This window comes from Adiantum capillus-veneris, chromosome 9 (assembly GCF_014529385.1).
Source record: "Adiantum capillus-veneris isolate H3 chromosome 9, ASM1452938v2, whole genome shotgun sequence".
Classification (NCBI taxonomy): Eukaryota; Viridiplantae; Streptophyta; class Polypodiopsida; order Polypodiales; family Pteridaceae; genus Adiantum; species Adiantum capillus-veneris.
The window spans coordinates 45,379,631-45,451,719 of record NC_140939.1 but is presented as its reverse complement, the minus strand read 5'-3'; the positions used below and the strand labels follow the sequence as shown (position 1 = coordinate 45,451,719).

General features: G+C 39.6%; 2 pseudogenes; one reads left to right on the top strand and one right to left on the bottom strand.

Moving 5' to 3' along the window:
* Positions 1–38,062: 38,062 nt before the first annotated feature.
* On the bottom strand, positions 38,063–38,785 carry LOC147450434 (uncharacterized; annotated as a pseudogene).
* Positions 38,786–38,986: 201 nt separating this feature from the next.
* On the top strand, positions 38,987–42,999 carry LOC147450433 (phosphatidylinositol 4-kinase gamma 3-like; annotated as a pseudogene).
* The last annotated feature ends 29,090 nt before the right edge of the window (positions 43,000–72,089 follow it).

Here is a 72,089-nt window from a genome sequence, read left to right as displayed (position 1 = left end):
TAGTCTTCTTCTAAGAGAAAGTGTAGGCTTAGGCTTCTGTTAATGGCTATGGCATTACTACTCACTCCCTCAGGAATTCCTCTCATCAATGGCTTGAATGCTTGAGTTCTTTTCAAGGAATAAGAGGTCCCATTTTATAGGTGAAGGGAACCCCCAAGGGTTTACACAAGAAGAGAGGAGCCAGTGTGAACAGAAATTGGAAAAGTTGGAAATGAGTTGTCCCTGCATGATGTGTTCAGACTAGGGTCCAGTATTTTGCTCATATCTCCTCAATCGTGGCTCTAAGTAAAAAAGTAAAAATATAGGTAGAAACTTCAGCTCATTAGCTACTATTTTCATTTTAAAATCATTTTCCAATTCGGATTGGAACCTTGTGTAAAAAAATCATCAAAATAGGGTCCATTTCTGGCAGCAAAAGTCTTCCTGTGGTCCCCTTAGCTTAGACTTTCATTTGATTCCAAAGGACACCTCATGCCATATGAAAGCATGAAATTACTCCTTGATAAAGTTTTGTAATCATGCTTGCAATAATGCATTAAAATAAGTGTATCTTTGAAATCATGCCACCTAGTGTCCCACTAGGATTTGATTCCCTCTAGTAGCTATTTAAAAAGAAATATAAGAAAAATATGAAAAATACATAGAATATATATATATATTGGAGTTTACCATAGATATAGGATCTAGCTAAGGTGTGAGATGATAATGAGATAGAAGAAATAAAGAATCAATGCTTTTTGCCCCAAGTTAGAGAGACAGAGCTATTGACGCTTTTCCATAGTATTTTCTGATGGTAAAGTAAGAATAGGTTACCCTTGAGAAAAATAATAGGATGAGATAGAAAGCATATTATTATACTTAAATATTCATATGTACATTATAGAAAATATAGCTATGTATCTAAAAAGTTACAAGATAACTCTTGTAGCATGCGTTCCCATATGTACGTGTCACAGCACGACATCCACCCCCTCTAAACCTACACATCCTCCGGCATGTGCCAACCTCATGGTAAGTTGTGAAAGCAATTGTATCCCCTCTTATCCCATGACGTCCTCCAGGATCCTACAGGTGACTTAAAAACTTATACTGTACTAAGCATTGAGATTCTGTGCATCTTTTAATTCCTCTCGAATCAGAAGGAATTGTTGTATACATCTGTCTCCAAAACATCTGTAACAAATCTCCATTATGCGCAAAATCTTCATGACGAAGAGACATAAGTTCCTCATCCGTCTCTTCAAAAAACACTTCCAGGCTTCTTGTAATATACTCGAAAGATTTTTGAAACTGCACTTCAATCTTCTCACCAACCTCTAAATCCATATGTACCTCTTTCGCATAGAAGTCTGAATCTACATCTTCATTCTCAAAAGAATCCTCTAGATAGCCTTTCTCAACATCGAGAGAAACCTCAGAAATATGCATGGTAAACCTCTGATTAATTCTCTCACCTTTTACCAAATACCTCTCCAGCTTCACATCATAAAACTTTGCATACCTTTCAAATATGGTGTCTAATTCCCTTTCCAAATCATCCTGGTAGGTATGCTCCCGGTCACTTGTAACCGATTGCTCAAAAACCTCTTTGGAGTTAGTCTCTGACACAATATCTTCACCCCTTATTCCTTTTTGACCCATCCCTAAATTATCTTCAACTAAATCATGTCTCCACTCATCTAGGGAGAACCCTTCTTCATTACATGACTCTGGTGTCAGCATAGAGCTAGCATCCTCTTCTTGCTTCAAGGCATCACCATGTATACCCTTCATATCCATAGCAGATAGATTCTCACAAACCTGCTTGCAATTTATACCCTGTGACACAAGACCTAAATCCCTTTTATGCCTCAGATATTGTTTGCATACCTGCAGGCAACCGAAATTCTTAGAACCCTATATAGTGGGCACTTTATGGCAAGCATCTTTATTTGCATCTTCACACAGATCAGAAATATCACCCCAACAAAGACCATATCCAAAGAGGGTTTCTTGCTCTTCTACTCTATCCTCTGATTTCACTTCAACCTGTATAGCATTCCCAAACACTTCTCTATCTTTGATTTGTGAATCTTGAAGATTCATAGCTTCATCCGCAGAACCCCAATCCTCATGGAAAGAATCTGCATCTGTCATTCCTTCCTCTACCATGGAATTGTGAAAGCTTGCTGCATCTAGCTCTAAATAAGGCACAATTTCATGAGTCATGTGCATCACATCTGCTACCCCACATATACAAGACATACATATTACTCTGTCAATGCACTCCTCTTCTTCCACCTCGTCTAGCTGAGGTACTTCACAATCCGCAATGCTACTAACAGAGCTATACTCACAAAGGAAGAGATTTTCAGTCACCCCCTCTAAATTAGCACTTTTGCAGCTAGGCAGATCCATTTGGGTAGTACCACATGCATCAAACTCGCATTGGAAAGCATTGATAATGACTTATTCATCCTGGTATATGTCTTCATCATAGGCATCCGGCTCTACTAAACTTGGTAAAAGTTCCTGGATCTGCTCAAAAGTAGATTGTAGCACATCAAAATATAGCCGTCTTCCACCTGTTTTCCCTTCACATCCTCTGTCAAAACCATAGCATCCTCATCCTTGTATATACACTCATGTGCATCTTCAAACAAATCAAAAGGAGCATCCAAATCATCTATCATAGCCGACGAGTTTGCATCATCCTCTAAGTCACTTTGAGCCGTTTCAGGCGCTTGGATAACATCATGAGAGTCATTATCTTGAGATACGAAGGTTACAAGACCCAAACGTGCATAAATAGCTTCCACTATGTTTGCTTCATCTGCATACAATAAATTTGCATCTTGCAAAAGATATGCATCGATTACTGCTTCTAAATTAGCCTGTATGGATGTGTTGACACTTGCATGGCTTACAAGAGACACCAACTCTAGCTGGTCACATCCATTTCCACTCTGCTCCATCTCTTGGTCTTGTTGTTCCAAGCATATTTGTGTTGTAGCTGTAGAAAACTCACCCCAGTTGCTTGCATATACACTTGCATAGTCTTGAACTTGGTGCTTGAAATCATCACTCACAAGTTCAACAAATGCTACAATCATCCGAGCTTCTAGAATTTCTTGAAGCCTCATCTCTGTCACATAGCACTCAAGATATCCTTCTGGATCATAGCCTTCGAATATATTAAGCTCATTATATACGGATTGCCTAGCGCTTCCAATCACTTTTTGAATCCGGTCTTCTTCTTCAAGCCATTTGCATCTGTCTTCAAGCTCTTTCATTTCAGCATATAGCTGCTCCACTTTGCTAGCCATCTTTATGTACTCTCACCCCGGCTTGTTCGTGTCGGGTTCACCAAAAATATGTCGAGAAATTTGCGGTCTTCGCAGGAGATTTTGTGAGAGAACTAAAAAAAAAACTATATGAAGGAGTTAAACCATAGATGCCATGAAGACTAGGGTTTGGACGGAAGTGCAATCAAAAAAGTTTCACTCTTTCTCTCTTGCACTCACACACACAAAGAAAGAACACAAAAGAGAATGTCAAAAAAACACAAAGATGAAAACATCAAGGCTATGGTCATATCGTATCATGGGTAATATAAAAGGGTTAATAGATGAGTTAATGGCATTCAATCTTGGCTGACCAAATAGGCTACGAATTGTTCTTTGGAATTGTAGTTTTGTGCTTACCATAATATATATATTTTGTCTAGTGATTGGGATTAATTGTGTGTACAAATCCTCTTGGTTCATAGAAAGATAACTATGCTTACTTCAAAAGAAAATTTATAGTCTATGAGAGGTAGTATGATGGGATCCGGTGATAGAAGTATTTCATTGAGCCTTTCTGGGCCAAAGAGAAACACTATACGTTGTTGAAAGAGTATTTTACAGCTAATCCATATGTTAATTCTAATAGATCGTATAGAGTGAAAGCGATAGAAATTATCATCATTCATCTAGGATAGTATGTGAGAAATGTAGATATGAGAGAAGTGAAGATATGAGAAGTTTCCCTCCCAAGCCCTATTCTTGCCCGTAGGCAATAAGGATACTGCGGGGAGAGATGTACCTGTAGCAAAGAGAACCTAAAATTTGTAGAGAGGATGAATTACTAAGAATGAGAGAGATAGGTTTGGTTAAGGAGATGAGATTAGATACATATATATATATATATATATATATATATGTTGGATTAGAGATGAAAACTAAAACAACAAGAAATCAAGAAAACATCAATGGAACACATCTTACTAGACAAACCCTTCAACACCATTATTCATGGAGAGAGAATAAGAGTGGATAATTCCACTTTGATTGATACACCAAGTGCAAGACCTTCTTTGATTAGAGTTGATCTTCCAAGGTTAGCTTGTTGCTGCAAGAATCGCTAGTCTTCTTCTAGGAGAAAGTGTAGGCTTAGGCTTCTATTAATGGCTATGGCATTACTACTCACTCCCTCATGAATTCCTCTCATCAATGGATTGAATGCTTGAGTTCTTTTAAAGGAAGAAGAGGTCTCATTTTATAGGTGAAGGGAACCCCCCAAGGGTTTACACAAGAAGAGAGGAGCCAGTGTGAACAAAAATTGGAAAAGTTGGAAATGAGCTATCCCTGCATAATGTGGGCAGACTGGGGTCCAGTATTTTGATCATATCTCCTCAACCGTGGATCCAAATAGAAAACTAAAAATATGGGTAGAAACTTCAGCTCATTATCTACGACTTTCATTTTAAAATCATTTTCCAATTTGGATTGGAACCTTGTGTTAAAAAAATCATCAAAATAGGGTCCATTTCTGGCAGCAAAAGTCTTCCTGTGGTCCCCTTAGCTTAGACTTTCATTTGATTGCAAAGGACACCTCATGCCATATGAAAGCATGACATTGATCCTTGATAAAGTTTTGTAATCATGCTTTCAATAATACATTAAAATAAGTGTATCTTTGAAATCATGCCACCTAGTGTCCCACTAGGATTTGATTCCCCCCTAGTAGCTATTTAAAAAGAAATATAAGAGAAATATAAAAAATACATAGAATATATATATATTAGAGTTTACCCTAGATATAGGATCTAGCTAAGGTGTGAGATGGTAATGAGATAGAAGAAATAAAGAATCGATGCTTTTTTCCCCAAGTTAAAGAGACGGAGCTATTGACGCTTTTTCCATAGTATTTTCTGATGGTAAAGTAAGAATAGGTTACCCTTGAGAAAAAAAATAGGATGAGATAGAAAGTATATTATTATACTTAAATATGCATATGTACATTATAGAAAATATAACTATGTATCTAAAAAGTTACAAGATAACTCTTGTAGCATGCGTTCCCACTATGTATGTGTCACAGCACGACAACGTGCTGAAAGTTTCTTGTCTTGACGTCGAGTGAATATTCCACTAGTGCTAGATGTTGTAACTTTATCATAATGAAGAGCACGAGAAACTTCTGGTAGCCTTCCCGTGGAGTAGGTTTTTCCTAGAAAAATTAGATTTCTCTCCTCCCACTCTGCAACAACCTTGTGTATACGGTTATAAAGCTCATGACCTTGAGCAATGGGTGCTTGTCCATATAAATGAGACCCTGTAACTGTGTGAATGTCATTAAGATGATTGAGAGCTTTGATATATGGTAGCGGCTCCCCAAGGAGGATATTATCTTCCTCATCATCAACATTAAATGATGGTGGAAAAATACAATTCAATGCAGGATTCACACATCCCTTTAATGGTTCATCATCTATACAAGAATCAATCTTCTTGCATGAAGCCCAAATTTTGATGATGCAATAGCCAACGGTTTGAAAAGTGCTTCTACTCCTGGATTATCTAAGCGAGTGATCCTTGATTCTACGCATGGTTGACATTGTCTTTGCCCCTAGATCATAAAGAATGGAAATTTTTCTTTATCTTCCTTTTCTAAAATCTTGATGATATCCATAACATGCATGTCATTAGCAGCTGACCATATCCCTACATTGAAATTGCTAAATAGAGCCTGTAAAAACTCAATGCATCCTGGACGAATAACAATATTCTCATGTCCAAACTTTAAGATCTTCATGTTTTTGGACTTTTGCCAGCATCTCCTCAAGAACAATCCACACAAGCTCACTATTATAGTCAGCATTGGTTTGTTGGTGTATGGAAGGTTTGACTCACCATGCACTTCCGTTTCCAAATCCTGGGGTGCTAAAATATTTGTGTTGGATTCTCCTTCTGGCATTGCACATGTTCTGGAACTTCCATTGCCTTCTACTTTCATTGTGGTGTCATGCATTTCAATTCCCAACTCTTGGGCTACTAGAATATTATCATTGGATTCTTCTTCTTCCCTTGCACATGTTCTGGAACTTTCACTATCTTCTTCCATTGGATTACTCTTTAAATTTATCTCCAGTCGTTGTAGCAGTTGACCTTCAAAGACTTGTAGATTCTTGTCATCTTCGTCAGAAACTCTTTGGTTGACATGGAGATTGATAGAATCTTTCTGAGTAGGGTCAATGGCATTAGCATCCTCTATACCAACAATCTCGAGTAAAACTTTGTCAGCCGCCGCAATATCTTGTTGAAGGACTGCAAGTTTAAAGAACACCTAATTTTAGATTCCAAAGTATCTACATTTTGATAACTCTTTTTTGTCACACTCTTAGAAATAACTAATCGCAAATAGCAAATTTACTAAAACTGATAACACATCTACAATGAATTTATTTTTATGCTCCTTATTGTCTAGAGATTCCTAATCTTTATCTTGCTACATTAGTTCTTTGTCCATGATGGTGGCGCCTAGAAGTATACTTGGAGAAACATTTTTTCCTTTAAGCTCTAAAGTCTCCTTTTCTATTGCCATGATCTTCTTGCATTGGATGATTTCCTTGACTAAGTTTCTTATGGCCTTCAGGCCATACGGTTCTCTTCGTAGATATCTCTATGACTTTGAGATAATCCAAAATATGTTTGTTTATGGCCTCAAGGCCATAGGGTTAGGATTGTTGGGAGGTCTCAACATATAAATAGATATATGGATTCAAATCCATATGGTACTTTATTTATGTGTCACCCTATGGCCCTAAGGCCATGGGTTGTCATAGGGCCACAAGATGCCCTCTATGAGCACTAGCAAGAAACCATATATGCTTTGTGTTGGCACCCTATGACCTGAGGGCCACAAGGTCTGCCTTTTATGCTAGTAAGAAACCCTTTATGCTACATGTTATCACTCTATCCCGTTTGGGCCATAGGGTGCCCTATGTGCTAGTAACAAATACTCTATGCTCTATGTTTGCACCCTATGGACCTAGGGCCACAAGGTACCCTCTATGATAGTAAGAAATCCTCATTTCTCTATGTTTGCACCCTATGGACCTAGGGCCAGAAGGTAGCCTCTATGATAGTAAGAAATCCTCTATGCTCAATATTGAAACCCTATGGCCCCAAGGCCATAGGATGTCCTCTATGCTAGTAAGAAAAATACTCTATGCTCTATGTTGGCACCCTATGGATACTTGAGGGCCACACGGTACCCTTTATAATGGTACTAAGAAACCTTGTATGCTCTAGGGGAGCACCAAATAGCCCCTAGGCCACAGGGTTCCCTCTATGCTAGAAAGAAAACCTCTATGGTCTACATTGGCAACCTACAGCCCTCGGGCCATAGGGTGCATGAGATGGCTCCTAGGCCACATGGTGCCCTCTATGCTAGAAAGGAAACCTCTGCGCTCTACATTGACACTCTATGGCCCCAAGGCCATAGGGTGCCCCTTACGCCTAGTATGTAACCATTGAAACTCTATTCTAGCATCTAAAGACCGTAGGCCACAAGGTGAGATCTATGTTAGTAAGAAACCATCTGAACTCTATGTTGGTAGCCAAAGGCCATAGGATAGCCAAGGAAGCCTTTAGGAGCATTGCCCATAAAGACCACCTTCTGGCCCCACAGTGATTTAGTGGCCTAGGTGCCCTTCTTAAGACTCTTTTATTTTTGTATCATATGGCCCCAGGGAAATAAGCTATCCTCTATGCTATCAAAAACCCGTTTATGCTCTTTGTTGGAATCATATGGCCCCAGGTCCATAGGGTGCTCTCTATGCTAGCAAGAAACCCTCCATGCTATATGTTTGCACCCTATGGCACCAAGGACACATGGCTTCCTCCATGATAGTAAGAAACCCTCTATGGTCTAAGTTTACACCCCATTTGACTATGTTGACACCCTATGGCCCTGGGGCCATAGGGTGATCCCTAGGGCCACAAGGTGCCCTTCAACCTAGGAAGAGACCCTTTGTGCCCTAAATTGGTACTCTTTGGCCTCGGGGTAATAGGGTGCCTTCTATGCTAGAAGGATACATTATATGGTCTAGGTTCCACTCTATTGCGTAGGGCGAAAAGGTTTTCTCTACGAAGAAACCATGTATACTATATGTTGGCAGTGTATGGCCCTAGGGATAGAAGGAAACCCTAGTGCTATAGGGTGTTCTCTTTGCTACTATCATATAGTCCAAGGGCCAGATAGTGACCAAGGTATCATGTGTGTCCCAAGGGTAGCAAGGTGCTAATAAAAATCCCTCTATGCTCTATGTTGGCACCCTGTGACCCCAAGGCCATAAGGAAATCTTTATGCTAATAAAATTCCCTCTATGCACTATGTTTACGTATATACTGATAAGAAGCCATTTATGCACTATGTTGGCATCTTATGACCCTAGATCCATAAGATGTCCTCTATGGTAAAAGAGAAATTGTCCATGGGATATGATCGCATCCTATGGTCCTAGGGCCATAGGGGTGTCCTCTATGCTAGCAAAATGTGTAAGTTAATACTCCCAAATTGAAAGAGTTTTGCAAAAAAAAAACCTTCTACTTCCATTGTGGTGTCATGCAATCCAATTCCGAACTCTTGGGCTACTATAATATTTTCATTAGATTCTTCTTCTTCCCTTGCACATGTTCTGGAACTTTCACTGTCTTCTTCCATTGGATTACTCTTTAAATTTATCTCCAGTCGTTGTAGCAGTTGACCTTCAAAGACTTGTAGATTCTTGTCATCTTTGTCAGAAACTCTTTGGTTGACATGGAGATTGATAGAATCTTTCTGAGTAGGGTCAATGGCATTAGCATCCTCTATACCAACAATCTCGAGTAAAACTTTGTCAGCTGCAATATCTTATTGAAGGACTGCAAGTTTAAAGAACACCTAATTTTAGATTCCAAAGTATCTACATTTTGATAACTCTTTTTTGTCACACTCTTAGAAAAAACTAATCGCAAATAGAAAATTTACTAACTGACAACACATCTACAATGAATTTATTTTTATGCTCCTTATTGTCTAGAGACTCCTAATCTTTATCTAGCTACATTAGTTCTTTGTCCATGATGGTGGCGCCTAGAAGTATACTTGGAGAAACATTTATGCCTTTAACCTCTAGAGCAGAAGTCTCATTTTATATTTCCATGATCTTCTTGCATCAGATGATTTCCTTGACTAAGTTTCTTATGGCCTTCAGGCCATACGGTTCTCTTCGTAGATATCTCTATGACTTTAAGATAATGAAAAATATGTCTCTTTATGGCCTCAAGGCCATAGGGTTAGGATTGTTGGGAGGTCTCAACATATAAATAGATATATAGCTCAAAGCCATATAGTACTTTATTTATGTGTCACCCTATGGCCCTAAGGCCATGGGTTGTCATAGGGCCACAAGATGCCTTCTATGAGCACTAGTAAGAAACCATATATGCTTTATGTTGGCACCCGATGAACGGAGGGCCACAAGGTCTACCTCTTATTCTAGTAAGAAACCCTTTATGCTACATGTTGTCACTCTATGGCCTTTGGGCCATAGGGTGCTCTCTATGCTAGTAACAAATCCTCTATGCTCTATGTTTGCACCCTATGGACCTAGGGCCACAAGGTACCCTCTATGATAGTAAGAAATCCTCATTTCTCTATGTTTGCACCCTATGGACCTAGGGCCACAAGGTAGCCTCTATGCTAGTAAGAAATCCTCTATGCTCAATATTGAAACCCTATGGCCCAAAGGCCATAGGATGTCCTCTATGCTAGTAAGAAAAACCCTCTACGCTCTATGTTGGATCCCTATGGATATTTGAGGGCCACAAGGTACCCTTTATAATGCTACTAAGAAACCTTGTCTACATTGGCAACCTACAGCCCTCGGGCCATAGGGTGCATCAAATGGCTCCTAGGCCACATGGTGCCCTCTATGCTAGAAAGGAAACCTCTGCACTCTACATTGACACTCTATGCCCCAATGCCATAGGGTGCCCCTTATGCCTACTATGAAACCATTGAAACTCTATATTAGAATCTAAAGACCGTAGGCCACAAGGTGAGCTCTATGTTAGTAAGAAACCATCTAAACTCTATGTTCATAGCCTATGGCCCAAAGGCCATAGGATAGCTAAGGAACCCTTTAGGAGCATTCCCCACACATACCACCTTATGGCCCCATGGTGATTTAATGGCCTAGGTGCCCTTCTTAAGACTCTTTTTTTTGTATCATATGGCCCCAGGGAAATAAGCTATCCTCTATGCTATCAAAAACCCGTTTATGCTCTTTGTTGGAATCATATGGCCCCAAGGCCATAGGGTGCTCTGTATGCTAGCAAGAAACCCTCCATGCTATATGTTTGCACCCTATGGCACCAAGGACATAGGGTGTCCTCCATGATAGTAAGAAACCCTCTATGCTCTAAGTTTACACCCCATTTGACTATGTTGACACCCTATGGCCCTGGGGCCATAGGGTGCTCCCTAGGGCCACAACATACCCTTCAACTTAGGAAGAGACCCTTTATGCCCTAAATTGGTACTCTTTGGCCTCACGGTCATAGGGTGCCTTCTATGCTAGTAGGATACATTATATGGTCTAGGTTTCCACTTTATAGTGTAGGGCTAAAAGGTTTGCTCTATGAAGAAACCATGTATACTATATATTGGCAATGTATGGCCCTAGGGATAGAAGGAAACCATAGGGCTATAGGGTGTCCTCTATGCTACTATCATATGGTCCAAGGGCTAGATAGTAACCAAGGTATCATGTGTGTGAGAATTCTCTACTATATATACAAAAACCACTTTATGGCACTATGGCGTCCCAAGGGCAACAAGGTGCTAATAAAAAGCCGTCTATTCTCTATGTTGGCACCCTATGGTCCCAAGGCCATAGGGCGGTCTTTATGCTAGTAAAATTCCCTCTATGCACTATGTTTATGTGTATACTTATAAGAAGCCATTTATGCACTATGTTGGCGTCTTATGACCCTAGATCCATAAGATGTCCTCTATGGTAAAAGAGAAATTGTACATGGGATATGATTGTATCCTATGGTCCTAAGGGCATAGGGTGTCCTCTATGCTAGCAAAATGTGTAAGTTAATATTGCGATAAATATGCAACACGATATACAAAATTGAATCATTATCATACATCATACATTTGTTGCTTTGCCACACAATTGAAGGGGTCTTTGCCTTCAAATATCATCATAACATTCAAACATTTAAATAAAATTTGCAAGTACTTCAATTCAAAAATGCATTGATCTGTTGGTGGATAGAAGGTCCAGCTCACCATGCACTTTGATTTACAAATCCTGAGGGGCAAAAGTATTTGTGATGGATTCTCCTTATGGCATTGCACATGTTTTGGAACTTGCATTGCCTTTTACTTCCAATTTACAAACTTAAACAATGGTTATACATTATACAATCATTTCTTTGCAATAAACCTTGACAAGCTAAAAAATTCTGATTGCTACATGACAAGCTAAAAAATTCTACCAGTCCTAGCTTCCCTCTATTGAAAAAAATGTAAGATATAAATTCCAATTCTCTGCATCATCTAGAAGAGAAACAGAATCATAGTTTGGAAAAAAATACTCGCACTTTATATCTTTGAATAAAATCTTGTTACAATCAAAGAACTAGATCTTCACATAATCCAAAGGACAAATGCTTCAATAACCATTTATACTCGATGTTTACTATCTAATAAAATAATTGGCATTTACAACAAACGTTGAATATATGTTTAATCTAGTTAGTTGCAATACAAAGATAATTATTTCAAAGCGAATATGTTTAATCTAGTTAGTTGCAGTACAAAGATAGTTATTTCAAACGCTTACACCATCAATTCACAATAGAAGAACTTACACCCAACAAAAAATGATCATACATCAATTGTTCAAACTCTCATTTTGGAATTTTGAGGACTAAATAATTTTTAGTTTTTTCTAGCTTATTTCATTCTCAATAGAATATTAAACCTTAATTACAAAAAAAGAAATATATGTCCCTAATGTATATGGACACAAGATATAATGCCAACGAAAAATGTTCTTGAAACACTTAAAGAGTCTTTAGGTGACCTAGAATAACCAACCTATGGTCTAAAGGCCATAGGGTGTCATGTGATGTTTTATAAGATGTGTGCATAAGAGCTAGGTGATTTGCATCCATGGGGCGATTTAAGTGCCCCTGTGGAGATTATATGTCACCACCCTATGGCCCTAAGGCCTTAGGGTATCCCAAATGCTCTTGGATAACTTATGTTTCCTTCTAGAATATCCCAAATACTCATGTGCCCGTTTAGAGACTTTATGTAATCTCTCTGTATACATAAGATTGTAGGATAGTTGTGTTGACACCCTATGGCCTTAAGGCTATAGACTAGCTCAAATGCTTATGTGCCCTTTTAAAGACTCTATGTAATCACCCTATATCCGTAAGATTGTAGGGTAGCCAAATGCTTTTGGGGGATTCTATGTTGACACCCTATGGGCCTAAGGCTATAGAGTAACCCAGATGTTTATGTGCCCTTTTAGAGACTCGGTGTAATCACCCTACATCTGTAAGGTTGTAGGGTATCCCATTTTCTTTTGGGGGATTCTATGGCCCTAGGGCCATAGGGTGTCATGTCTACAAAGAACTCTATGATCCTCAATTCATAGTGTATTCTTTCCAAACCTCATATGATCAATTAACTTTAAAGTATTACATAATATATATCTTATGACCATATATAAATGTAGAATTATATTTACCAAAACATGTCCATATAATATCATACACTTAAGTCTAATTCATTTATTGTGAAAAAACTCAAACTCACAAGCTCACATTTTTTCAAAGAAAATAAATTGAGAAAAATAACAAGCCAAACATCAATGTTTTTAACATCATGGGAAGATTTGAGATGGGACAAATAAAATAAAATGACGACAATAATAATCTAAATATCAGTAATGTAATATCATGGGTGGCTAGCTTAACTTGTTTTCTTTAGACTTTCTAGAATGGCCTCAGCACTTGCATCCAATGGTTCTTCAATTTCTTCTTCCTCTGAATCCTTGACATTGACTTTCTCTGTGTTATCCACACCTGCCCACCTTCTAAGATCAAGGTCTTCCTCCAGTATGGAATGGCAAAGAGATTCCAATTGCGTCATTTGATCACTACTACATGCAACTGATATCACCTTTCTCTGTTGTTGTAGTGCCTCTTTAGTCCCATAGCCTAATGAGAAGATGTCTATCACTTGATCATATTCTTTGAGAAAGATGCATTTGATTGCACGACGTACAAAAAAGGATTTGGTCGTGGTCACAGCATCATACTCGTCGTCATTGATGCAGAGAGTATGCATTGGCTCCAACAATGACTTTTTAACACTAGAGTAGTTGGTGTACTGCTCTCCTTGACTTAAAAATACCCAAACCCCAAAAATTACTTCGCAAAGAGCACATGTTTGGATGGTCTTTGATCCCATTAAGGAGCTCAAAGGTAGAACGTGCATTTCATACCATTTAGCTTTTTCAAAAATTTCCTTCTCTAGGGAAGCAACATGCTGATACTTGACTAAGCCGGCAATTAAAAACTCTGATGGTTGATGTGCTACCCCACATACTCCATCAATTACTTTACCAAATTGGGCAGCACTCCAACCACTAGATGTAAGACTTTTGTGTGTTGTGTCTATGATGTAAACACCAACACGAATTTTAGAGCTATTCTCATTGCAGAGAAACTCAATGCCTTCCAAATTCTTTCCAACACACTTGATTGTCCATGGTAAAATGAATTGCAAACTATAAGTGCCATTATTTTGTCCAATGATCCACTGCACATATCCCCTAGTGATCTCAGGAATTGGCTCTTTCTCCTTTCCTTTTTGTAGTAGGAGATTTAGCCATTGCGCACAACTCGTGAAGAGAGATTTGTAAATCTCATCTGTAATGTTATAATGAGACTTACATTTATCCCATGATGTAACTGCTATTGCTGATGGATCTATCTCTTTAAATCCATCAACATTTGAGGCTCAAAAACCCTGGTCTTCTTTAAGACCGTTGCACGTGCAGTAAGGTCGAGCATGCACGCTTGATGTGGTTGCTTCACTAACCAGATCTTCTCATCTGCCAGTTCTTGTTGTAGTAGCTTGACATCATTATCTTCTAAACCAGCTAGGCATCTAAAGGTTGTTATGCTTGGTTGTCGCCCACGAGTAGTTGATGTCTGATGCTTGTCCAAGATGTGTATCCACTAATCATAGATTTCATCATCGTACATGACCATGTGTGCTTCTTTGTTGGCAAATGATTTATGGTTGAACACGATGTTGGCCACATTTACAAAGGTCTTCAAAATAAAGAAAAGAAAATTAACTTTGTTTCAAGACATATTTGTAACCAAAACAAGCATAGGGAAGTGGAACTTACATCCCAACCTACTCGACTCGGATGACCGACAGGAACACCTGCCTTGGGTTTTGTTGGTTTAGAATATGCAAGCCATTGACTACGGCCATGCTTCAAGACCTCCACATAAGGCTGGTGTTTCATTGCTGTTATTCTCTCCATGTTCTCCATTTTGGAAATTCGAACAGCAACTTCTTTCGGAGCGTCTACCACTATCCTTGCAGTTCTAAACTTGTAGAACTCTTTTCTCAAAGCATACTTAGTGCTGTTGTTTCACAAAAAAGCTCTAGCCGCTATGATGGAATGTTGACCAGCTAGAATCCAGTAGTGGTATGTTGATAGCTTGTCTCCATGCAATTCAGCTGTTTGTAAAGGAATTTTTGTAATTGGGCTATACTGCATCAAGTCTGCTGCAGTGGAGACTGGCCTAGAGTGCCTTGCAAATTGCTTCAAGAGATATTTCACATATACATCTGACAATGGTCTGCATCTATAGCCATCTGGTGCAAGGTTGCATTGCTCAACTGGGATCAACTGGGTAAATTGTACACCAAATTTAAAATAGTGGTCAATTCCGACGTATCCATCTAGCCCACTCTTACAAGTTTTGGCAATTTCTTTATCAAGATCTTTTTCTTTGGGCTGTGTAATAGAGTCCAACACAGCTAAGGATGCTGAGTCCACAACCACTGCCACTGAGGGGGTTCCAACTATTAGGGTTGCAAGTCCACTTAGAATCTCCAGCTTCTTGAGTCTGTAAGGGTATAACTAAAAGATTTTCTTCGGCCACATTTCCACTATTTTCTCCAAGTGAGGGAGTCTGGCTCTCCTTGAGCGTCTTAGATTGATTTGTTGTACCTGTGTCTTCATTCTTTTGCTTCTTATTCTTCTTTGTGCTTCTCAATTTACCTAAATATTGATTGACTTTCTTAAATACCTCAATATATTAGTCTATAAAGTTCTCACCTGGAGTGTCGTCTTGAAGCTCCACCCACCCTGCTTTTGTCATTGTCACTCCTTCATAATCAACCTTCACCAATTTTTGAGCAAAGGCCACAGGCTCCAACAAGTAGGAGTCACCATTGAGTAGTTTTACTCCAAGGCATGGAGACATTTCAAGATCTGACAATCTTTCCTTATCTCCTTGACAATACCACAGTCCTTGAAGGGCAATTACTCTTTTTCTTGAAAGAACAAGTGGACTTTCTCATCACTTCTACCATTTGTTAAGTGAAAATCTAGATACCAAGAACTTGGTGTTGAGCCTGCTGTATCAACTGATTTTGACTTTCTCTTCTGAGACATTTTCTGTAAAAAGAAAGACATATATTTAGACAAGATGGATATTATTACATCCATATGGACCTAGGGCCATAGAGTCACCTCTATGTTAATGTCACAGGAACGGAATAATAGAGATAGACATCAAAAGATAGAGAAAGAGATCTTTGTATTGATGGATTTTTGCAGAGCTTTGATACAACAGAGGAGCAATAAAATATGTGAGCGCACTCTGTTGTATGGAGCTCGAACCTCCCAACCACCCCCGAGCTTCAGTCCGCTTGCATGCAGCGTCTCACTCGCACTCGCAATCGCACTCGCACTCGCAGAAGAGGAGATCTGTGAATGATCCCCAAATGCACCACCCGTTGTGCTTTTATCCTTCTTTTCCTTGAAAAGCCTGCGACTTCTCAAAATAGTCGCTTTTTAAGCGTTCAATCAACTCGATTTTCGCACCAAGTATACCTGCGAGAATAAGATAAGAACGTGATCACTAAGCGATCCGTGAAGGTTATATTTTTATCATGACACTTTGCACAGATTCTGTTTCACACATTGATTTCTGCATCGCCTACAAAATAGCCAAAAGAACATACTCGTGCAACCAATTCAACATGATAATCAAAGTAAAAAAACATAGTTATGTACCTTCATAATCTCAATTGCAATAGTCTACCATGAAGAAACAAATCCACTTATTGGTTGATAGCAGTGAGAGTTGTATGATGTTGTATGTCTGCATGTCCCTGTGTATACTACACTGCTGTTGCATTCTGTTTGTTTTTATCATAACTTTTACAAACAAACTCGGAACAGAGCAATCTAGGTACTCAAAATGACGGGAATAGGTCTGGTCTACAAGGCCGCAAGGACAGAATTGCAAGAAACGTCTTTCTTTGGCTGAAAACGCACCTTTTAGGTCGAGACTCTTAAAACCTCTATTTTTGGGTCTCCACTACTTTTTCAACTTATTTTAAGCCTACCCATGCATTTTCAGCTAAAACGCATAAATATAAAACATTGATAATAATAAAAATCTCAATTTTACTATTCATAGACAGACTATCTATTATTCATTAATCTTTATCAAATTTTTCTTTAGTGTATTATGTAAAAAAAAAGAATATATGTTCTCTCTTAATATCTCAAACTCATTCATATAAGCTCTATTTAATAGACTATTCAACAATCTTTCAAATCGTGTTAAACGAAAGATATGCTCTACTACATTCTTTTCGAATTTGAGAACTTCAAAGATTAGTCCTATTACATTCTCCCCTTATCAAAATTAACTCTGTCCTCATAGTTGGAAAGAGAGGGAAATTCTCTTTGCAAAACACTAAGATCAACCCACGATGCATCCTCTACTGGGGATAGTTCTGCCACTTAACCAAAACATCCACAATGTCTCTATTTCTCAGATGTTTAACACGCCTATCTATCACTAAGTCTGGTTCTACAATCAATGTTCTATCATCTTTCAACTTAGAGTTGTCTTGAAAAACATGATGCACATTAGAAACATACTTTTTCAATAAACTCACATGAAATACAGGATGCACTTTAACATGAGAAGGCAATTCCAATTTGTAAGCTAATGAACCAATGCGCTTCAAAATTTTAAACGGCTCAGCGAATCGTGGAGACAATCTTCTATCCTTTCCAAGAATCAAATGAGACTTTTTAGGAATAACCTTTAAGAAAACCATATCACCAGTTTCATACTCCACAACACAATGTTTCTTCTCATAATACAATTTATGTCTCTTTTGATCTTCTCTAATATTCCCCCTGATTTTGGTCAACTCGCTATCCATTTTCTCAAGCATCTCACGTGACAGTTCTACCTTATTCCTCAAGTTAAGAAACTTAATAGGTGTGGGACAGTTGTAGCCGTACATTACCTTAAACAGAGTCATCCTAATAGATGAATGATATGAACTGTTATATGCAAATTCAACCAAAGGCAGATATTTATTCCAATTAGATTGGTTTTCATTGATATACATTCGTAACATATCTTCTAAAATACGATTCACTCTCTCCGTTTCCTCATATCATATTGTCACAGGAACAGAATAATAGAGATAGACATCAAAAGATAGAGAAAGAGATCTTTGTATTGATGGATTTTTGCAGAGTTTTGATACAACAGAGGAGCAATAAAATATATGGGTGCAATCCGTTGTACGGAGCTCGAGCCTCCCGACCACCCCCGAGCTTCATTCCGCTTGCATGTAGCGTCTCAGTTGCACTCGCAATCGCACTCGCACTAGCAGAAGAGGAGATCTGTGAATGGTCCCCAAACGCACCACCCGTCGTGCTTTTATCCTTCTTTTCCTTGAAAAGCCCGCGACTTCTCAAAATAGTCCCTTTTTAAGCATTCAATCAACTCGATTTTCGCACCAAGTATACCTGCGAGAATAAGATAAGAACATGATCGCTAAGCGATCTGTGAAGGTTAGATTTTTATCATGACACTTTGCACAGATTCTGTTTCACACATTGATTTTTGCATCGCCTACAAAATAGCCAAAAGAACATACTCGTGCAACCAATTCAACATGATAATCAAAGTAAACAAACATAATTATGTACCTTCATAATCTCAATAGGGTCATAGGGTCCCATGTATGCTAGTAATAACCTCTCTATGCTCTACACATCCGATGACCCCAATGCCACAAGTTGCCCTCTATGTTTTGAAGAAACCCTTCAGGAGGGTTTTTTGGCAACTTATGGACCTAGGGCCATAGGGTGCTCTCTATGCCATTGAACTACCCTCATTGTTTTGGTACCCTATGGCCCCAGGTATAAAGCAATATTTGGTCTCTCTATGCTAGTAAGAACTGATCTTTGTTCTATATTGGCACCCTTTGGCCTGAAGGCCATAGGGCCCCCACTAAGTGACAGTAAGAACCGATCTATTCTCTATATTGGCACGCTAATTCAGTCCATAGGATCTTCTGTATGTTAGTAAGAACCTCTCTATGCTCTACACATACTATGACCCCAAGGGCAGAAGGTCCCCTCTATGTTTTTGGCAACCTATGGACCTAGAGCCATAGGGTGCTCTCTATGCTAGTAAAAACACTATTCGCTCTATATTGAGGACGCTTTGTGGGCTGAAGGCCATAGGTTCCCCTCTATGCTAGTGAGAACCTCTGTTTTCTCTACGTTGACACCCTGTGGCCTGAAGCCCATAGGGTTCCTTGTATGCTAGTAAGAAGATCTCTATGCCCTATTCTCTATGCTCTATATTGACATCCTATGGCCCCAAGGCCACAAGGTGCCCTCATTGTTTCAAAAAAACCCTCCATGTTGTTTTGGCACCCTATGACCACATGTATAAAGCACTATTTGGTCTCTCTATGTTAGCAAGAACCGATCTATGCTCTATATTCGCACCTTCAGGCCATAGGGTCTCCCCTATGCTAGTAAGTAACTCTTTATGTTCTACACATCCTATATGTTTTGAAGAAACCCTTCATGAGGGTTTTTTGGCAACCTATGGACCGAGGGCTGGACCGAGGGCCATAGGATTCTCTCTATGCCATTGAGGAGACCTTGTGGACTGAAGGCCATAGGGTCCCCCCTCTATGCTAGTAAGAACCTCTATTTTCTCTACGTTGACACCTTGTGGCCTGAAGGCCATAGGGTTTCCTCTATGGTAGTAAGAAGCTCTCTATGATATATGCTCTATGCTCTATGCTCTAAATTGACATCCTATGGCCCCAAGGCCACAAGGTGCCCTCATTGTTTTGACACCTTAAGGCCCCATGTATAAAGCACTATTTGGTCTATCTATGCTAGTAAGAACCGATCTATGCTCCATATTGGGACCCTGTGGCCTTCAGGCCATAGAGTCCCCTGTATTCCATAAAGAAACTCTCTAAGCTCTACACATCTTATGACCCTAAGGGCACAAGGTGACCTCTATGTTTTAAAGAAACCATTCATGATAGTTTTTTGGAAACCTATGGACCCAGGTCCATAGGGTGCTCTCTATGCCAGTAAAAAACACTATTTTCTCTATATTGAGGAGACCTTGTGGGCCGAAGGCCATAGGCTCCCCTCTATGCTAGTAAGAACCTCTGTTATCTCTATATTGACACCCTATGGCCTAATGGCCATAGGGTCTATGCTCTATGCTCTACATTGACATCCTATGGCCCCAAGGCCACAAGGTGCCCTCATTGTTTTGAAAAAACCCTCATTGCTTTGACACCTTAAGGCCCCATGTATAAAGAACTATTTGGTCTCTCTATGCTAGTAAGAACCAATCTATGCTCCATATTGGGACCCTGTGGCCTTCAGGCCATAGAGTCACCTATATTCTAGTAAGAACCTCTCTATGCTCTACACATCTTATGACCCTAAGGGCACAAGGTTCCATGTATGTTTTAAAGAAACCATTCATGACAGTTTTTTGGCAACCTATGGACCCAGGTCCATAGGGTGCTCTCTATGCCAGTAAAAAACACTATTTTCTCTATATTGAGGAGACCTTGTGGGTTGAAGGCCATAGGGTCCCCTCTATGCTAGTGATAGCCGTTTTTCGGCTTTCCATAATTGCCATAGTAAGCTACCTCACCCTATCAAATCACTCAAACATTTTGGTTATCCCTACCATTTCACTATACATAGGCGTGGGTGAGTTAGGGGACTTTTCCCATATCTTCTTAAAAACCCTCAATTAGCTAGTCACTGGGCTAGTTGAGCCAATATATATATGTATCTATATATATATATATATATATATATATATATATATATATATATATATATAAGTATATTATGGCCCATTTGTGTAAATATTTCATTGTATATAGGGCCTAAATATAAGGATTTTTCATAATTATTTTGGTATTTATTTAAATATTTATACTTAGGTGTGTGTTATTTATGCTATGTACATTGACTCACCATTACCATATTTTTTCTTACCATTTTTCATACTCTTTATTCCATATAAAAATAATTTCATGCAAGCTTCTCTTATTTTTTGTGTAGCTCCATCCCAACAAAAATCCAAAAAAACTAGTTTTATTTATGTGTATATTTTTTCACTATTGTGATTTTTCCTTCCTACATCTATTCTCTTTTACTCTCATAAATTAGAACACCAAAAATATTCATCTTTTTATGGTAGACTTATAATGAGAGAGATTTATTTTGACCCCTCTATATTTTTTCCACCTATATTATTTATATTTGACATGTACATATTTTTTTAGACCCCTCAATATTTGATTTTCTTAGTTGTACTATTCACTTATAACATGATCTCAACAATATCTTCAATTATAGACCTACCAAATAAGGTCAAGGGTATGTGGAATGCATGCATGCACCATGGGGAGCTCACTCTTGGAGGTATTCAAAAGAATCATCCAAAGAAGGACCTCACAAGGACCTTGTGCAGTGGAAAAATAGTCGGTTTTTATGAATTTTTAAAGATCACATGCTCCCAGAATTTGAAAATGTGATACAAACAAAAGTTGTAGCAGGTGAGCTGAACTTTCACCTCATATTTTTTTGAGCTACGAGATGTGAGCTAGGATTTTATTTGTGGACCCCAGTTTGCCCATTCTATGCAGCCACACTCCCTCTTCCACTTTATCATTTTCCTCTTTCACACACACCTCTCCACTCATCATCCCCACCTCTCTCACCACTCCTCTCTGCACCCTACTCACCTTCTTCTAAACCTTGAAGAATAAGAGAAACCATGGTGAAATCATGTTTCTTACACACACTTCCATTCCAAAATTGACCACCTAGTCTCATTTTTCCTCATCCAAATTACCCATATCTATCAAAAAACCATAAAATTCATCCTCTTCTCTTGAAAGACAGCATCATGGTGATTGATTACTCATATTCAATTACCTTGGCTCCCAAAGGAAGGTCAAGAGTGAAAAAAACGTACCGTCAAAGCTAGTGGACCGTCAACAAGCGTCAAAGTTGACCCTACTCAAGACACTTGGAGCATCAACATTGTAAGAAATCCATGTTTTCTTACCTATTAAGAGTTTTTTCTTCCTTATTTGTATCCTACTTGGATACTCCCATTGTAAATATCCAATTCCATTTGTAAATCAATAAAATAACTAACTCTACTAATTTACCAACACTAACCTACTATGAAAAGTCCTATCACCTCCACTTCTCTCCTCTCTCTCTCTTCTTTATCTATCCACACCAACTTCTTGATAATTCCAAGCAAAAGAAATTAGATAAGTGCTGAAAATCTAACCCAACCATGGTTAGAGGAGTAACCCTAGCCTTCAAAATTGCTATAAAAGGAGGGTGTAGCTAGCACAAAGGGAGAGCCAGAAGCAAGAGCACTATGCTATAGCTTGAGAAGCCAAGCTCAACCTCTCTAGAAGGAGCTCTTGAGTGGAAGCTCATTGTCGTATGCTTGTGCATGTGTTGTAATAGGGGTGATTATCACGGGAACTCTATGCCATTGTAAGAGAGAGAGCAATCATTCAATTGGGAGTGGAAAATCTATCATTCCTCCTACTAGTGTAAGCCCAACATTTGCTGAATCAAGGAGGGTGGATTTGGACTAAGCTTGGATACTTTTTCTCTCTTCCAACGTGAAGTAATGGACAACAATGATGTGTAGGTGTCTTGGTGATATTTTTAGTTCTTGATAGCTTGTGTCTGGGTGTTGTCATCAATCTAGCCATAAATCCCACATATTGTAAGAGGGCGACAGGGTGGAGAGGACTCCCCTCACTAGGTTGGTAACCTAACAGGACATAAAAGTGTCCTTTCAGGGTTTTGAAAAAAACCTCAAAAACCATATTAGATCCACTCATTTTGTAAACTCCTTTCATGAGGTTATAGTTCAAGGCCTACTACACATGGAAAAAATAAGAAACTTGTAATATTTCTCATCTTTTGGGCACACCAAGCCTCCAAAGTTGATGGACCAGTGCATTTTCATCAAAACAATCATTTCTTACGTTTTGTTGCATAAAAATAAGATTTAGGATTTTTGTAGGACTTGAAATAAATTCCCTAGTTAACTTCAATGGGTTGGTGATCAGAACATATAATTACTTCTCACTCACTATTTTTTGTTTTTCCAAAATAAATAGGTACAAAAAAGTTGAATTTTTATCATTCTGCAAACATATCATCAAAGTTTCTATAGCCACGCTCAATACAAATAATATATGCATGTTTTCTTAGTTTCCTATTGTCCTTTATGTTCATAAGGAGCCATGGAGCATGTCAAAAGAATAATACATCTCTTACCAAGGGGAATCTTGGGGACAAAGATGAAGTGTTTAATACAGCAAACATGAAAAAACTGGGTTCAACATTATGAGTTGTAGAATCCCATAGAAACTATTCAATATCTAGCCAAATTTGATCCTTATGACTAGATATGGTTACTACCTACAAAATGCATGTAGTTGTCACAAGAAACTAACAATATTGAAAAAGCTATGCTTGATATACGAGAATGTTTCGTTTTCTTCTATAATTGAAAAAATCAACCATCATTGTGTAGTATGAAAAATAGGGTATTAGGTGCCCCAAAACTCAAGGAATGTTAGCTTTATGTTACAATATGCGACATAGAAAATCAAAAATGCATTTGGATATCATGAAATCCACCAAAAAAATCATAGAAGAGCTAAAATTGGCTAGAAAACAGGATTTGACAATTTTTGTAATTTGGTTATAACTTACAACTTTAATATTTATTTCTCCCTAGAAGCATTAGGACATGTTGAGGACTACTAAAGATAGTTCTCTAGCATTATAGACCTCACAAACATGAATTCTAGAGTGGTATAGTTGTAAAAAGTTTTAAAAAGCCAAAAACAGGACCCGTTTTTTCACACAGTTTAGGTTATGAAATGTTGTGCAAGGACAATGTTAAAGATGGAACTGATATTCCAAAAAAATGTCGAGTTTTTTTCAGCTCATGAGACAACTTTCTAGATAGATAGCACCTCAAAATCCATTTTGAAACACTTGACATAATTCAAGGAAAATGGTCACTTAACTAGACATAAAAGTGTCCCAGGACATAAAAGTGTCCCATTACCAACCTAGTGTTAAGACAGTGATTGGGGTGGCTCTTCTTGTGATGTGTCGTGGTGAAATTTACTCAAGCTATGTTGAACAAATACTAATCTCACTTTGATCGGTCTTGACAGATTTGTAAGAAGGTAATAATGCAACAAGCACCCCCTCCCTCTTCTCTCTCTTTCTTACATATATAATTGTGTTTGCTTGATCATTGCCGATACATTCAAAGCATCCCGAGCACTCTCTCTCTCTCTCTCTCTCTCTCTCTCTCTCTCTTTACACATCCTAGTTCACATCCAAAACTAGGTGGTGCCCCAAATTTGTGTAGGGTTAGGTTGCGGGTTTGTGTGAGTGTTTGTTGTTTTTTCCAACCCCAACCCAATTGAGCAGCATGGGAACCTACAAGGGTGCTTAGAGGCCACTCCTCTTGTTGCCCGCCCCTGATCGCCTCAAATTGGTGCCCCCACTGAAGACGGCTTGTATATGTTTTGTGAAGGCTCAATCTTTACCATAATCAAGTAGCTTGCATGAATCACAAGAATTTGTATAATCCTTTCATTCCGATTGCAAGGCAAAAGGTACACATAATTGTTAGTCCTAGGTTGCAATTTCAACGAGTAATTTGTAGAATTTTAGGTTCTCTTAGGTTAGCCGAAATAAACGCTTCCGTAAATCCTTTTATTTTGCCTCTCATTAGGTACGATCTTAGTTTCGATGTATATATCTTTGTTCTAATTTAGGCATTAGGTTATGTATAGAGCATGGATAATGGCCCAAAAATTTTCCCTTTTTACTTCACACCACATATCAGGATAAATATTGCACTTAGTAGAAAGATACATTTTCAGCACTGTATGGTGTTTATGTTTGGGACTGAAAGAACAAGGGGAATTCTGGCATCTCCACAACTTGTCATTCTACCTCTCATCAACTACCACACTTCTTTTGATGTACATGTGTTCATTTTATTTTAAAATGAAGTGCAACCAAACAAAATAGTGTGTATGTTGGCTTTTTGTTTGTCCACGTTTGTTACAAAACCAAAAAAAACGATCATTTGTTCTAACAAGGAGTGTGTGTGCAGTGAAAATTCAATCCTTAGAGATCTAGCTCTATTACCGATTGAGTTGCAGGAGCAGGTAGTAAAGTGTCTCCCTCATAACAAGAGGGTGGTGAAGCTAAGACGAAAGGTCCTGCGTGTGGATTCCATTTTCCTTTTGCTGTTGGGCACTAAGGAAGACCGTACATTCATCCAAATAGTGTGTGCCCTAAGATTGGTAAATAGAGTGAAATTTGGTGTTTGGCGAGTGCATTTCACCATTGAGGAAGACTCTTCAGGAAACTTGCGGCCAGAGTTCATGCTTCATAGACTCACATTTGGTGAATTTTTCCCTCATTTGCGTCTTATTAATAGTCTTCCTTTCACTTTCAACAAAGGAGATAGGGAGCTATTTAGGGCTTGTCTTAATAAAGAGAGCATCGAGAAGATTGCAAATTTGTATAAATTCTCATCCTTCTCTACTTTCTATGACACTTTGTTCATAGAGACATTGTAAATCTCTTGATGCTTATGAATGATTTAACCATAATCCTAAGGAGTTTTTGTCCAGGAGTTTTATAGCACAAGTGGAGTCTTTAAATCTTGCAAGCTTGATTGGACTTGAGGAGGATGTTCTTTATGAAATTGTGAGAAGGTTGCCTCATTCCGACTATGTGGAACTCGAAGGAAAGGAGCTCCTAGTCAATTGCTAGTTTCTCACAGCCTTTGACGAGCATGAAGATCTAGTTTTTATACAAACCGCTTGTGAATTGGGAATTGTAGAGCAAGTGCAATTCATTACTTGGGACGTGGTTGCTCTTCTAGATCCAGAAAATGAAGTTTTAGATATTTTTGTATATCGTTTTATCTTTGAATAATTTCAACCCTTCTTAGAGCTCATAAATAGTCTACCCTTTTGTTTTGATCAAACAAATCGAGACCTCATTGAAGCTTGGATAGCTGAAGAAGAAAACCTAGAGTGGTACTTTCTTACTTCTTCATTTGCAGGCGAGTGGTTCTAAATTTCTATTGTATCCCTTGTTACAACTCGTGTTGTAATCTTTCATAATAATGGAAAGCCAACGCCAAATGTACGGATACCCTCTCTTCTTTGGAGAGCGTGGAGAGGATGCATAATTATTTTTAGCAAATTTCAAGATGTCTTGTCGTATCAAGAGGATAGTAACTGATCAAGAACGTGTAGAGATGTTTGACGTGGTCCTTAGGAAAGATGCTAGCACTTGGTTTGACTCTTTGCCTGAGGAAGTTAAAGGGAATTACACGGAATTTGTGAATCATTTAAAGAGATACTTCTTTGATTCCCAAAACACTCAAAAACTATGGCAAGACATTGTTTCTCATAAGCAAAAATATTTAGATGACTACTACTTGTACAAGCAAGAGTTTCTACGTTTTTGGGCTCTATGGATACGAAATGTTGCTAACCCTGGTGATGGTGCAGAATTTCTAAAGAAGAAGAGATTCATAGCTGGACTCTTTCCTAATCTTAAGGTAAAGGTGGAGGCGGATGCACCTGCCACCTATGATGCAGGTGAAATTAGAGCTTCCAAGAAGTATAGGAAACTCAAGTGCCTAAGGGGAGAGGTTCCAATAGAAGGTCTTAGACCCAAAGGTAAGTCACAAGCATCAACATCTAGGGAGCTTACTGAGGTAACGGCGGAAGTGATTGATAAGTTAAATGAATCTTTAATCAGCTTGTCAATTCACCTTGCACAAGCTGTAGGTCAAAAAGGACAAGCAAGGAAGTCTGAAGAGCGAGATCCATGACCTAGGAGAGTCTTACAATGTTGGAATTGCGGAGAGTCTGGACATGGGATGTATAATTGTCCTTGGCCCCATAGGGAGCCAGGGAGACCTAACTTGAATTACCCAGTGATGAATGCAGGTGAAGGAACTAGTCAGCAACCATGGCTTCTACAAAGGCCAAATGGAGCTAGACCACCTCCAGAAGGAGTGCAAGGAGTTCCACCTTTTCCATACCCAAATGTGCATGTGGTAGAGGTGAAAAACTCAAATGAGGTTGACATGGAAGCAAATAGCATTAAGCGTGGCCGAGGAAAAGGGAAGGAGAAAGAAGGTGTCACATCACAGAGTGACCATGGACGAGGTAAGAAGGCAAAGGAGACCAAGGAAGCTAAGAGGACTCGACGTCGTATCAATATCCAAGACTTCCCTCTTGGACATGGTATGGCTCCATACAACTTGTTGGAAGACATGAGAGGTAAGGGTCCTGATCTACAAAGGGTAGAAGAAGGTTTAAAGAAGCTCTATGACATGTGAGGTCAACTCAACCCCGACAAGTGCCACATAGGTGAGGATGAAGTGATCTTGCTTGGTCACAAGGTTTCCTATAAAGGCATTGAGGTGGATCCTTCAAAGACAAAGGCTCTTATTGAGCTCCCATCACCCAAGAATCTCAAAGAGGTCATCTCATTCATTCAAAAGGTGAAGTATATGTCACGCTTTATTCACTTAGCTTCGGATTTGCTTCATCCTTTGCAAAAGTTGACACAACAAGTAGAATTTGCATGGTCTAATGAGCTTGAAGAGTACTTTTGTAACATTAAAGTCATCTTGTCAGAACTAACAACACGCATGCCTCTTTGTTGGAAGTACACATTCTTTGTTAGCTCTAGTGTTGGGAAAGAAACAATTGGAGCGGTTTTGCTACAACAAGATCCCCATAGTACCCGGATGCGACCCATCTACTTTGCTAGTAGGGTCATGAATGCTTTGGAGAGAGGCTACACGGAGGCAGAACTCATGATGCTTTCTCTCATGTTTGCAGTGATAAAGTTTAGATCCTACTTGCTACCAAAACCTTTTGTAATTCTCACTGCAGAAAATTTGTTTCCTTGGGTGTCATCTCAAATGAATCTTAGCACTAGGATCTCAAAGTGGATTATGGAATTGCAAGAGTTCCAATACTCTTTCAAGATAGAAGATAGTGTGCGTGCACAATTGGCAGGGATCCTTACTTATAGGGTACATGAGAAGGAGATTAAGGTGCCTGAAATAAAGACCCTACCATTGCCACCACTGAAAAATATTCCTAATTCTTTTACCTTGTTCTTTGATGGAGCTTTTCAACGAGCCACAGGAAAAGCAGGAGGAGGGCTAGTGTTGCTCAACCCAAGTGGGGAGGTGGTCATGAAAGAGAAGGTCAATCTACCAGGTTCAACTAGCAACCATGAAGCAGAATACGACACACTACTTCATGGTTTGAAGATGTGAATTGGCCAAGGGATACAACGTCTCATGTTAAAGGGAGATGCACTTCTCATTGTTAAACAGATTTTAGGCATTTGGGCATGCAAGAATGAAAGCTTACGGACAAAAGTTCATGCCATTCGTAGATTGTTTAATCAGTTTGAAGAAGTGCAACTATATCATATTCCTAGGAAACAGAATGAAGATGTCGATTAACTTGCACAGCAAGTAGTTACATGTGTTGAGAAAGAAGTGCAGGTCATCATGGTGGCAGCAACTGTCAAGCAACCGAGATACCAGGGATTGGAGTCATTGACTCCCATTATTAGCTACATTTTGGAGGGTGAGTTTCCGCAAGACTTCACGAAGGCTCAGAAGAGGAGACTCATGGAAAAGGCAAGTGCGTATCTCTTCTTAGAAGGATCCCTCTATCAAAGAGGGAAGGATCAAGTGTGTAGAAGAGTACCAACTATTGAGGAAATCCCAGCCATTCTAAAAGGTTTGCATGAGGAAGCGTGTGGTGGTCATTTTGCACAGGAACTCACTGCAAAAAATATTTTTCTTGCCGAATATGTTTGGCCAAGCTTGCACATTGATGTTCAACATTGGTGTAAAAGCTGCCACAATTGTCTAATTAATGGAAACAAGCGTCTGTTACATGGTCCACGGCAGCTAGTCCTTGCAAATGGTCCGTTTGAAAAATGAGGCATTGATGCTATGGGTCCATTGCCCAGGACTAAAAATGGAAAATTGTATATCTTGGTGGCCATAGACTACATGACTAGGTGGGTAGAAGCTCAAAGTGTGGCAAGAGTGAATGAGAAGACAGTTAGCAAGTTTGTGTACACTCACATTTGTTGCAGACTTGGCACACCTTTGGAGATTGTTTCTGATAATGGTCCAGGGTTTAGAAAGGGCTTGCTTACAGAAGTCTATGAAGAACTTCACATTCTATATCGTCATAGTACACCCTACTATCCCCAATCCAATGGTCTGGTAGAAAAAGCTAATGGTGTCATTGCAGGCATCATTAGAAAGATGGTGAGAAACAAGACAAAGTTGTGGGATGACTTCTTGGATGGTGCCTTGTGGGCGTATCAAACCACATATAGGGAATCCATAGAGTTTACACCATTTCACTTGGTCTATGGTCAAGAGGCTTTACAACCAATTGAGCTCAACATTCCAACAATGCGACTTCATGGCAAAGCAGCACAAGATGATCAAGAAGCATGGATGGATCAACTTCTTACCTTAGCTGAGCTTGAGTGGAAAAGAGAAGTAGCATACGAGTGCTACAAGAGGAAAGCTACGCACGCGAAGGAGAAGCTTGACAAGAAACTAAAGGACAAAGGCATCAATGAAGGCGATCTTGTGCTAAGGTATTTGGGTTTATGATGATTTGATTCCCTTTTTTGGCTTTGTGTAGATTTATCCTTGTAATTTGATTTCCTCTCTTTATGTTTGTGCTTGCTATGATGGTCCATGCCTATTTCCCATCTCTCATTATAATTATTATTAGTCTTTGCAACTATGTCAGGCACATTCCCTTCACCCGTTTCTGTGTGTGATCCTGGTTTTCTTTGCGTTTGAGTCATTGATATTAGTGTATGAAATTTTTCTTTCCCTCTACCATCTCAATGCCAAGATCTATGTGAATGAGAGCATATCTCAACCTTCTTTTAATGTCATCTTCCTGAATGTGATGATTGTTGAGAGGCTCATTTCATGTGGCATTGCCAATAGCTGATTGACTCTAAACTCTACGTAGGAGATTGATTCCTTTCAAGAGCTTTAGTTTACCCCCATGATTGCCATAATGGACTGAACTAATCACTTGAGAACCATTCTAGGTTTAGAGTTCAAGAGTCAAATGCTCAATGTCATATAAAATGAGTTGAACCAAATCACACTTCTCAACACCAAACAAAAAAGTGAGACAAAGAATTGTTTTGAAATGAAATTCAGATGACAACTAGAATTAGATATTCAATCTCTTAACTCGTTTGAAGGAAATATAATTGATACAACACTTGACAAAGCTAAAAATGATCCAAAAGTTCTAACCTATTGATAGACCTTAATCCAGATATTTTGAAAAAAAAAAGTAATGGGTCTTATTTATATGTGTTCATAGAACTGGGTTCTAACTAATCATACATTCAAAAAAAAAAGAATCATATTTGCTAGTAAATCTCTAGGTAGTTTGTAGAAGAATCATTCGTGTAGACTATCTCTTGAAGCAAGTTCTCTCTATCTACAATCTTGGCAAGTGAAAAGATCAGTTATTTAAGGGGGTTGAAATTTGAAATCATTAAGCTTGTTTGGAGAGACATTTGGCAATCGAATAGGAAGTATGTTCTTGCAAAGGTTATCTAAAACTAGTGGAGTTGAGCAAAATGGAAAAGCTTAAGAGGAAATCATCCCCTACAAATTAATGTGTATTTGTTAGAAGCAAAAAGGAACTTAGCATAATCCACATAAAGAGTTACCTAGTTCCAACATTTTATCTCAATGTAGGCCACGTTTTGACATTTTGTCCCTACTCCCACACTCTCTCGTCTACGCAAGCGTTCTCTCAGCATTGCCTAAGCCATGGCAGTTGGCCTCTTGCCTTGCACATGCCCTGCCCAATCCTTGTCCCTTTGTTTCAACCCCATCACAGGCTAAGTCGATCAACTACGCGTGCAATTGGTCTACTTTCATCTTTGTTGATTCGTACATATACAAAGAGATGCCAAGTCTCTATCCTCCATGCATGCAAACTTATATTGACCAATAGGTCAGAGGACTTGCCCTACAATGCAAAAGCGAGGTCTTCTGTCGCCAACACATAGAACCCCCTCCCCCCCACCCCTACCATCTAGCCTACTCTACTCTCCTACTCTTCGCTACTCCATGCACATACAACTGTCTGTGGCTTTGCACCTTCACCATCCGTGTGCTTCATGACCATGGAGCTCCATTTTCCGCATCCATGCTCTCATATGAAAGCATACATAAAAAATGGCAATGACCAATGTCTCTACCTTCCTCTCGATACAAATGACTACCCTTGCACCTCCCCTCTGTCGATTCTAATTTGTGCTGCAAGAGAGAGAGAGAGAGAGAGAGAGAGAGAGAGAGAGAGAGAGAGAGAGAGAAAGAGAGAGAAAGAGTGAAACCTACAATCTGTTGTGTACAGAGAGAGAGAGAGTGCAACCTACAAGCTGTTATGTAGAGAGAGAGAGAGAGAGACTGCAACCTACAAGCTATTGCATAGATACAGAGAGAGACAAAGAGGGAGAGGGAGAGAGTTGTGCCCTCTGTGTCTCCACGCAGTGTAGAGAGACCCGACGTCAAAGAGAGAAAGAAGGCCAAGCTGGTCTATCCATGTCGGCTTGTGCTCCAAAACGAAAAGATAGCTCTTTATTTTATAAATAAAACTTCAGTCAGTGCCCGTGGGCCTCTTATTATATTGGTTCTATAGTTTTTTTTTTTAATACTATTAATTGCTCCACGCAGTGCAGAGAGACCCGACGTCAAAGAGAGAAAGAAGGCCAAGCTAGTCTATCCATGTCGGCTTGCACTCCAAAACGAAAAAGATAGCTCTTTATTTTATGAATAAAACTTCAGTCGGTGCCCGTGGGCCTCTTATTATATTGGTTCTATAGTTTTTTTTTTAATCCTATTAATTGCTCATTCTTGCAAGTGCCAGCTCCCCTTTTTTTCACCTCAAAAAAAGTGAGAATCTTCTTTGATTCCACTTAATTCGACCCCCAAAAAGATTGGTGCCACCTATTTGTGTTATCATGTGATTTTGGTGCATTGACAAACTCACTCTAAGTACAAGGACCACTTAATGAATCGAACAAAACAAGGAGGGGATTCCTGTATTGAGTCCCCCCCCCCCCCCCCCCCCTCTCTGTACTATCTAACACGGGGTCTTAATGACCCCATGGCAATGGGATCAACAATTGCGGATGGACAGGGGGGATCTCGAGGAGAATGGACGGAGGAAAAAATAGTTAGCAAGTTTACCCGTGGCCGCCCGGGCTGGAGACTCAAACCTAAGACCTCCTTGTTGGCAGCTTGACACCTTAACCATGCGTCCACATGGGTTTGCTTGTCCCCAAGGTGAATCTTGTCTCTTATAAAGTGAACTCGGATAGGGGAAAAAGTAAACACAGAACAAAAAAATAAACAACGACATACCAAATGGCATATGTGCTTTGCAAGACATGTTCTTCACTTCAACACCCTAGATCCCACCGCTTAAAGTTCATTCAAGATCCCATAATAGATAGTGTTGAAGCCCTCCCACCCATGCCCCCCCCCCCCCCCCCCCCCCCCCCCCCCTTTGTGTGCGGGTGTGATATATTTTAATCTTACCAAATAATGGATTGTATCGCCATGAAATAGACACACACACACACACACACACACACACACACACACATGCGTGCGGGACAGGGGGGGCATATAATTAGTAGCTTAAATCTTCTCGTGTAAAATTTGAAGATCGTGAAGACCTCACCTTGTAGCTAGATCAGAAATACCAAACCATTGCATGTAACACAATAAAAATTTTACAGTTATTGATGAGTTTTAGTACACCCTCTCTATGGAAAAAAACACACACTCATTACACCCTCACCTTTGGATTGTGTTGAAGAGACTTTCTACTTGATTGAGACCTTGATTAAAACCTCTTGGAAATAGCATACTTCAAATGACTGGTATGTGACCCGCGCGTTGCTACGGCTAAGAAGAAGCAATCATGAGACTCTCCTCCCTTACGTTCCCCCAAAGGTGGCAACATGTACATATACACATTAGTATGTGACTCGTGCATTGTTGTCGTCATGAAGAAGTAACTATGGCACTCTCCTCCCTCACCTTCTTTGAACGTGGTAGCATATATGTGTGTGTGTGTGTGTGTGTGTGTGTGTAAACACACACACGCACACACACACACACACACGCGCGCGCATGCCCGTGCGTTGACAATGGCCTAGCCATGATCTTAGAGGATGATTCACACAATCAAATGCACTCTTGTCAAATCTGATAATGGGATTTCCACAAACCTTCTCCCTTTACCAACTCTCTCTCTCTCTCTCTCTCTCTCTCTCTCTCTCCCCCCCCCCCCCCCCCCCCCCCCCCCCATCGTGACAAACTTGATCTACATTTGGAGTTGATATGTGGATGGATTAACTTTGCCATAAGCAAGTGAGTCCCTATCTATTTGTAGAAACATACTTAGCCTTCGAGTTTTTCTCAGTCTCTCTCTCTCATGTACGCACGTCTCGTGTACGCGTACGTACACACAGTCACCACAACAACCAACAAATCAGTGGGGGAGGGGAGGGGAGGGGGTAGCACAATTGCCCGTGACACGTGGAGGTGTCAAATTTTCAAGAACTTTAAGAAAGAGTATAGGAGTGTCTCTTTAGAATAAATTTTTAAAATTTTAAAATAAAAAATTACACAATTTGTAAAAGTAATATCAATATTGGTCTTGGAAAATTTTTCTTTTAAAAAATCCAAATATATCTTCAAAAGCCAAATTTGCATTGAGAAGCAAAATCCCCCCCAAATTTATCTTTTTTCTATGATTTACTCTAGTAGAGTAGAAAGTCTTTTGTTAAAAAAAAACCAAAGTAAGTTTTTTGATTTTTCATTGTCAAAAGGCTTTTCATTCATACAATTTGCTTTTCGTTCATGCAGTCTTATCCTTCAGTTATATATATATATATATATATATATACATATGTGTGTGTGTGTGTGTGTGTGTGGAAATATTTTAAGAGACATAGAGAGAGTTTTTGCAGAGTGTGGTTTTGGTGTAACGGCCTATCTTTCAAGGTTGTTGTCATCTTCTCTCCATTTAGCTTACCATGGAATTTTATTATCTTTAGGAGAGGCTTTTTTTATAGTTTTTGGTTTTTTTCATTTGCGCATGTAGCTAGTTGTACTTGGTTCTCACAGCTCCAATTTGTTTCTTTAGTTCTCTCAAATTCATCATCTTCTGGTCACTCTCAGAGATTTTTCAAGTAATACGAATAAGCCACTTTTGAGAGAGAGAGAGAGAGAGAGAGAGAGAGAGAGAGAGAGAGAGAGAGAGAGAGATAAATGAAAAATTCATTTTATTGCCAACATTATCCAAATTCCCTTCTAAGGAGCAGATTCGGAGTCCTAGATTTATTGGAGGTAGAACTAATCTTCTTCTTCTTCTACTCTCTCTCTCTCTCTCTCTCTCTCTCTCTCTCTCTCTCTCTCTCTCTCTCCAGTCATACTAAAAGTCGAGGATATTTTGATATGAATAGTTGTTGAAAATCACATCTCTCTCTCTCTATATATATATATATATATGTCACACACACATGCATGCTCGTGCGTTGGCAGTGGCCTACTCATGATCTTAGAAGCAGATTCACACAAGCAATTGCACTGGTGTGGAATATCACAATAGCCTTTCCACAAACCTCCTCTGTTTACTAACTCTCTCTCTCTCTCTCTCTCTCTCTCTCTCTCTCTCTCTCTCTCCCCCGAGGTGATAAACTTAAACTACATTTGGATTTGGCATGTGGTTTTCTTAACTTTGTGATATGCAAGTTCCCCTCTATTCATAGAAACATACTCAACCTTTAAGTTTTCCTCTCTCTCTCTCTCTCTCTCATCCGTGTTACACACACTCATCATAACAATCAACAACCTGGTGGGAGAGGGGATGGGGTAGCACATTTGCTTGTGACACATGGAGGTGTCAATTTTTCAAGAACTTTAAGAAAGAGTATAAGAGTGCCTGTCTAGAGTAATAATAACTCAAAACTTTAGAAGTTGGCGTCAAGCAGTGATGCGTTCTCTCTCTCTCTCTCTCTCTCTCTCTCTCTCTCGCTTGCTTGCTTGCGACACATGGAGGTGTCAATTTTTCAAGAACTTTAAGAAAGAGTATAAAAGTGCATGTCTAGAGTAATAATAACTCAGAACTTTAGAAGTTGGCGTCAAGCAGTAAGGCGTTCTCTCTCTCTCTCTCTCTCTCTCTCTCTCTCTCTCTCTCTCTCTCTCTCTCTCACACACACACACACACACACACACACACACACACACACACAGAAAGTGTGCGCTTGAGCTCAAGACTCTATTTATAGATATTTGAAAGCAACTATTTATGACTGTTCTGATGATATCAATCGCTCTCTCTCTCTCTCTCTTATATATATGGATATATATTTATTTATTTATTTATCTATTTATTTATTTAGGCTCGTCATAATTGAGAGAATTTATGGATTTTAAAGGGTGGCACATGGTTTACCTCCTAAAAATAAAAGGGGATAAAAAAACTTAGAACAGGTAAAAGGCCTCGCAACTCGGCAGTCTCTATTCTCATTTGGGGTGCCAATGTCGAGGTTGGTTTTTTTCGTACATTTTACCCATTTTAAGGCATTTTTCTCGTTTTCTATGGTAGAAAATGTTAGCCACTCTCTCAAAAATACACTATAATCCCAAGAAAATAATAATTTCTTGGAAATTGGCAAGGGTGCCTCTGGTGAATAGGAGTCCCCATGAGCTTGGTGATACTCTCTCTCTCTCTCTCTCTCTCTCTCTCTCTTGCATGGCCAATGACATGTATAATAACCCCATCATTTGCATGCATGTCCCCAAAGCAATACATAATGAAGTCGACCCACAGACACGCAAACCTTCTCCTTTTTTTCTAGGGATAGATGTTTGAGATTAGTTAGTGTGCGTGTGTGTGTGTGTGTATACATATATTTCTGTGTGTGTGTGTGTGTGAATCATAGTTTAGAGAATTTATATATATATATATATATATATATATATATATATATATATATATATACATGTATATGTGTGTGTGTGTGTGTTTTGGTGTGTGTGTCCATCATAATTTAGAAAATTTATAGATGTTTTAGCGTGGCACATGGTTTAACTCTCAAGAATAAAAAGGATAAAATAATTATGAATTGATAAAAGGCCCGTCAATTGGAAAATCTCTCTCCCTATTTGGGATGCGAATGTTAGGGTTGGTTTTTATCAGACATTTTATTCATTTCAAGGAATTTTTCTTGTTTTGTATGGGAAATAATGTTAGCTACTCTTTAAAAAATACATGATAATATTAAGAAAATAACAATTTCTTGGAAATTTGAAGGGCAAAGGTGTCCTTGGTGAGTAGGAGTCCCCATGAGCTCAATCATAAAATCTATGTGTGTGTGCGTTTTATGTACGCAAATCTAACCGATTTAGGGCATCACTTTGCTGCCATTTGAAATGGCTTTCTCAAATCTCTATGAACTTAACCTCTCTTAATGCATTCAACAAGAGGATTAGGTTAAAAAATCATAAGCAATATCAGATTTACCAAAGATTCTATCTACGATTGGTCATTGCCACCATCTATACAACTTACCCATCATTGTCACTTTAGTAGGAGTCACTATGATCTTCTTAGTAGGAGTCATTATGTCATTGAGTTAAAAAGACCAAGTTCTTAATAGGTACGGTTAACATTACCTGCCTGGCAAAAATCGGACAGCATCTTGTTTGTATATCGAACAAATTTTCAAAAATTCAATTTTTGCCATCTCACAATGAGACCCTCCACCGGAGGTTTACGGCTCGCCATTCATGGCTTATACCCAAATTCCTTCTTAATTTTTGAAAGAAAAAGTCGTTAAACCATAGATTTCTCAATGCATTAAGTATATTAGTTTATGCATCTTATTTTGCAAAATGAACTGTTGTACAAAAAGCCAAATTGCTATCTTTCTCAAAACCCACTAAGACAGATTTTTAGGCTAGGTCAACACATCTTTTTTTGTCCTGCAATGTAATGTGTTAAACATTTATAACTTCAATGCTTTTTATTCATACAAAGCCACCAAACAATCTAGCATAATGATCTATATATTAAAAAACCTTAAACAAGATTTCCTTAGCATGCTTGTCTTGGAGACCTCAAAGATAACGAGATTCTAAGTAGGTGCATGCACACCTACCTGTGTAGTCGAATGCTAGCTTGAGTCATGTGTTCGAACGGATTACAGAAGCGAGAATGCCTTCGATGATTGATTCTTATGCCGTTGACTCCACTGTGTAGGCGGTTGTTGCATATTGCCCTTATGGTAGATAGAGATCTTGTTGTTGCAGATCAAGTCTGACCATTGACAGGGCCGAGCTTTTCAATCCAAGGCTAAAAGAGCCACATCGAGAGCGGTTGAGAGTTCATAGGTGATAACTTACAAGAATCTGCCAGTGGGTGTGTTTGTGTGAAAGAGATAGAGCTAGCGAGAGGAATTATACGTGGGGAGATTAGAGAGAGAACTAGTCTCATACGAAAAGGGCCAACATGGAGTCTCATCCCAATACGCACTCTGTGTGTGTGTGTGTGTGCGTGTGTGTGTGTGTGTGTGTGTGTGTGTGTGTGTGTGTGTGTGTGTGTGTGTGTGTGTGCTGAGAATCGAGATGTATTACCTGGGCGGCAGTAAAGAATTTGTTATTTTACTGCTCGAATAGAGGACGCCCCACACTGGGGTACATATACGTCTGCATTGCCATAGGCTTGCACACTAGGAAATCCTCAAGGAGATAGAGAGATAGATAGATAGATTTCATTATCGTCCACAAAGGTCAGATATGACCCATGGGACCGGAAACAAAAACATTACAATTTGTTTTTCTAAGAGAAGGCATTAGATACATATCAGTTAAGGACTGAGGGTCCGTCAAGAGGGTGGAAAAAAGAAGCAAAATCTAGGTGGGTCGGGTAAGGGGATAGTCCCTTTGGGAGCTCAAAATTCTTGGATGATGGCCTTACCTCCTCGATATACTGCCCATTTTCTTCATCTTGTTTCTTGTTTCTTCATCTTGAGTTGATTCAAGGTCAACTCCTCAGCAATCCAAACCTTCGTTCCCTTGAGGAGGTGGGATTGGCACAGCACCCTCACCCGCTCCTCTTTTTCCTTGAAAGTGAGAAGGCAATGCTCAAATGGAACTTGCCTATGGGTGTCATTGATCCAAGAAATGGATTCCGGCTTGATGTTGATTGTTTGAAGAATATTGTTGAGCTTGATAATTGCTTCTTCGAGGGTATCATCAGTGGTGCACCATGGTGAGGGAAGCCCACCAATCCGGACCTTGAAGGAGTTCTCTTCCTGAAGTCTTTGTTCTCGAAGTTCCGTTGTCACACATGTCTGCACTTTTTTAATGACTGCAGAGTGAGCTTGGGTGACTTTGGATTCAACTTCTTTAGCTTTGTCTGTGGCAACATTGACCACAGAATCGAAACGTGTCTCAAGCTTGCTAAGGCGCGCTTTTAGGTCGCGATTCTCTTCCATAAGCTGATCAACAACTCTTTGAAGCTCTCCGATCCGATCGCTTTTACTCGGTGCTGCTACAATGGCTGCAAAACTTGGTCGACTCCTCACAGTACCCTTTGGGGTATTCATGATGAGAGCCCACTACAATCCAATGGGACCCCTATCTAAACCAGTGTGAACCCACTGTAAACTAGGCTTACATAGCTTCGCAGGGTCGTGAGTTCAGGGTTAGGCAGTGCAAGCTTTGTGAGCCAGGCTGTAGGAGATTCGGGTTTTGCGAGTTATGAGAGGTTCGAAAAGTTGTTGCGTTCAAATACTTGTTGTGTGGTGATGTTCTCGCCACCAGATGCAGGGGCTTGGTTTTGGCTCGCGATCGAGGCTATGGGGATAGGCCTAACGCCTCCCCACAGGGATGCCTCTCGCCCATGGGGAGACTCAGGCGTTAAGGGGTTGAGGAGGGAGAAACGCTACGATAGGCAGAGAGAGAGAGAGAGAGAGAGAGAGAGAGAGAGAGAGACAGAGTTGCGTGCCTCATGCTTCGATGTTAAAGCCGAACCCACAAGGAATGCAAGTGCTCACAGGAAAAAAAGCAGCCCCCATAAACTGAGAGCGCAGCAGAGAGACGGCCCAATACTATATTATTTAGAGCATAAGAAAGGGGCCACCTCGTATATAGCCCGTTGAGAGTGTAGATAAGGGATAATGAGCCAATGAAAGGGGACCAGATGCACCCCAAGATTGAAGATATTATATAATGGAGCACAACCACTCAATTCGAGATAGCCTCCTAAACATAGGGGCCTCTTAAACATGGGTCTATCACTGAGTCTCTAGGTCATACAGAGTGAGGGTGAACCGGATAGACTGAGAACAAGAATAGGGTATGTTATAGGCCACGATATTGGCCAGCGTGTGCAACAGATAAAGAACCGTAGGCTTGTTATAGCCAGACGGAGTCGACTTCCCTTTTTTTGGAGAAATCCCAAGATAGGTAGACTCCAGCTCATCAAAGCTAAGAGTTTTAAAACCAAACCATGTGAAAACTGCCAAATTGGCTAAGGGTTGGCACTCTCAAAGCAAGGGCTGGCGAGTGTAAAAAGACGGATTACATGCGGACTTCGAGGTGTGGGTGTTAGTGCTTGAGAACGTAGAGAAAGGACGAGTACATATAGAAGGAGTCGCAACCTCACCACTACTGAGAACGCAATGGAGAGGAGGATTTACCAAAAGAACTATTGCATATCCACTAACTGACTTCAGTTAGGTATCCCATGAATGAGCCATAGTTTAGGTAGGTCACATGTAGGCACGGTTGTTCACAACCCCAGAATAGGAAAAAAATTAAATTTCATGTAGAGTTTTTAAAATTCCATCATATGTTACCCAAGTAGGGAGGAGTCACAAGGGGAGAACTACGAATGAATATTAATAAGAAAATGAGAAAAAGGGATGAAAAGAAGACAAACCCCGCAGTAAAATCCCAAATTGTGAGGTAAAGCATTGCTATCCCTTCATCAAAGGAGGGTCGGTTCATACCAAGTTAGTGTAGGTATTGCATCTCGGCATGGGAGACTCATCTTATTACCAAGTTAGTGTAGGGTTTCCATCTTGGTACAGGAGATAGTGAGAATGAGATTTCCGAAGAGAGAACAAGTCAGCCAGGCTTAGTCCAATAATTGTCAACTAGATAAGTGTGTGTGTGTGTGTGTGTGTGTGTGTGAATAATGTAGATAACAACCGCCTTCGTTTGCATACATGCACTCAAAGAAATACCGGCCTAAATCAATGAGCGGACATGCGAAATGTCTCCTTTTTCTCAACTGCTGTAAAAAAAAAAAATTACACAAATTTTCAAAAGGTATCAAATGTGTGGCTCTAATTTTCCAAGAATGCGAAATGATAGGGTATCTAATGGGATACCGCTGGAAAACTGAAGCAAAACGAGATTGAAAGTGACATGTGGGAAGAGAGAGAGAGAGAGAGAGAGAGAGAGGGAGGCCACGTCTGAGTGAGTGCTTGCAAGGGAGCGATTTTTTTTTGTAGGTATCCTGAGGAGAGCACATTGTGAGGTCGTTGCAGGTGTGTCGACGCGAGATTTTTTGCGAGCAGATAGAATCGCGATGCAAGGAAGGGTAGGTGTGGGGCTTTTCGCATTAGCGCACTCAGAGCGCGGGAGCAGGAAGATGTAGATGGCAAGTTGAGTTTGTGTTTTGACTTGGGTACTTTTGTGTTTGATTCCTTGGCAAAGACGGAAATGGCAACCTTAATCCCGAGTGCCATGAGAAAGGGCAAGAGCACGAGAAACCTGCATATGGCATAGGGTAGAGAGTATGCATGTGTTCCCTGCAAGAATGAAGGCGAGCAAGGCGAGTTCAGTCAGCGGGAGGTGCAAGGATGGAGGGAGTACGTGGGAATGGAGGAGAGTGAACTTTCACTTTCGAGAATGAGAAGATGGAATCTTCACGCTTAATAAATTAATGAATTGGATCTGGATCCAATATTGGTCTTAGAAAAAGCCTCTTGATAAAACAAAGCTAAATATATCAATAAAAATTACATTTTTGTTAAATAACAAATATCCACAAAAATTATCTTTACATGCTTAGGTGGAGTGAAACTCAACTTATACATTTATTCTATGTACAATTGAAAGTCTTTTGTTTTTACAGCGTAGCTTGTTAGGCTTTTCATTTCCCTGTGCATGTCAAATCTTACCCTTCACTTTTGCATTTTACATTAGATGTTTGCTCTATTTTTTTGTGAAGTGAACCAACGCATGACAAGTGGAGCCTTCTTCTTGCTTGAAAATTTTAAGTTGCATTATATATAGTATATATATGTGTGTGTGTGTATATATACATGTATATATGTGTGTGTTTTCGTATGTGTGTTATATAGCCCCTTTTTTGGCATATTTATCGTATGCAACTTCAATGTTGTTTGGACATGCCTCTAGATTTTCTCGAAGGGTTATTAAAACTTCCAAAATAAGGTAATTTGTCTTGAAAAATAGAGGAGAGAGAGAGAGAGAGAGAGAGAGAGAGAGAGAGAGAGAGAGAGCCATTTGCAACAAAGCGTAACCATCGCTATTGGTCTTTGCTTATCCCTTGGGATTAATGAGAGTCATCTTTGGAGCACAATGATAATGTCTTAGTAAACTATTATTAATCACATCATATTATTCCTAGACTCTCAAAGTCGTGACGGTTTGCTTATAAACAAATATCGATTGAATTGTGCAAGGTTTTTATGTAAAGCACTAGAGACTGACATAAGGAGGCTGTGAGCTTTGCTGTCAAGATGCTTTAGTGAAGGATTATGGTCCGAAAAATGGAAAGTGTGTGCATTTGGTTGTGAAAGTTTTAGAATAATAGGCAGTGACAATTAAAACAATTAGTGGCAAGGAGCATGCTTTTAGAACTGATAGAATGAAGACTTGGAATAAAGGTTATTAATGAAAGAAGCTAGATTTGCAACTCACAAGCTAAAACTTGGACTGAAAGGTCATAATCTCAAAGGATGACATGTTAATTGAGTAATTTTTAGTGGGGGATGAAGCTATAGTGCACTTATTTTTAAGCAACACTGTAAAAACAATAATGCATGCTATTGGGGCTGACATAAGAGTTATTAGAAGTTTCTCACAAGGTGATGGGCAAACAAATTAATGTTACATGGAAAAATGAGGAGGCTTCCATCAAGCAAAGTAGAAGAAAAACTTGACGATCATTACCTAACAAAAAGTGGTAATGTTGAAAGCTTCTCAAAATGTAGCATATCGTAAGTGGTGTAGATCTCTTGGAGCATATCAAAACTATTCTAGAAGAGGGACATGCTCTTGTTTTAGCTCGTGATGGGTCTTGAGGTGTATATTTTATGCAAGATGAATTTGAGTCTTCCATTATTGGGTTTTTCAAACCAGCAGGATAAGAAACCTATGGTTGTAGATAACCCTACGTGTCCACCTGTTTCTAAGAATGGAGAAGTCCTTAAATGAGGGTGCTTTGTGTGGAGTGGTAGCTTTTCTTTTGGATCATAAGGATGATGATAAAACATGCAGGTAAAAGCTCATTGGTTTTGCAGGAGTCCCCTCAACAACTTTGGTGAAATGCCACCATGAATCTTTTGGCCTGTCAAAAACTGTAGAAACTACTTCAACCCTTCCAAAAATAGGGTCTCTTCAAATGTATGTACATGCCAAAAGAAACTCTGACGTCTCAGTTTCCTGTAGAAGAATTACACACGAAGTACACAAGATTGTCGTTCTTGACATACACCTTGCTAATATTGACAAAAATGGCACAAACATATTGTCTTGCAAGGAAGCAAATGATTTAGAATAGAGCAACACATTGGAGAAGCGGATGATTCAAAATATTTCAACATGCATTAGGAAAGTGGGTTCTACACAACAAACACTGCATCAAGCTCAACCTGCTCCTTGCATGTGTAGCCACCAGGGATTTTAATTACGCAATGATGCATTTTGTTAAATGTTAATTATTGTTGTTATTATCACTATTTTTTTCATGTTAATAACATATCTAATGTCATGACCTACGATAACCGGTAGAAAACGTAGAACCGGCGGGACAACCAACAATCCCGGCAAACCCGGCGGGTTTATCATGAAACCCGGCGGGCTCGGTGGGACAAGCAAGAATCCCGCCGGACCCATCATGTACCCCCACCATATTTGGCGGCTCTATATAACCCTGTAGTAGACATCACATCACATCACCTCTTCCTCTAAATTTGGTCATCCTTTAAAATTTAGAAGAAAAACTAAAGGTAAAAAAATGAATAGTCTTTAAAAAAAATTAAAACTTAATGTAACTCTGATCATGGATCATTAGTTCTTTTTTGGACTGAACTGATTCTTGAAAGGAGGTAGAAAGGTGAATCTTTGGGCCAGTATCTCTACATTTGGGATGGACTAATCTTATGTTTGGTTCACCGTTATATTTGCTAAATTGATTGCTATATTGATTAGAACTTCTATCATGGGTCATTAGTTCTTTTTTGGACTGAACTGATTCTTGAAAAGAGATAGAAAAGTGAATCTTTGGGTTGATATCTCTACTTTTGGGATGGACTGATCACATGTTTGATTCACCGTTGTATTTTCTTGCTATTTCGATTAGAGCTCCAATCATGGGTCATTAGTTCTTTTTTGGACTGGACTAATTCATGAAAGGAGGTAGAAAGGTGAATCTTTGGGTCGATATCTCTACTTTTGGGACGGACTGATCACATGTTTGATTCACCGCTGTATTTTCTTGCTATTCTGATTAGAGCTCCAATCATGGGTCATTAGTTATTTTTTGGACTAGCCTGATTCATGAAAGGAGGTAGGAAGGTGAATCTTTGGGTCGATATCTCTACTTTTGGGATGGACTCATCACATGTTTGATTCACCGCTGTATTTTCTTGCTATTTCGATTAGAGCTCCAATCATGGGTCATAAGTTCTTTTTTGGATTGGATTGATTCAGGAAAGGGGTAGGAAGGTGAATCTTTGGGTCGATATCTCTACTTTTGGGATGGACTGATCACATATTTGATTCACCGTTGTATTTGCTTGCTCATGTTTGAGTAGATTGAGGTTTATTCCCTTCAGGATTCACTACTACGCTTGTGTGTGATATTGATTATAACACTAATGTTTGGTTTGAATAATACTTGAAAGAAGAGATAGCATATTGAGCTATGTTTATTGGTATTGCAGGCATCCAATAAGTATGTCTTCCACCAGGAATGTGAGCGGTGATGTTGGTGTCTCAAGCCTGGCTTCCTTGAGGAGACCTCCTACCTCGATGTTGCCAGGTCCTGCTTCGCAGGGCACCACTTCGCAGGGCAAGCGAAAGGCAGGTGGAAAAAGTCCGGGACCCGAGTGGAATTTTACCACAAATTTAAATAAGTATCAAGATTCGAAATGTAACTTTTGTGGCAAAGAGAAATCTGGAGGAGCACCAAGAATAAGGGATCATTGCTAGGTGGCAATACCAGAATCCAAGGAGTAAAGTGCAAGTGCTTAGGTGCAGAAGAAGAGGCTATGCGCTTAAAAGATTTAATTGGTAAGCAATTTCCAAGAGCAAAAAATCAAAACTCTCTACTTTAGACCATCACACCCCGATATCGATAAGATCAAACCAGTATGAGGGATCATTGGGTGTAACGCCCACCAATGGAAGCACTCAAAGCAGGGAACCAACTTCTCATATCGATGGAACTACACCTAAACCATGGATCTTCTGACTTTCAGGTAGTATCGTCAAAAAGTAGATAGGTTAGCTTACAGAAGAGCTTCAAAACGCTTGCCTTAGAAGAAGCACAACTTGCTCTAGCTAAAGCCGTCTATTTCACTGGGGGATCATTGGCCATTGTCACCCGTGATGCATAGAAGTCAGCTTGGAAACACATTGGGGAGTATGGTGCTAGATTTACCCCTCCAACATATCACCATATGAGAAACCAATTGTTGGATAAATGTTACACAAGCACACAACAGGATATTCAAAGGGTAATATTAAATGCAAGAGAACAATCTAGATACACCATAGTTAGTGATAGTTGTTCCAACGTTCAAAGGCGGCCACTGATCAACATCATGCTTGTATGTCCTCGTGGTGAATGTTTTATCAAATCTGTGGATAGATCTGGTCAAATAAAGTCTGGCAGTTTTATAGCTGACATCATTGGCGATGCAGTTGAGGAACTTGGAAAAGAAAATGTTGTCCAAGTAATCATGGACAATGCCAAAAATTGCAAGGCTACAGGTAGGATACTTGAAAGTCGCTTCTATCACCTATATAATGCTGGTTGCAGTACACACAGCTTGAACTTGGTATTGCAAGATTGGTACAAGCTGAGGGAGGACACAAAGTGGTTCAAATGGATAGTAGACAATGCTCGCTTAATAGTCAATTTTGTTTTGAAGCGTCAGAGGTTTCTTGACATGTAGCGTCAGAGGATGTCTACTATGTTAAAACTTCCATGCGAAACTAGATTTTGCACCAACTACTATACGGTAGAATCACTAATAAAAAATAAGAATGTTGTGATGGAGACATTTGTTTGTGCCACTTTTTCAGAATGGGAGGCCGGTCAAAGAGAGAAGATAAAAAGCAAAATAGGGGTGATCAGAGATCTACTAGCTGATCACCACTTCTAGGATGATGTGGTGGATGTGCACAATGTCATGATGCCAATTATGCTCGCATTACGCCAACTAGATTCTGCCTTGCCTAACATAGGTAAGGTGTGGATGGCTTGGTGGACTGTTCAAGAAAGCCTTCCAAATCCAGAGGAGCCCCAGGAGCCAATTGTGAAGCCTTGGAAGACACCATTCACTCAAAAGAGGAGAGAAATTTTGAGAAAGTATGTGCATGGTCGATGGGTTGGAGCACATAGTCCACTACACAGCGTAGCTTTCTTATTGGATCCAGAGTATTGGGCAATGGAAATAGACAAACTTGATGAGGAGGTGCTGGAAGACTTTTATGATGTGATAGGTAGGTTTTATGATGATCAGCTTTTACTGATCTTACGAAGTTTAAACTCAAAGAGGGTAAGTTTGGTACAGAATTTGTGCAAAAACTTACCACGGAGCAACCAGCGTGGAAGTGGTGGATGATGAATGGTGGTAGTGCACCCACCCTTAAACGCCTAGCTGTTAGAATCCTAGCCCAATGTGCATCCAATTCAAGTTCTAAGAGAAACTGGAGTACATATAAATATATACATTCCACCATCAGAAACCGCCTTCTAAAAAATTGGTGTATATGTACTACAACCATCGGCTATTGGCAAGAGTGCAAGCTGAGAACTACAAAGAGGAGATGCCGTGTTGGACTTATGATGTAACCAATGATGAGGTGGACGAAGACAGTGAGCTGCAAGGGGAATCTCATGAAGTAGAAACTACATGTACTTTAGAAGAGATTGAAGAGAATTTGGAAATTGAACCAACTTTGACCCGTCGCAGCAAGCGACGGTGGTTTAATTAATAGATTATCGAATCCATTGAGTGACTTCTCTTTAAGTTCAGAAATTGTTTATCTTATAAGCTTTTTTTTATATTTAGTTTAAGGTTTAGACATTTGCTTAATAATAAATGAAGCCCTTAAAAACCTTTACAAGGCCACAAATCACTATTAAAGCTTCATAATAAACAAAGCCTTAACAAATCTTTGCATTATCACATATCATAATTGAAGCTGAAGTGAGGACAATTCACAATTCACTAATAAATTCTCGCAAGACAACGAGTAAATTTTTTCAAATGTTACAAAAACTATCCAAGTGATAGTGAAATATTTGTGAGAATATCTTCATTCTCCTGTTCACACTAACCTTTAAGCTTATTATAGTCTTCAGACATTTTTAACATTGCATATATCTTTTTGGATATCTCATACTCACATATAGCAGAATGAAAGTTATTCATCATGCTTTGCATCAAGCATGATATATGGTACATATGTCCGCATGGCAAGCTGAAGTGACCACACCACTCATGAAAGAATGATCTACATATGGGGCAAGGACCACCGTGCTCACCAGAAGCTGGAGGGGCCTCAATAGATGTTGGGTGCTCAATCAATGTGGCAGCATTTTTTTTTTTTATAGTCTCCTCTAACTCTTTTATGTGGCGAGGTAGCACCTTCACCTCCCTTTGCAAGTCTCTATTTAGGGTTGCTTCTGCATGAGAGCCTTGTGTAGCTTGTGATGATTGCCTCAGTTGAGTTTGAAGCTCCTCCGTAACTTGGTGCACTTCCATTGATGCACCTTCTAGTGCCAATGACATCTCTTTCCGTGTGATGGTGATTGCACTACTGCGAATGTCCTCAACCGTCATGTGAGGTGTCCTTGAGCTGAAGTCCACTGCTTCACCCAAGACATAATGCATGTATAACATCTTGGCAAACCACAATGGAAAATCCAAATGATGCATAGGATGACCCATAACATCGAGATATATGTTCTCTCCATTGTCTTGTATGTCTGCATTAATGCACTGTGATAGCTTGAGTCGGCCTTTCTTGATGTTGTCATCTACAACGCCTGGCCATATGGATTTGACCATTTCTCGATCAATCCTAGTATTCACCTCTTTCAATTGTGTACCCACTGGGTTGGCCCACTAGGAGCAACGAGCTGCAATTCGAGGAGTGTCGTTCACTCCACCGCCTTAACACATGGATCTGAGAGGCTCAAAAGCGCGCTTAGCCCTTTGATTATCATTATCCATATCTTGATTAAACACTATACTTCAGTTACGGCATACAAACTTAATGATAATCAATTGCTATAAGAGTAACCACCATTTTACAACAATCAATTGCTATAATTTTAACCACCATTTCACAACAATCAATTGATATTAGAATAACCACCATCTTACGACAATCAATTGATATAAAAGTAACCACCATTTTTTAAATCAATGAATGACAATCAGTGATTCCACGTGGCTTATTGCTTGAAACTTAAGAGAAAAAACAAAACTCATAGAAAATTTGTTGTCTATTGAGATATAACAAAGTGTTTTTATTACTCATACATCATCCATGGCGCATAACCCTGTTTTTTTTAAAGTGCTTTTATAAGTCAAAAGTCTCAGAAAACCTTGCTTCATAAAGTACATCATATATCCATCAAAAAAAGGCTACACTCATTTCAGAGGGAGGGTGTAAGCATCGTTCTGGCTGGACTTCAAATCTTTCTAATTCTTCGTCCAAAAGTGCCAAGGTCTTTCTGTCTGTGGATTTCTTCCTCACCCAACCTTCCACAACAATCCTAAATATGGCTTGTACCTCCACTGAAACCTTATGTTTGAACCAATCTGTGCTGTAGTAGTCAGAGAAATCTCCACAAAACTTACAAAATTGCCATATCACCCATCCTATGGCGTACACATCTGTGGCCTTGTTCCATGGGCACGGGTGATTGCCATCTAGTAACTCAGGAGCTCGCCATGGATGACACTTTTGCTAGTTTTCATCGGTATTGTTGGTCTTTTGTGTCTCTAAGCCAACACGCAGAGCCAATCCCCAATCAATTATTCCAATACGGGGAGTGAGATCCTTGGTAAAGTCCAACATGATGTTCCATGGATGGAGATCATTGTGGATCACTCCCTCGTCATGTGCGAATCGCAATGCCTTCACCAAGGCATGGATCAACGAGGGAGCATGATTGCACAGGCTCTTGATACGTGTTTTCTTGTCTTCAGAGGGCTTCTCCCATTTAAAGTCTTCAGGGATCTTTCCTTTCCCCTCTTGATGCGCTACAAGCGTCGTGAAAGAGCCATGTGGAAGGGGCACTATCTCCATAAGATCACCTACAATTGCCCCATTGAAGTAGGGGAATATCAGAAACCATGGCAACGTTACAGAGTGGGCAATACTCCTCACAATCCCTCTATGGTTGAGATCTACCCACCCACTTTCTGATGCAAAGCTTTTTCACTAATGCTTGGCGTGTCCTTTGAACTCCTTGGCACAATAAGTATTCGTTGCAGGAAGGAAATTGATCCCTTTGGTTTGAACTTGCCACCCTGTGCCATAAGCCCCTAACCCATGTTTCTTGATCTTCTGAATGGACTTATTTGTAATGCCCAGAGTCATACTACATTCAGAATTGTATATAATGCTCTCTAGGTGACTCGCAGAAGTAGTAGAACCCGATGTCCCCTCAATGGCAGCCTTCTCAATAAACTGTTCTCCAATTTGGCTGCTCCCCATAACTCTGGTGATATCCATTCGCATTTTCTTGATTAGGCCAAACTGTGTGTCTATGTGGGATGCTCGCCTTGACCTCTCCTTTTCAGCTCTCCATCTAGTGTTCCAATGCTCTAGCTTACCCTTGTCTACTTCTTGAGGGAATTCCTCTTTCAAATCAGAGGCCACCTTGGGCAAATTGCCCACCCAACTGCTCAGTAATGAGATTTATTGATTCGGTTGTTTTGTCTGGATATAACAACAACATTTTGCGGGCAATCTCACTGTATAATGATTGCAATCTATACTCATCTGCAACAATCTGCGCTATATCGTCGGGATCTAGTGCACTGACGATCGTAATCAACAATTGTCTAATTTTCTTTTTGAACTCTATCATTGAAGTGGCATAAGGATCCATTTTTCCTGCAATGGTATTATTGCAAACAACACATTGTGAAATATAACTATGTGCCACTGCATTTGGATCTTTTCTACGTGAAAGAAAAAGTGCAGTATAGACCATAGATCTCGTACGCTTTTGCTGTGACACACCTAATCGCAATTGTAACCATGTACCAATGCCTCACCGTACGACAACTTACAAACAGATGCTCATGTCATTCTAGCAGCAACACACCTAGTCGCAATTGCAACCATGTGCCGAAGCATGAATGACTGTGAGCAACATAAAACATAGTCACCCTATGCTTTTGAAATGACACACCTAGCCGCAATTGCAACCATGTGCCAGTGCATCCACTCACGGTGACTTCTTTTAAACAGATGCTCCTGTCATTCTAGCAGCAACACACCCAGTCGCAATTGCAACAATGTGCCGAAGCATGAATGACAGGGAGCAACATAAAACATAGTCACCCTACGCTTTTGCAATGACACACCTAGCTGCAATTGCAACCATGTGCCAGTGCATCCACGCATGGTGACTTCTTTCAAACAGATGCTCCTGTCATTCTAGAAGCAACACACCTAGTCGCAATTGCAACCATGTACCTAAGCATGAATGATTGGGAGCAACATAAAACATAGTCACCCTACTCTTTTGCAATGACACACCTAGACGCAATTGAAACCATGTGCCAGTGCATCCACGCACGGTGACTTCTTTCAAACAGATGCTCCTCTCATTCTAGCAGCAACACACCTAGTCGCAATTGCAACCATGTGCGGAAGCATGAATGACTGGGAGCAACATAAAACATAGTCATCCTATGCTTTTGCAATGACACACCTAGTCGCAATTGCAACCATGTGCCAGTGCATCCACGCACGATGTCTTATTTCAAGATTCAATCATATGAAGCATTATGAAATTATTTGAGCACACATTCATGCATTAGATGCTACCATCAATCTAGCAGAAACACACCTAGTCGCAATTGCAACCATGTGCCAAAGCATGAATGACGGGAAGCAACATAAAACATAGTCATCTTGCGTTTTTGCAATGACACACCTAGCCGCAATTGTAACCATGTGCCAGTGCATCCACGCACGGTGACTTCTTTCAAACAGATGCTCCTGTCATTCTAGCAACAACATACCTAGTCACAATTGCAACCATGTGCCGAAGCATGAATGACTGGGAGCAACATAAAACATAATCACCCTATGCTTTTTCAATGACACACCTAGCCGCAATTGCAACCATGTGCCAGTGCATTCACGAACGGTTACTTCTTCTAAACAAATGCTCCTATCATTCTAGGAGCAACACACCTAGTCGCAATTGCAACCATGTGCCGAAGCATGAATGACTGGGAGCAATATAAAATATAATCATCGTACGCTTTTGCAATGACACACCTAGCCGCAATTGCAACCATGTGACAGTGCATCCACGTACGATGATTTGATGAAAGAAATTTTATACCTTTAAGTTTTAACGTAAAAAACTCAAAAAAACATCAATAAAATAAGGAAGGGTTTAAAAAATTACTGCTACACTGCTTTGAGAATGTGGAAAGCTGCCAGAAAGTTTGGTGAAGACTTTTCAATGTACCTCTTTTGTGAAAAAGACATAGCACCGGCGTCGCCTTTATATAGCCATGATAGGCTCGGTGGGGAAATAGCTTTATCGGGCGGGCCCGGCGGGCAAACTAATTAGCCCAGCGGGCTACGAGCCGGTCTCCAAGTCTCCCTAGAGGTAAAAAAAGATGAATGTCAATTAACATAATATTTGTTATTTTGCATTTCTATTGTTATTAACCTGAAATTATAGTGTGATCACGTCATTTTGAAATCCCTGGTAGCCACGGTATGCAAAAGCTGCTCAAGTTGGCCGCTACACACATAGCTGCATTTTCCTAATAATATTTAAGATCACTTTGATGGCTCTATGCAATGAGGGAACTCTACACAGTGTGGTTATGTGTGGGGAGAATTGGTCCACCTATTCATTTAGTGGAGAGTGGCAGCCACAAAGAGAGAGAGAGAGAGAGAGAGTACATGCTTATGGGTCACACCCGTACATTGGAGGGAATGTGAGCTAAACCAAATTGGTTGCTAGAGTATGTATTATAGGTAAGGGAATAGGCTAAATTATCTGACTGGTTGAATACAGTCTCCTCTTTAAGTTTTGGGTTTGGTGGGTGCATACACACACACACACACACACACACACACATACATAGAGATAGATAGATAGATAGATAGAGAGAGAGAGTACATGCTTACGGGTCATACTCTCAATTCTGCAACACACCCTTAAGTTCAATATGATGCATAAAACTTTTGCAAAGATAAGCAATTCAACGATCTATGTTTGCTTCCATTGCTATCAAGTTTTAAGGTGCCAATGTCTCTTAAATACACTGATAAAATATATGTGCCTTATATGTAGAAAGAAAGCATTTCAACTATTTTTCACGTCAAGGATGGCATTTTATGACTAGATGCCATTTGTTTTAGCCATAGCAACGCGCGGGTCACATACTAGTTTATTCTATATACAATTGAAAGTCTTTTGGTTTTACAGTGTAGCTTGTTAGGCTTTTCATTTCCCACGGCATGTCAAATCTTACCCTTCACTTTTGCATTTTACATTAGATGTTTGCTCTAATTTTTTGTGAAGTGAACCAATGCATGACAAGTGGAGCCTTCTTCTTGCTTGAAAATTTTAAGTTGCATTATATATAGTATATATATGTGTGTGTGTATATATACATGTATATATGTGTGTGTTTTCGTGTGTGTGTGTGTGTGTGTTCATCATAATTTTAAAAAAATTATAGGTTTAACTCTCAAAAGTAAAAAGGATAAAATAACTCTGAATTGATAAAAGGCCCGTCAATTGGAAAATCCCTCTCCCTATTTGGAATGCGACTGTTAGGGTTGGTTTTTGGTCAGACATTTTACCCCTTTCAAGGCATTTTTCTTGTTTTGTATGGGAAAAAAATGTTAGGTACTCTTTTAAAAATACATGAGAATACTAAGAAAAATAACAATGTTTTAGAATTTTGAAGGGCAAAGGTGTCCCTGGTGAGTAGGAGTCCCCATGAGCTCAATCATAAAATATATGTGCGTGCGTGTATGTGTGTGTGTGTGTGTGAATAATGTAGATAAAAACTTCTTCATTTGTATACATACACTCAAAGTGAGACCGGCCTAAATCAATGCACGGACATGCGAATCTTCTCCTTTTTCTCAAGCGCGGTAAAAAATAAAAACTTACACAAATTTTTAAAAGGTATCAATATTGTTCTTGAAAAAAGATTCTTGATAAAACAAAGCATTAACAATTAGATTTTTGTTAAATAACAAAATCTCCACAAAAATTATCTTTACTTGGTTAGGTGGAGTGAAACCCTATGTACAATTGAAAGTATTTTGTTTTTACAGTGTACCTTGTGAAAGGCTTTTCATTTCCTCGTGCATGTCAAATCTTACCCTTCACTTTTGCATTTTACATTAGATTTTTGTGAAGTGAACCAATGCATGACACGTGGAGCCCTTCTTCTTGCTTGAAAATTTTAAGCTGCATTATATATAGTATAGACTAGCAAATTCGATGTTGTGTTTCCTTGAACCGCATGTTGATGTGTTGAGAAGTATAACGTGGCATATTTACAAGTTCTAGTTGGCCATAGCTTGCCACAATGCCTTGTAGGTAGCTGAATACAAGGTAGTATGGGCTTCTTAACTACTAAATATGACAACGTCCCTGCCACTTTTTGACTCTATTTTGAAGGTGAATGATATCGAGTGGAATGCCACCCGTACTAATGTCCATAAGCATCACGTAATAGTAGTTCGCCAAATGCCCGATTGGATTATTGATGAGTTAATTGAATATAATGCCTTTCACTATGGGGATGCTGCCCTCAAGATGCCCATTATCATGTGCAGTTAGTAAAAACTATACATAACACGGGTTAGTCATCAAGGTGGCAAGAAGACATAACTGTTGATCGAAGCATCTTACAACGCGCGCGCGCACACACACACACACACACACACACGGGGGGGGGGGGGAGAGAGAGAGAGAGAGAGAGAGAGAGAGAGAGAGAGAGAGAGAGAAGGTAATATTGATCAGAGGACATAGAGCATAAAGTTACATCTACATGCTTTGTGTATGGCAGGGAGGACATATTCACAACATTGTACGTTCCAATTGCACAAGCACGACTCCAGCTCGACAACACTACAAGGTTCGTTATTTGCATCCGATTTCCCATGCGCATGCATTTCCTTTGTGCAACACATAAATGCTAAGGGGCAAGGAACAACTTCCATTTCTTATAATTTCTTGGAGAGACCACAATGTTAGCTCTTTACCATACTTTTGTATGGCACCTCTGTATGACATGCAGTGTATACTTTGCACTTTTAGTATGTGACCTTTCATTGCAAGATGATATGTTTAACTATTGACATTGCTTTCTTTGTAGCTTGAATCAAATATTTGGCTTGTAAATTGGACAATCCAAAATCATCATTACAACATTGCATGTCAGGAAAGCACCTCATTTATCTGCATATCATTTATGCTTTATCTATTTTCTTGGTTTATAATTTTCTATGTTTATTAATTCCTTTGCTTCGGGTTATTTGGATCTTGTTTTCATAATTATACACTCGATGTCAATCAACATCTGCACATATTAGTTACACACGCAACTATTTGCATACCATTGCTAGCCAATGCATGTGATGTATTGTAGTAGTAACTACACAAATAGTGAATGAATGTCACTGTATCACACCAGTGAATTCCCCTTGCGCATATTTACTTTAGCTCTAAATAATTGATACCATAGTAGGTGTCTAAATAATTGATGCCATACCATATATGTCCTTGTTTCTGTTGTACTAGGTATCAATATGAGATTCTCAAGACCTAGAAGATTACATTCCAAACGTCAATAAGCTATGGGAAAAAAATTGCATCCAATTTGAACCTAGCTTATCGTCCATATGGTAGGTCATGGTTTGAAAATTATTGGATTGTATAAAGATTGGAGCATGCAATGTGACATCTTTGCTCACAATCTAGAAATATGTCCCTCTACATGGCGGCATACCTCACATATATAGCGATAACGAGGCTGACAAACAAATGAAATAGAAACGTACTCCTCCTGCCATCACTTATGTATAATTGTTGGGCGCTTTGCCATCAGAGCAAGACTTAATAACATTGCATCTATAGCCCAATACTAGTTCAAGATACCAACCACAAATTAACAATATCCCCTCTCTATTCATGAGACCGATGAGTGATATTTGGGCATAAAAGAGACAGATATTATAATTATAGATTAGCTATCCATGTTAACCCAAACGAATTTTGACCTTATCATAAGACAAAATGTCAACGTAAAAAGATGTACATTGGCATATCCTTTCAAGAACAAATACGGTCTCTTTCTCGGTGATCTTGCAAGGGAGCTTTGTAACACATGCCATATCACAAGCTCGGTACACTGGCTACATGCAACTTTGTACAAAATGTCATGCTCTGTAAGACATGCAAGTTGCAACGGACCCTGAATTACTTTAGTTCTTGACCATTGTTCGTGAAAGAAAACCAGCCGTAGATGAGATCAATTGTCGACCTTGTAATGCTGGAATTTATAGGGAGGAGCTTTCCCTACAAACTCTATGCTACTGAAGAATGCTCTCGTCATGTTGACGATGTAGGCTTTTCTTCATGGCTCTTTGTTTTCATGTGAACAGGTATAAGATGCCAGTACAACTACTTAGACGTTGCCACTTCCAACACCATAGATGGGCATTGCCACTTCCAGCACCATAGATCAGACAATGAGAAGGCAAAAAAAATTCGTGTTTGATGGTTCCATTAAAGCTCATGCGCGAGCAAAGCCATCATCGTCTACTAATGTCTTAGCGTACTCTCTCTCTCTCTATCTATCTCTCTCTCTCTCTCTCTCTCTCTCTATACATATATATATATATATATATATATATATATATATATATATATATATATATATATATATATATAGAGAGAGAGAGAGAGAGAGATTTCCCTACAAGCAGCTCGAAGTTTTGTCTACATGTTTGTCTCTATCTACTATCTCTCTCTCTCTCTCTCTCTATACATATATATATATATATATATATATATATATATATATATATATATGTATAGAGAGAGAGAGAGAGAGAGAGAGAGTAGATAGAGACAAACATGTAGACAAAACTTCGAGCTGCTTGTAGGGAAATCTCTCTCTCTCTCTCTCTCTCTATATATATATATATATATATATAGAGAGAGAGAGAGAGAGAGATAGATAGAGAGAGAGAGAGATAGATAGAGACAAACCTTTAGACAAAACTCCGAGCTGCTTGTAGGGAACTTGCAAATTGCTTGTGGAGAAGTTCGAATTGTTTATGATTGAGCAACGCAGAGTGCTTTTTTTATTTTATTCACTTGGTAGCTTTTCCCGTGGAGTTTTTTAAATTTAGAGCTTTGTATGGCAGCGAAGTTCTTTTTTTTTAAAAAATCTAAATCTACTGCCACGTGGTAACCAAGTAACCAACAGGTAAATAAATATGCCTTGACGGCAGTGCGAACAAACCAGTTTTGATTTCGCCAATGGGCCATGGGAAACGGGCGTTGCCATTGAGATAGGAAAGGGCGTAACTCGCAAGGGCCTTTTCGCAAAGTTTGGTGAAGACTTTTCAATGTACCTCTTTTGTGAAAAAGACATAGCACCGGCGTCGCCTTTATATAGCCATGATAGGCTCGGTGGGGAAATAGCTTTACCCGGCGGGCCCGGCGGGCAAACTAATTAGCCCGGCGGGCTACGAGCCGGTCTCCAAGTCTCCCTAGAGGTAAAAAAAGATGAATGTCAATTAACATAATATTTGTTATTTTGCATTTCTATTGTTATTAACCTGAAATTATAGTGTGATCACGTCATTTTGAAATCCCTGGTAGCCACGGTATGCAAAAGCTGCTCAAGTTGGCCGCTACACACATAGCTGCATTTTCCTAATAATATTTAAGATCACTTTGATGGCTCTATGCAATGAGGGAACTCTACACAGTGTGGTTATGTGTGGGGAGAATTGGTCCACCTATTCATTTAGTGGAGAGTGGCAGCCACAAAGAGAGAGAGAGAGAGAGAGAGAGAGAGAGAGAGAGAGAGAGAGAGAGAGTACATGCTTATGGGTCACACCCGTACATTGGAGGGAATGTGAGCTAAACCAAATTGGTTGCTAGAGTATGTATTATAGGTAAGGGAATAGGCTAAATTATCTGACTGGTTGAATACAGTCTCCTCTTTAAGTTTTGGGTTTGGTGGGTGCATACACACACACACACACACACACACACATACATAGAGATAGATAGATAGATAGATAGAGAGAGAGAGTACATGCTTACGCGTCATACTCTCAATTCTGCAACACACCCTTAAGTTCAATATGATGCATAAAACTTTTGCAAAGATAAGCAATTCAACGATCTATGTTTGCTTCCATTGCTATCAAGTTTTAAGGTGCCAATGTCTCTTAAATACACTGATAAAATATATGTGCCTTATATGTAGAAAGAAAGCATTTCAACTATTTTTCACGTCAAGGATGGCATTTTATGACTAGATGCCATTTGTTTTAGCCATAGCAACGCGCGGGTCACATACTAGTTTATTCTATGTACAATTGAAAGTCTTTTGGTTTTACAGTGTAGCTTGTTAGGCTTTTCATTTCCCAGGGCATGTCAAATCTTACCCTTCACTTTTGCATTTTACATTAGATGTTTGCTCTAATTTTTTGTGAAGTGAACCAATGCATGACAAGTGGAGCCTTTTTCTTGCTTGAAAATTTTAAGTTGCATTATATATAGTATATATATGTGTGTGTGTGTATATATACATGTATATATGTGTGTGTTTTCGTGTGTGTGTGTGTGTGTGTGTGTTCATCATAATCTAAAAAAAATTATAGGTTTAACTCTCAAAAGTAAAAAGGATAAAATAACTCTGAATTGATAAAAGGCCCGTCAATTGGAAAATCCCTCTCCCTATTTGGAATGCGAATGTTAGGGTTGGTTTTTGGTCAAACATTTTACCCCTTTCAAGGAATTTTTCTTGTTTTGTATGGGAAAAAATGTTAGGTACTCTTTTAAAAATACATGAGAATACTAAGAAAAATAACAATGTTTTAGAATTTTGAAGGGCAAAGGTGTCCCTGGTGAGTAGGAGTCCCCATGAGCTCAATCATAAAATCTATGTGCGTGCGTGTATGTGAATAATGTAGATAACAACTTCTTCATTTGTATACATGCACTGAAAGTGAGACCGGCCTAAATCAATGCACGGACACGCGAATCTTCTCCTTTTTCTCAAGCGCGGTAAAAAATAAAAACTTACACAAATTTTTAAAAGGTATCAATATTGTTCTTGATAAAACAAAGCATTAACAATTAGATTTTTGTTAAATAACAAAATCTCCACAAAAATTATCTTTACTTGGTTAGGTGGAGTGAAACCCTATGTACAATTGAAAGTATTTTGTTTTTACAGTGTACCTTGTGAAAGGCTTTTCATTTCCTCGTGCATGTCAAATCTTACCCTTCACTTTTGCATTTTACATTAGATTTTTGTGAAGTGAACCTATGCATGACACGTGGAGGCCTTCTTCTTGCTTGAAAATTTTAAGCTGCATTATATATAGTATAGACTAGCAAATTCGACGTCGTGTTTCCTTGAACCGCATGTTGATGTGTTGAGAAGTATAACGTGGCATATTTACAAGTTCTAGTTGGCCATAGCTTGCCACAATGCCTTGTAGGTAGCTGAATACAAGGTAGTATGGGCTTCTTAACTACTAAATATGACAACGTCCCCGCCACTTTTTGACTCTATTTTGAAGGTGAATGATATCGAGTGGAATGCCACCCGTACTAATGTCCATAAGCATCACGTAATAGTAGTTCGCCAAATGCCCGATTGGATTATTGATGAGTTAATTGAATATAATGCCTTTCACTATGGGGATGCTGCCCTCAAGATGCCCATTATCATGTGCAGTTAGTAAAAACTATACATAACACGGGTTAGTCATCAAGGTGGCAAGAAGACATAACTGTTGATCGAAGCATCTTACAACGCGCGCGCGCGCACACACACACACACACACGGGGGGGGGGGGGGGAGAGAGAGAGAGAGAGAGAGAGAGAGAGAGAGAGAGAAGGTAATATTGATCAGAGGACATAGAGCATAAAGTTACATCTACATGCTTTGTGTATGGCAGGGAGGACATATTCACAACATTGTACGTTCCAATTGCACAAGCACGACTCCAGCTCGACAACACTACAAGGTTCGTTATTTGCATCCAATTTCCCATGCGCATGCATTTCCTTTGTGCAACACATAAATGCTACGGGGCAAGGAACGGCTTCCATTTCTTATAATTTCTTGGAGAGACCACAATGTTAGCTCTTTACCATACTTTTGTATGGCACCTCTGTATGACATGCAGTGTATACTTTGTACTTTTAGTATGCGACCTTTCATTGCAAGATGATATGTTTAACTATTGACATTGCTTTCTTTGTAGCTTGAATCAAATATTTGGCTTGTAAATTGGACAATCCAAAATCATCATTACAACATTGCATGTCAGGAAAGCACCTCATTTATCTGCATATCATTTATGCTTTATCTATTTTCTTGGTTTGTAATTTTCTATGTTTATTACTTCCTTTGCTTCGGGTTATTTGGATCTTGTTTTCATAATTATACACTCGATGTCAATCAACATCTGCACATGTTAGTTACACACGCAACTATTTGCATACCATTGCTAGCCAATGCATGTGATGCATTATAGTAGTAACTACACAAATAGTGAATGAATATCACTCTATCGCACCAGTGAATTCCCCTTGCGCATATTTACTTTAGCTCTAAATAATTGATACCATAGTAGGTGTCTAAATAATTGATGCCTTACCATATATGTCCTTGTTTCTCTTGTACTAGGTATCAATATGAGATTCCCAAGACCTAGAAGATTACATTCCAAACGTCAATAAGCTAGGGAAAAAAATTGCAGCCAATTTGAACCTAGCTTATCGTCCATATGGTAGGTCATGGTTTGAAAATTATTGGATTGTATAAAGATTGGAGCATGCAATGTGACATCTTTGCTCACAATCTAGAAATATGTCCCTCTGCATGGCGGCATACCTCACATATATAGCGATAACGAGGCTGACAAACAAATGAAATAGAAACGTACTCCTCCTGCCATCACTTATGTATAATTGTTGGGCGCTTTGCCATCAGAGCAAGACTTAATAACATTGCATCTATAGCCCAATACTAGTTCAAGATACCAACCACAAATTAACAATATCCCCTCTCTATTCATGAGACCGATGAGTGATATTTGGGCATAAAAGAGAGAGATATTATAATTATAGATTAGCTATCCATGTTAACCCAAACGAATTTTGACCTTATCATAAGACGAAATGTCAACGTAAAAAGATGTACATTGGCAGATCCTTTCAAGAACAAATACGGTCTCTTTCTCGGTGATCTTGCAAGGGAGCTTTGTAACACGTGCCATATCACAAGCTCGGTACACTGGCTACATGCAACTTTGTACAAAATGTCATGCTCTGTAAGACATGCAAGTTGCAACGGACCCTGAATTACTTTAGTTCTTGACCATTGTTCGTGAAAGAAAACCAGCCGTAGATGAGATCAATTGTCGACCTTGTAATGCTGGAATTTATAGGGAGGAGCTTTCCCTACAAACTCTATGCTACCGAAGAATGCTCTCGTCATGTTGACGATGTAGGCTTTTCTTCATGGCTCTTTGTTTTCATGTGAGCAGGTATAAGATGCCAGTACAACTAGCTAGACGTTGCCACTTCCAACACCATAGATGGGCGTTGCCAATTCCAGCACCATAGATCAGACAATGAGAAGGCAATAAAATTCGTGTTTGATGGTTCCATTAAAGCTCATGCGCGAGCAAAGCCATCATCGTCTACTAATGTCTTAGTGTACTCTCTCTCTCTCTCTCTCTCTCTCTATATATATATATATATATATATATACTCTCTCTCTCTCTCTCTATATATATATATACTCTCTCTCTCTCTCTCTCTATATATATATATATATAGAGAGAGAGAGAGAGAGAGTATATATATATAGAGAGAGAGAGAGAGAGAGTATATATATATATATATAGAGAGAGAGAGAGAGAGAGAGAGAGAGAGAGATAGATAGAGACAAACCTGTAGACAAAACTCCGAGCTGCTTGTAGGGAACTTGCAAATTGCTTGTGGAGAAGTTCGAATTGTTTATGATTGAGCAACGCAGAGTGCTTTTTTTATTTTATTCACTTGGTAGCTTTTCCCGTGGAGTTTTTTTAATTTAGAGCTTTGTATGGCAGCGAAGTTCTTTTTTTTTTTTAAAATCTAAATCTACTGCCACGTGGTAACCAAGTAACCAACAGGTAAATAAATATGCCTTGACGGCAGTGCGAACAAACCAGTTTTGATTTCGGCAATGTGCCATGGGAAACGGGCGTTGCCAATGAGATAGGAAAGGGCGTGGGCGTGACTCGCGATGGCCGACTCTATCTCTATAAAAAGAGAGCCCAGTACGTCCATGCAGGCAGCCGGCTCTCTCTCTCTCTCTCTCTCTCTCTCTCTCTCTCTCTCTCTCTGTGACACACACACACACACACACACACAGACACAGAACCGACGTGGTGCTGAGCTACTTGAAACAGACGTGGATGGCGTAGACATTTACCGTGGGTGCCTAACAACAACGTCACTTACTTCCAACTGCCACTTCGGACCTATGTATATCTGGTAAGTCCTTCATTGTTAAATTGCATCTGTAATTCTGTATGTGAAATTTTTTGCACTAAATCTTTAAAACTCTGCCACAGGCCCCTTGGCTCTCTCGTGGTGCTGAAGTCCTCCCCCCTTCATATCCCCTCACGCCCTCCGCCCTTGTAATAAAACTTCGAGTGTTTTGAAATGCTCACACAAGAATGCATAAGTTATTATTCTTCCTCTTAAAATTTGGCGGTTGTATCATCATTACAAGTTAATTGCAGGTCAAATGAATTAAACCTACTTCAATTAATGCAGTTGATCAACTTATTTTAAAAAATTTCATGATTGGTCAAGGAATAGATTTCTCTAACTATATACAGAGCCTCCACTCCCTCAAATTTTATTCCATGGGAGATGATTGTCTTTTAATTGATATATGTTAGTTAGCCTTACAACTACTCTCACCAAATTTTAAACGTTTTTGCCTACATGGATCACAATTATACTCTCTCCTCTCAAAAATTAACATTTGTGCATTCACATCAAATTTCCAAATAACGTGCATCTGAGAGAGGCAGTTAAAATACCCCTCTTAACATATTCACATGAACAAAATGACCCCTTATTTTATTTTATTTTTAAAAGATAGAATACAAAAACCGCTTATGTTAATGTATTTCTTCTAATTTGCCTAAAATGCTTTCATTTTAATACTACCGATGTTAAACTCACGTGGTATAATAAAATCATTACATAGTGCACCATCAGAGCGCGCAGAAGTAGCACCTAACCTTTATCAAAGGAAATACCCATGCTGATAGTTAGCTAATTGGATACGTGCATTTTGTCTTGGAACAAAGAGTAAAGTTCAAGAAAGTTGCAGTTTTTCCATTTTATTGACATTTCACCAAAGACTATATAGCTATGCTCATTAGTGCTACTGAGTAAATGTTTTCTTAGGTCTTTGCGGGTTTTTACATCCATCAATAGTTCCATCGCCCACTTGAAAAACATAAAAATGGTTTTACCATTGACAATGTTATGCATAATACGAAAGTATTACAACAACCAACATGAAACAATAGGGCTCCTATATTTTGATATTTCCAATCCTCTAGAGAATGTTCAATATAGAGGAAAATTTAGAGATCATGATTGTATATAGATATAAACCCCAAGTTTTGCATAGTTGACCGGTAAAATTAGCAATAGTTTAAAGATTCAAATTGTTAATGCAGAATGACTAGTTTTTATTGAATCAAAAAAACTCAACCATGCTTGTATAGTTCACTATATGGGATATTGGTTGCCCCAAAACTCAAGGAAGAATACTTTTATGTTATGAAACCAACGTGTCCAATATCAAAATTGTCTTTGGACTCTATTATAGTCACTAAAAAATCATGAAGATGTAAAAAGCTCTCGCACCTGCTACAAGTCGCCCAGCACTACTGCATTTGTACATTGGCACGTAACTAGTTAATTAATTTTGATAAAACACTATTATTATGATTATTGTTATATATATATATATATTTAATGGGGTTCGTTCCCACGCTATTGAGAAACTAGGTTTAACACCTTTCCTTTGTTTTGGGCAAGTTGTACATGCTCAATGTGAGCCGACCACCCTCGACATTATTACTCTTGTATGTTGCTATCCATCAATTCTTCTAGCTACTGCATGGCGTCCTATGTGATCGTGCCCCAACTTAACCCTTTTTTTCCCTTTTTCTTCGACTCCCACATCCTCAAGCAAATTAAGAATTCCTCTTAGTCAAATATGTAGACTAGGTATATCAATATTATAACAATTATTAAGAGTGCTAACCACTATATTAGAAACGTTCATGCTTTTGTTACTATATAAAGTATTATTATTTCTACTCTCTATTCTGTGTGTGCACAGACTCACCTACTCGGTCGGGAGTCTAATTATATGGAATCTTGCTAGATCCTCCTCCCGCCCTGGCGTTCAACAAAAAAAAAAAAAAACTCTCTCTCTCCTCTCTGTTCCCTCCGTGCCCTCCTCTGCTTCGCCATCGCTGGTCGAGCCCTCTCGCTTGCACACGCACGGACAGCAGGTCCTCCATGTCCTCGCTTTGCCACCTTCGCCCGCATTCTCAGCCCCGACAGCTCTACCTCCTCCTCATCATGTCCTGCCCCCGAGGCCCTGCCGATTCTGCTGCACGCCATGCTGGTCCCAGCACCTGCACTGCCTCAGGCTCATCGGGCGAGATGCCTCCCCCCAAACAAGAAGACGTAAAACAGTGCCCCTCTCTCTTCAATCTCTGTCCTCTCTCTTCGCCGGCATCCTTGGGCATCCCTTGCTGGTTTGCGCTCCCGCATTCACCTGCCTGCACAGCCATGGACAACAGTTGCATCCCTCGCCCCGCTTCGCGGCTCCACCGGCCCTGGTCTCTCGACGATGAACACAGAACCTTGCACGCCTTGCACCTGCAGCACGCAACGAGCTCTCTCTCTCTCAGTCTCTCTCTCTCTCTCTCTCTCTCTCAGTCCCGCAACCTTTTCACATCGACCTTTCCGTTTCCTTTTCATGCTTCACCCAAGAGGGCATCTCACTAGATACCCTCTAATTAGACTTGGTTCAAAATTGGGGCGCCCTATTTGAATCTCTCATACCAATCACGAATTAATGAAAATTTAATGTGAAGGTCTTCAAAGATTTTACCACAACAGGAGAGAAACAAACAATAAAATTAAATGAAATAGAAAAGAATTGAATAGTTGCACTTATCTCTGGTGAAGAATTGCAAAGATCTAATTTTGCACGGATACCAAGTTGTAGACCTCTTGATTGTTTGTTACCAAGAGCGTAGCCTTGCGCTCTAATACCACTACTACACACGAGAGCATGGAGAGCCCTTCTAATAACGATAATAGTGAATCAATATGCATACTTGGCACATCCACCAGCACGGAATAGAAGTTGTACGCGAACATAGAGAGAGAGAGAGAGTAAGCGAGAACGTGCAGGCGCACCTCCTACAGCGGAGTGCTACGCCAGCACGATGAGAGAGGAGGGAGGAGAGGAGAGAAGAAAGACAGGAACACTGGGTGGAATCTCCCCTCGTGCAAGAGTGACGATTTCCCTCTTGCACGTATTTGATTTATAGATTTCTTGAATGGTCAAATTGAGTACAAACTGTTCGGCCGGTCATAAATGGCCAAAACTCATAAAAGAATTGAATAGTTGCACTTATCTTTAGTGAAGAATTGCAAAGATCTAATTTTGCTCCGATACCAAGTTGTAGACCTCTTGATTGTTTGTTACCAAGAGCGTAGCCTTGCACTCTAATACCACTGCTACACACGAGAGCATGGAGAGCCCTTCTAACAATGATAATAGTGAATCAATATGCATATTTGGCACATCCACGAGCACGGAATAAAAGTTGTACGCGAACATAGAGAGATAGAGAGAGTAAGCGAGAACGTGCAGGCGCACCTCCTACAGCGGAGTGCTACGCCAGCACGATGAGAGAGGAGGGAGGAGAGGAGAGAAGAAAGACAGGAACACTGGGTGGAATCTCCCCTCGTGCAAGAGTGACGATTTCCCTCTTGCACGTATTTGATTTATAGATTTCTTGAATGGTCAAATTGAGTACAAACTGTTCGGCCGGTCATAAATGGCCAAAACTCATAAAAGAGCACTTGAATAATAAAATGTACAATATATATATTTGTTCGCCTAGATCGGTCAAGCCTTTTCCACCTATAAGCTACAATATTAAATAGTAAAATATCAATTCCATAACATCAGGTACGTTGAAGGACTATTTTTAAAACTCCTTATCTGTGATTTTTTGACCAAAAAAATATCCCTTTTCCTATTCAATTTGTAATTTTCTTTCTCGAATCCATTTTATCATACCCTTCTATACATAAAAATGTGAGTAAAAATGAGATCTAATAACCCGTTCTACTGCACTCACGTGATACTCACATAATTTGAAGTGACCTCCCCGAGGTTTTATCTCATGGTAAGACACAAATAGAAGCACATAATCAAATACATAATTTGTATTTGACACCATAAGCGAGGCAGAGATGAAATCATAATTTTCGTTTCACATGATTCATCAGATGGCCATAGACCAACCCACTCTATGGACACCATTTAGACAAAGATAGAGGTCAAAAATGCTAGGCTAGGTTGTGGGATTAGTTTGCTTGCCACTTTCAAGGTGGGTAAGCACATTGCTCAAAAATTCCCTTTTGTTTTTCTCTTGAGGCACTCGCAAGAAATTCAAGAGGCTTTGGTCCAAGAGGGGGGGTTCATAGATAAACACTTCGGGGAAGCCCATACACAATCTTTCTTGCACTATTTTTTGGTTTCTATCTGCAAATCATGGAGAGAAGCATACTGGGTTGTAGTTTTTGTCTTTGTACGTGACCCCCCAATCCAAAATGCCTACATAGATGCCCTTCACACCAAAATGGAGAATGATGTTATGAGAGTGGAGATCATTGTGGAGGTAGTCATGCACATGCACATACTTTAGGGTTTGGAGAAGAGAATTGGTAATCTACAAAATGTTATTTTGAAACAATTCTATTGTCTATTCAATGACTAGATGATTGCAAATGACAGGCTAGCTTCCATTTGAAGTGCACTCTTTCTACATGGCCGCCATTCCAAAGTTCTGAAATGAGTGTCGGATGCTCCACGTGATGAACCATGGCAAGTGTATAAATAATTTCTCAATGGGAAGTGTCCAAAATTGTCACCTCGTTTTTAACCTGCTGATGATCCACCATCGGTCCATGGAAGTGCATTTTGGATTTTTTTGTAGCGTAGAGTGGATCTTTGAAGGTAGGATGGATGGCACCCGTTAGCTTCAAGTGTGCCCATCTTCCCTCTCGCAGTTGCACAGCCTGTATATTAAAGATGGTGGTATTTGGCAGAAGGTGTAAAATAGTGGGGAGCTGAGAGAGGTCTAAAGCGGTAGTGGTTGATGCAACAGGCTTTGCTATAGTGATGACTCTTGGATCCTCAGCAACATTGGAAGACCCCTCTTCCACTCTCGTGCACTTTTTTTATCTTTACAACTTCTCCTTGATCCTGAACTCTATGTACAGCTATTGCACAATTTATATGCAAATAGATATATTTGGCATGGCAGTAATATCAATATTTTGTAGCTCTTGCAAGGTATTTGCAATTTTCCCAATAGTCTACTTGACCATGTTCGATAATAAAATTGATTTCATGAGTGATATGTAAAAATCAAAGGGCACACACACGATTTTGAAGTTGCTCAAATATAGACTTGGTCAAAAGTCTCTATAAATTGGTAATAGTGCTTTGAAATGGCAGGTTTAGACATTGGTGAAGCGCGGTCTCTAACATGTGGTGAAAGTGTCTTTGAGATGACCTTTCATTGATGTTCTGGAAAGTGTCTACCTTATCTATAAGTTATAATTGCAAACCATGAACACTATGATATGAATGCAAACTATAGACACCAAGCCATGATTGAAAACCATAAACACTAAGAATGATTGCAAACCATAATTACTATGACATGATTGAAAACCATAGATACTATAACATGATTGCAAACCATAGACACTACGCAAATGATAGCTAAAAGTTTAAATGTAGATAAATTACACACACACACACACACACACACACACACACACACACACACACACAAACAGGTGAACATGCCAAGGGTGTGAGGAATTCCTAGCACAAGAACTGAACCTTGTTATGTGTAACATTTAATGCACTAGTAACTTGTGTGTAGCGGAAATTGATAACATGGTGAGGATTCCATTAAGAATAAGTTCCTAATGATCATAGAGAGAGTACTTAATTTGAGAAAGAAACAGAGAAATTTACACCTAGCTAATTTGGCATTGACAATACTTGAAAAGAGAGAGAAATAGAACAATTGACAATAATCGAGTACCGGATTTACATGGAGCCGCGGTCCCTCGGGGCTCCATGAAAGCTTTGTATTATAGCGTCTCCCATCAAAGGAGACTTTTGTACAATACAGTTCATGTGTTCCTTGACAAAAATCATTGGTGCAATGAAGATGGAAGCTTATGCACAAAGATATGCTTGAAAAACAAACCTAGTGTCTCAAGACCTCACACACCTTCAAAAATGGTGAGAGCTAGTAGGGAATGAGGATAGACTGAGAGGAAGAAGATGTATCTTACAAGAAAGAAGTAGTCTTCTCACATAATCACTCTAATATCATAGCTTAGCATAGTAATTAGCATGGTACAGGAGATGAGCATTCCATTGAATCTTGGCTCTTGATTGTATGTGCATTCCATAGCCAAGAGTTGTTGGTGTAGGCCCTACTTCTCAATGCTTGGAGAAGGAGATACAATTCTTTTTCCACACATGAGTTGTGTTTGTGGCGAGGAATGTGTTAGAGTAAAATGCATACCTCCTTCTCTTCTTGGTTGACCCCTCTTGCTAATTGCTCATGCTGGCCTCCCATTGGATCCTATTAAGATTACCCAATCACAAATTAGAAACATAGTCTCTATCCTTTTTACAAGTGTCTCCCTTTCCCCTTTTGTGAGAGCTTTCGTTAGTGAAATAAATTAATTAAACTCTCATTAGACCTCTTAGTATTCTAGCGAATAAAAATCAGGCACTCCATTGGGATGTTGAATGCTCATTGGACCCCTTGGTAGACTGTCCAGTAGTCTTCTAGGGAGATTCATTTTTGTTGGTTCTTTTATCAATCATTTTTAAACTGATTAGACTAACTTTACTCTGGCCTAATTCTTAGTGGTCCACCTCCATGGCCATCTAATAGGATTTGAGGGGACATTGGGGGCAATTGGCCTAGGAGACTGGCATGTGTCCAGTATTCCCTTTGTATAAAGGGGAAGCTTTGGAGTGTGTGTGTGTGTGTGCTTCTCTCTCATCCCCTACTAAAATGGATCTCCCCCTCCTCCCTAGGGATATGGGAAGACCTTTTAGTCTTCCATGACCATCCAATTTTTCCCTTGCTTTCGCCATTGGACAATTGAGTTAATTTTTGGAACTTTAGCTTATGCAAGTATTAATGGAGCTAAACCTTAGGGATTTTAAGCTCCATTGAAGCACATTGCTATTTTGTAGATTGCCCCCTTTGGATCCCTATTTTCACTTCTTTCGATCCGTGTAGAGATCAGTCTGATAGCCTTACCAATATTCTAGCTTTTACTCCCCTGATACTTCCCCATATTAAATGACCGGTTTAACATAAGAAATCATTTGATAGAATTACATATTAGTTTTACTCTGTCTTCAAATCATAGTCGTCCTCAACTATGAGGTAGAGAAGATAAAGCCTAGTCATTAGTTCGTTTGCTAGTGGGTAGAGGATCCCTATTTTACCCTACGGCACCATTCCAGAATGGATGACTAGTCCATTTGGTGCTTGAGAGCGTTAGATACCGCAAGCATGTCTGCCCATCAATCTTCCATAGCAGAGTGACAAGCTCTACTTGGTGTTTAGGAGACGTTGTCTCCACAACCATGATCCTAAGCATGCATATTTATTAACATTTGTGCCCAATAAAGAAAAAGAGAGTCTTATTAGACGAAAAATTTGTTCATTTATACAAATTTACATTTGCTTACTCTAGGAAATCATTGTAAGCATTGACATTAAGGTTTAGGTTATCCTTTCATTGTACGCTTTGCATCCATCTAGCATCTTCAAAAGGACAATTTTTAAACTTGATAAGATGTCATTGGATAGTCTTACCGCCTTGTAATACCGTGTCTTCGTGTCGGGTGGGTCTTCAATGATTACTTCTTGAGGTGGATCTCCTTTGTAAGGCTTTAATAGGCTCAAGTGGAAAGCATTGTGCATGAGCCAATGGTTGGGAAACTTGAGTTGATAGGTCATCTCATTGATTGGCCTCAGAATTTGAAATGGGTCATAGTACCATTTTTCTAATTTAGCATAGTACTTTTGGTGTCCCGTAGGATTCTTGCCCGTAGTGTGCCTTAATCGAGCCTTGGAAAATTTACGCAAGACCCAATCATTTTGTTTAAAGTTTAGGGCTCTTCTATGCTTATCAGCACAGTTTTTTTCCTTTTCTGAGAGATGGATGTAGCATCCTTAATCTTTTGGAAAGATTCTTACAGGTCTCGGCTATATTCATTTGCTCACCTTGAGTAGGAGGGGATTTTTTTATCTTCCCTCTATCACCTCAAAAGGTGTTTTTTCCGTGGAAGTATGTACAATGTTATTGTAGGCATACTCCACTAAGGGTAAGTACTTCTCCCATTGTGACTTTTGATCTACTTAAGTGACATAAGATTTTAGTAGATCAAGAATGGTAAGGTTAGCTATTTCACTTTGGCCATCCCGTTTGGGATGATAGGCTTAGAAGAAGTTTAGCCTTGTATCTAAATTCTCAAAGTGACCCTTATAAAAATTATTGGTCATTCCAAGATCTCTATTCGACACTATGGACATTGGCAAGCCATGGTAATTAAAGATTAGTGATATAAAGAGGGTTTCCATTTGATGGGCCTTGTTAGTGTTTTTGACAGGTATGAAATGCACTTGTTTGCTAAACCTGTCTACTATCGTCCATATTCTTGTATTCCCATGGATAGACTTGGTCAATCCAAAGATAAAATTCAATGATATGCTCTCCCATGGTGAATTAGGGATTGGTAAAGGTTGAAGCAATCCAGGTTTCTTTGTCTTTTGGCATACTGCACATTTTTAAACATACTTTTGTATGTTTTCTTTCATGGTAGGCCAATAGAACTATGTTTCTATCCCTTTTAGGTAGATTGAATCCCTCTATGCCCCGCATAAGGAGGAGAATGAGATTCATACATTAATTTCTCACGTAGTTAGTTAGTAACACATAGTCTATTTCCATAGAGAACATACCATCTTGTGGGGTAAATGGTTCTTCCTTCTTCCGTAGTGCAACGGCCGAAATCACATCTATAAAATTGGGATCAATAGCGTACTCATCTATCATAGAAGATAGATCATTGTGAGTTGCTATGGATACCACATTCACTCTCGGTCATCTTGAGAGTGCATCGGCCACTTGATTATGCTTGCTAGCAACGTGAGAAGTTTGAAATGAAATTGTGAAAGGAAATTTACCCACCTCATTTGTTTGTCAGATAGCTTTCTCTGCGTCATGAAGTACTTAAGGCTTTGGTGATCCGTTTTCGTGCAGCTCCACTTCCATGAAGAGAAAAAGAGTAGAGAAATGCAAGCTAAGATTCTTTGAAGCCTACAAATTTATTGAGTAGTGAGCAGGGCTTGTTAACAGGTCAAGCTTAATGATTAATGTATGCCAGATGCGGCTTTAAAGGGCCAAATGATGCCTTAATGATGCTAAAAAGGACTATGCTTGAAGTGAGCACAGATGGGAGTTTATGCTTTAGAACGGTAGTGCTTGAAGTGCTATACCAGCCTGTCTTTACGGCTTGTCGATAGGAGCTACGGTGAAGAAGTTATGGCATATTGAAGTTTGAGTCGATTTGCAGATCCGTACCAGAGTGGGCAAGTGCAACTAAGGTGACAGAGATGAAATGAATGAATGGGCTTGAAGTGCTCTACTTCTGGAGCGCGTCGGTCTTTTCAGATTGGTGATTGGAGTTCCGGTTGCCAAGATATTGGCCGATAAAGATTCACCGGGGGCCGGTTCTGTACCACTCCGGTCGGCTCGCACGGAGTGCCATCTGGGAGATTTTGGCTCTCGCTCGGATTTTGGAGTGCAGCAAAGTAAGTTCTTGAGGAGAATCTTGTCCAAAATATTATCTCCTGCAGTGCATTGATAGCAGCTACATGTACGTCAAATGTGGTGTACCCTAAACTGCTTAAAGAGCTTCATGTGATCTCATAGAATGCAATGATTGCGGGATAACTCCAACAGAGACAAGGCCAGGAAGCTGGACAAATGCAATCACGTACGCTTATATCTTGAAGGCAAGCATCACCATGCAAAATGATGCGGGCATCGAAATTCATGAAGATATTGTTAGCCAAGCACTGTTGAAATAAGTTGTGCTTGGCAATGCTTTGGCCACTATGTGTGTCTAATGTGGTGCCCTTATGCGAGATGCAAGCCGCCCAAAGAACATGGACATGGCCACCCGCCCAAAAGCTTTAGACAATTGGTTGCCCAAGAGCTTTAACCAAACGCCTGCCCAATGGGATAAATGAGGGGAGAATAGTGGGAAAGGGTGGAAAAATAAGGGGAAGCATGGCGTTCAGCACAGCCTAAGAGTAGGGGAAGGAAAACAAGATCGCGCCAGGCTGTACAGAGCTCAGCTGAGCGCGGCTAAGAAGGTAAAGATGCCCAACATGCCAAGGCGAACCTTTTCGGACCCTGTCTTGGTGGGTTTCGTGTAGCTCCGAATCTGCGATGCCACG